This window comes from Vigna angularis, chromosome 9, assembly GCF_016808095.1.
Source record: "Vigna angularis cultivar LongXiaoDou No.4 chromosome 9, ASM1680809v1, whole genome shotgun sequence".
NCBI classification, from domain to species: domain Eukaryota; kingdom Viridiplantae; phylum Streptophyta; class Magnoliopsida; order Fabales; family Fabaceae; genus Vigna; species Vigna angularis.
The window spans coordinates 22,612,078-22,684,166 of NC_068978.1; the positions used below are offsets into that span (position 1 = coordinate 22,612,078).

The 72,089-nt window shown below is 31.4% G+C and overlaps 3 protein-coding genes across 4 annotated transcripts; 2 read left to right on the forward strand and 1 right to left on the reverse strand.

The window, feature by feature from the left end:
• Positions 1–17,606: 17,606 nt before the first annotated feature.
• Positions 17,607–20,691, forward strand: LOC108347105 (probable sugar phosphate/phosphate translocator At3g11320). The gene is made up of 4 exons (XM_017586230.2): positions 17,607–18,376; positions 19,555–19,658; positions 19,797–20,025; positions 20,293–20,691. The coding sequence occupies exons 1-4, from the start codon at positions 17,942–17,944 to the stop codon at positions 20,443–20,445; spliced, it is 921 nt and encodes a 306-aa protein (XP_017441719.1). The 5' UTR covers positions 17,607–17,941; the 3' UTR covers positions 20,446–20,691.
• Positions 20,692–30,964: 10,273 nt separating this feature from the next.
• Positions 30,965–35,182, forward strand: LOC108346301 (mitochondrial uncoupling protein 1). Its single transcript, XM_017585341.2, has 9 exons — positions 30,965–31,338; positions 32,605–32,823; positions 32,926–33,004; positions 33,183–33,316; positions 33,409–33,507; positions 33,600–33,704; positions 34,078–34,152; positions 34,685–34,771; positions 34,923–35,182. Exons 1-9 carry the CDS (start codon positions 31,255–31,257, stop codon positions 34,956–34,958), a joined length of 918 nt encoding a protein of 305 aa, XP_017440830.1. The 5' UTR covers positions 30,965–31,254; the 3' UTR covers positions 34,959–35,182.
• A 25,516-nt stretch (positions 35,183–60,698) lies between these two features.
• Positions 60,699–63,342, reverse strand: LOC108346959 (reticulon-like protein B12). Of its 2 annotated transcripts, none has more exons than XM_017586036.2 (5): positions 62,909–63,342; positions 62,678–62,788; positions 62,240–62,420; positions 61,208–61,419; positions 60,699–61,078 (listed from the first exon to the last, which is right to left on the reverse strand). In XM_017586036.2, the coding sequence occupies exons 2-5, from the start codon at positions 62,742–62,744 to the stop codon at positions 60,909–60,911; spliced, it is 630 nt and encodes a 209-aa protein (XP_017441525.1). In that variant the 5' UTR covers positions 62,745–62,788; positions 62,909–63,342; the 3' UTR covers positions 60,699–60,908. The 2 variants fall into 2 exon arrangements, with proteins under 2 accessions (XP_017441525.1, XP_017441524.1); XM_017586035.2 differs by having other exon boundaries at positions 62,895–63,341.
• Positions 63,343–72,089: the final 8,747 nt, after the last annotated feature.

Below are 72,089 nucleotides of genomic sequence, written 5' to 3' on the forward strand. Positions count from 1 at the left end.
TTAATTACCAGCATATTTGCAATTTAATCCGCTTAAAAAATATTCCTAAATATTTTAAAACCTGTAAATACATACATATATTTACAAAAATTTACAAAAATATATTTTATATATTTTTAAAAATATTTTAAAAATATATAACATAATATAAGTTAAATTAAATATAAACTAAAATTTAATTTTTTAATTAAATTTAACCTAATCCTCAATTTGAAATAACAAAATTATAAACATTGAACCCCATTATTAGAAACCCAAAGAAAATCCCAAAACACTACTGGACCAAGAATCCAAACAATTCTCAAACAGAAAAGAAGATTAAAAACTCCAAACTTGTTATAAGGTCAGGAAAAACCCAATTGCAAGAACTTTAACCCTAAATCGTGAGAAACAACAACCTTAAATTTTCAATTTCAAAAATCTCAACCCCAAATAAGAACTCTCAATATTTCGCTACCACCTACAAAGGAAAAATAAAGAAAAATCAATCCCAAAATTGTAAGCCAAATATGAGAATCAGACCCCTATGCCACGAAGTCGCTGCGAAACGTAGAAACCCTCTCTCTCTCTACAAGAAGGGAGAGGAAACATCTCTCCTTGCGTAGCAAACCAGCATGAAGGGAAGGAGAATAACAAGGCTCATGCACCCTAGCGAGGCACTAGGGAAGATGATAACGTTGTTGGAATCACGCCATAACTGCACCACTGTCTTCGCCACCACGAGACCCTCCTTTACGCGAGCCACAGGTGATTTTCCCCAAACTAAATTATCCCTCGAGACAGAGAAGAAGCTTGAAGCTTCTGATTTGCTCGCGAGAAATGTAAAAGAGAAAAGATTGGAAAAAAAAACTCTAGAATAAAGGTTTTGAGAGAAACCAACTATTGGGAAATTGAGATTTTAAATTAGGATTACTTAATTTTTAATTGAAAAACTTTTACTTTTTTAAGAGTAATAAAAAAATTAATTTTAAAAAATATAAATTAAATTATTATTATTATTTTTTGCGGGTAACAAGTATCCGCGAATCGAATAGTATAATACCCTCACCCGAACCATTTAGAAGTAGGTGTTAAAATATCTGCTACCCATTACCCGCGGGTAATAAATATCTATAGGTAGTAACTATCCGTTGCGAATTTTATCCACATGCGCAAATTTGTTTTGTCATTCGTACTCTTTATGCTGCCATTGTACATTGTAGCTCTAATAGTGGTCCTGGTGGTGGTCCTTGGTGGTTGGTTTTGTGGTGGTAGTCCCTAGTGTTAGTGCCTATACTTGAAGTCATTTCTTTGTTGAAAGCCGACATTCGAGGTAGGTAAAGTTTCAAGATTAGAAAGACCCTAATCGACTTCTATAAACTCTTAACTAGCTTTCAAAAGCCAACAAATTCTTAACCGATTTTTGAAAATCGATTAAAAGATCAACGTATTTCAAATTACGTTTGATACTTAATCAATTTTTGAAAATCGATTAAAGGCTTGTCAACTTTTTAAAAACAGGGTCAAACGTAATTCAAAATACATTTCTCATTTCAATTTTAAAATTATTTAAATTAAATGTATGTAATTATTATTAGTTATATAATTTATAATTTTTTGTTACTTATTGTTTATTATGTAATTTATAAGATGTGTTAATGTGTTTAATTTTTTATTTAATTTATAATATGTTTATGACTTTTTTTTTATTTAATTTGTAATATGTTTTGTTATTTTTTATTTATTAATTTTGATTACATCTAATGTATTAATTTAATTCTTTGCGTACTTTATAATATGTTTATGTGTTTTTTTTATTATTTAATTTTTAATATTTTTTGTTATTTTTTATTTACTAGTTAATTTTTTAATATGTCTTAATATATTTAATTTTTTATTTAATTGATAATATGTTTATGTTTTTTATTTATTATTTCTTTTTTAATATATTTTGTTATTTTTTATTTATTAGTTAATTTTTAATATCTATTATTGTATTTAATTTATACTATGTTTATTTTATTTATTTATTATTTAATTTTTATTATGTTTTGTTATCTTTTATTTTTTAGTTAATTTATTATATGTGTCAATGTATTTAATTTTTTATTTAATTTATAATATGATTATGTTTTCTATTTATTATTTAATTTTTATTATGTTTTGTTATTTTTTATTTATTAATTAATTTTTAATATTTTTAATGTATTTAATTTTTTACTTAATTTTAATATGTTTTAATGTATTTAATTTTGAACTTAATTTTAATTTATAATATGTTTATATTTTTTGTTTATTATTTAGTTTTTAATATGTTTTGTTATTTTTATTCAGTTTTTAATTTATAATTTGTAATTTGTAATATGTGATGTTATTTTTTTATGAATTATTTAATTTTTAATACGTGTTGATGTTTTTTTTATTATTTAATTTTGAATTTGTGTTGTTATTTTTATTAGATATAGGAATATTTGTAACATCCCAATTTAGTAATATGGAATTACTAAAATGAACATTACATAGATAATGATATAACGAGAACTACAATTTTATGAATAATAAAATTCTTCAACTAAAGAACAAACACACCACCTACACTTCAAGCTTCACCCTAATCTCCCACTGAGTCAACTGAAAGATTGTATCCCTAAGCTCACACCATTAAGGTGATCATCGCAATAGAGAAACAACAAACAAGACAGACCACAAAATGCAAGGGTAAGCTAGTTGACAATTGAGGAAAGATATATTTTTATAAACTCTTTTAAAATATGTTATATACAACCAACATATCACTACACAATCATCAAACACTTTATGTAGAATACCTAATATAAATGCACTGTCCGGACTTAGAATGATTGCCGAGTTATGACGGGTTGTGCACTCGTGGTGGCTTCTACTGCTTTGCAAAACCATTGCCAATGGGTTTCACCCAACCACACTCACAAGGTTAGTCCATACCGCGCTTTGGAGCATACTGGAAGCCTCCAAGACTATGACCTCCTCCTACTCCTCACGACATGGATCAATCCTCTCTACTTGAGAATGAAAGACCATTGGAGTTTATGGATAACCCCCAAAACTGAGCTCCTGCATTCATTCTAAACACACTTGAATCTCAACGAGAGAATTCACTTTGGATCACAACATAAGGCACCACCATGTAACCTCCCTGTGAGGTCCATGGAATTACGTCCATAACATAGGGCACCACCATGTAACCTCCCTTTGAGATCCATGAAATTACGTCCATCAACCATACTTTGAAAATCACATACTTTCACTTTGAAACCATACTTCAAGTCTTTGATCATTATAAAATCCATTACATATAATCTTTCACTTTTACATTGCATGCAAACATATATATAATACTAATTATACTTCAAAAGACCATAAACAACTTAATTAGTCATCAAAAATCACATGAAACCATTCCATGTACATTAACAGACAATCACAGTCCAAGAAGACCCACTAAACAATACAAAAACTCCCTAAACTCATACTTAGACAAGGAAAATAACTTTGAAACCATCACCAACAGTTCCGGAAAGGTCCAAAACCCCCCAAAACGACCTAAAGAACGTCCAAAAATGGTACCCGAAACCCCGATAACCTCCCAAAACTGGTGCAGTGGCGTCCAGTACGACAATAATCGATTATCACATCTGATAATCGATTATTGACAAGAGCATTGAAGAAAATATGACCCTCTAACTAGAATAATCGATTATCAAGTGAGATAATCGATTATTCTTATCAGTTTTTTACAGCAACCTGATTTTTCTGGTTTTGGTGCATCTTAGACATATCCAAATTATCAATTTAGAATTTGTAACACTAATATTGATATGAAACATGTTTATAGATGAAAGTATAGTATTACATTGGTCCTTTGGATAGGAATTAGATGTACCAAACTAACTCAACAACTCAAAACCTCCAAAAGAGACTAAAAACCAACCTAAGATACAACTTTCACCTTTATGACAGATTTTCACTGGTTCGAACCTCTATCCAAGTCCTAATTAGTATCATAACCTGTTCAAAACTCTGCAAAACATATTAAACCCCTTACTTCAAAATCTCACTACTCAAAACCCCATTTTTCCACTAAAAACACTCTAAACTTCAACTATACACTACCGTTTCATTACAGATTAGATTTCAATCATCTTATACCTCCAATAAGTCTTAATTTACCTCATGACAACACCTCAAAACAATTTTCTCATATTAGCCCCAAATTCTCAAACTCACATATGAAAACCCCCATTTTTAGGCTTAAAACTCAATAATTTGACCAACTCTCACTCCAATCACTTGAGTTCAGTTTTCAAACATCAAACCAACATTATTAGACAAAATCTTAACAGCATAGAACATCAATTTCATACCATTCCAATCATACACACATCATACTATCAAGATCACAAATTAACATACACATTATACACCTAATCATACATATTTCTCAAAATCATCTATAAATCATAGAAATACTAAATGTATAATACTAACACAACTAAACATGGTCTAGCTTCCCTTACCTAGAACTCTTTTTCTTCACGACAACACTCAAGATCACAGGACGTGGAAGGAAACCCTCTTTGAAACCCTAAACCTCAAATCATCACAAATCAAAAAGAGGAAAGAAACCCCAAATTCAAACCCTAAAATGATTGGGAAAGAACGTCGTGTCAGAGTCACCGAAAACTCACCGTGAAGAAGTCGCAACTCCGCTATCGTCAAGAGAACGCCGCTACCGTCGCACCCCCGAACGGAGACAGTTGCATCGCAAAGAGGAATGAGTTTCCTCCTGCAACTCCTTTTCCCTCAAGCCCACATCCTTCTATGACCCTAGGGTTTTCAGAGAAATGAAAGAAGAAAAAGGGAAAATGATGAAAGAAGAAGAAGACGGGAAGGAGAGTGACAGAGGAAAAGAAGGAAAGAACAGGTCTTTACAATATTTAGTGATAACTATATTTATCGCAGGTTGTGATGAATATTATAAGATGGATAAATATCCATTTCAATTAATCGATTCTCAAATAAATTCGAGCTTCGTGTCCATTAATTTGGTATGTTATTAATTTGGTGTTAGTAGAGATGTTGTGTGCGTGATACTACAAGTGGATGAGGGTTAGTAGAGATGTATGCGTGACATTACCATTGTGTTGTGTTGGTTTGTTAGTAGATATTTTTTTTAGGGTTAAGTGGATGAGGGTTCAATTCCCATGGAGAAGAGTTTAATAGAAATTTAGATTTTTAATTGTATTTTTGGCCTAGAGGCAAAACGATCCTTTTTACCTTTATTAAATGGTGTAGAAATTAAGTTAGAGGGTGTAGAAAGTAAAAGAATGTAAATAAAATCTGGAAAAAGAAATAGTAGTTGTTGATATTTTAAAAAAGTAGTTGAGAGAAAATATGAGAGAAAATCTGTGGTTTTTAGAGAGTAAGTGAAAAATCTCATTTTTAACCAAAAAGATAGAGATAGAGTGAAAGAAGATAAAAAAGGAGAAGAAGAAAAAGGTTTGCATATTGTTACTCAAGATCTTAAACGAAGAGGAGAAAGATAGGGAGAAAGAGATGTTTTTTTGGGAGAGAAAAGGAAGAACTACAAAAAACCTTAGTGCAAGGGAAGATGAGTGGTGTTTTGGAATCTTAGATGATGTGATCATGGATGGGCCAAGTAATGAAGAGAATAAAAGGATGACAAGAAGCATGGCTAAAAGCAATCATTTTACTTCTTGTCTTCTTTATACATTTGTACCAAAAAAAGTAGAATAGGTTTCATAGGTGTGTATTTGCCTCTTTGATTTCTCTCTCTTAGTTCTTGTAAATAAACACTTATAAACTCTTCTTTCTCTTTAAGAACAAGCAATGTGGGACTCTCCATGGCTTGGTTTTAAAAAGAAAAGAAAAGGAAATGGGCGTCCTAGGCGTGTAGCATTAGATAACATAATTAGTTTTCATGTTTTGAACTATAGGAGAACTAGTTGCCTTATAAACCCTTTGGAGTGGAGAGAATTGAGCAATGTGGGACTCAAAAGTCCCTAAAGGAACTACAACAGCTGCTGGACGACCTCCACACTCATAAGTCCCACATCTCCTAGATCTTGCATCGTAGCTCACTCCAAAGGTTATATAAGAAGGCTTAGGGGTCTCCTTTTTGTACCTTACCTTGAATCAATTGAATTTTAAGTTGCTTCGCACTTTTGCAATCTTCTTTGAGATAGTATTCTGTCTCCAAAGTCCCTATTTTGGGCAGACCTTATCTTGCTCAAGCAAGTGGCGGTCCTCCTTTGATGCTTATCTTGGAACTTCCTTCAAGTGGCGCATCTTCAAATCATAAGTTTCCTCTTCCTTAATCTCTTCCATTTTTAATTTCTTTCCCATTCTCTTAAATGTCATTTAGTATATTCTCTCTAGGTATGCACTTCCCCATCATTAGATAAAGCTTAGAATTGGCCAAGGTACGAGAAAACCTACATTTGTTTGTTTTCTTATTGTTGTATGATGAATAGGGTTTATTCTTGATTATCTTGAAAGGTAATGTTGCTTTGATGCATGTGTATGTATGAGAATATGTTCTTTATGATGGTAGGGTTTATATTTGGGTTGAGTTTTCCCTATGAAAGTATGTAGGTTTTTTTGGGTTATCCCCTAATTGGTATTGATGATAAGGAGAACAAAGTTATGATGCTTGAGGGGTTTTACCACACAAATATATGTTATAAAGATGGTATGATTTGGTACATTATGGAAGCACAAGGAACGAGTCAAGGATACAACAAGTGCAAAAGATATTAGGCATCTCAACTATCTCACAAGTGAGAACGCTACCTTAGTAGAAGCTCTACCCAAAAATGTATGGAGAAAATAAGGTATGAGAATTCTTGTCAAAAAGGGCAAACATCATACATGCCAACAAAACATCAAAGATAACAACATTAACACAAATCATGCTCTCAAGTAAAGAGAAATCACATTTGAACATAAGCTCCAACAAAGTGGAAAACCCCAAACCAACATGACTAACAAGAGGATATGAAAGGCTAGATAGGTACCAAAGGTTCAAATTCTCAAACTCTTAGACGTACTAGATGATCGAGTGGAAACACTTGTATGAAGCTTGACAAATGGCTTTTAACAAAATACAATGGGAAGAAACTATTCATCCCTAAACTAGACAAATCAAGAGCTAGAGGTAATCACCAGAATAAGGAGAATAAGGAAGTTAAGGGGCAGAATCAGAGACCTAAAAAGAAAAAAGTACATTTAATATTCTTTTTTATAAAATAACGCTCTATATATATTAAAGTGTATAGACACCCTTTACCTTAAGAAACATTAAACTCAACCAAATGTCTAAACCATAACTTATAGAATCCCTAGAGACAATAATAATGATCTTATCCTCTTGGTATGAGGATTGTTGAATGAACTTGATTCAACACATGCTAGTGTGTTCTTTTAATGTTTAGAGAATCAAATGTCTAGAACTCAAAAATTCCCTTTTTCTAAAAAGAACCTCTAAACAACCATGGTTGCTCAACCTGAAGAAGTCGTCATCATTGATGAAGTTTTCTCAAATGCAAGAAGGGCATCCACTCTACCTTCACCTATGGACAAAGCAATCAAAATTTATGTGGAACATCAAGTTTATCTCAAGGAGCTAAGAATCCATGGTTACGACTGATAACAATGTCGTTGACGTGACCAAATAATACTACTAAACTATGACAACTCGACCTTTGATAAGATAGTAGCCAACAAAATAGAAATGATAAATTCAACCCTAAGTCGTCTCCCAACGAATACGAAATTTAATAGTGGTAAAAAAATTGATAAGAATTAATCAAGAATGTACTTTGGTTAATTAGCTTTTTACTTGATATAAGAGTTAAAAGAATAGACATGATTAGGCATAGTAATATTTAATTGAAAATATACTTTGGTTAAATTTACTATGATTAATCTACAAAATTCTTACTTTTAATTAAGAATGTACTTTGATTTAAGAGTGAGAACGACAACAAATTAATTGAGAATTTATATTGATTAATTTTAAAATCTAAGATAATATTTAATTGAACAATAATCTCTAGATAATCAATGATGAATCTTAGTTTGAAAAAAGTGAAATCAACCTATTTTATTTATCATTGTTTTTTTTATCTTTTTAAATCTCTTTATAAATTTCTTTCTTTCCATCTTTTGTTACTTCATTCTTTAAAGTTTTCTTTATCTTTATCTTCTTCATTATTTCACTAACCATTTTGTATAGTTTTTATAAGATATAATTTGTTAAGAATCAATTTTGTGTTTGTTGGGAGACGACTTAGAGTTGAATTTGCCCTTTCTATTTTGTTGGCTACTATCTTAGCAATACTGAAGTTGTTATAGTTTAGTAATATTAATTTGATCGCGTCAACAACAACGTTATCAAATTTGAAGTCATTTTCGGAGAACACGGTTAGAATTTTTATCATTTCGGTTATTATTTTTTTTTATCGCTAATATTTTATTTTTCTCTATTTTTTATTTTATTTTATTTTCTTTAGTTATTTTATTTTAGTAATTTTTTTTTCATAATTTTTGTTTGAGGAATTTTGTTGCAAAATTTGTAGAACTAGTTGGGAATACTTTGGCTAGGAAAGATAAGGTACTTAAGTTATCCATTGAGACACCTCTCTTTCTTGGAAGTCTACTGAACAAGCTTTTAACTTATTTCTTTTCAGAAAACCTCTTTCAAAAATACAAAATAATTTTTCATATAAAAATAATCAACAATGTGATTTTCAAATGAATTATGATTAATATCCACAACAACCACATGATTCATATGGCTATCAACAACAAATTGTCACATCTACTACTGCACTTGATATAAGTAAGTTAACTACACGTCAAGTAAATGATCCCGAGTTTCAAATTCTTTTGAAGATATGAGTTGAGAATATTGAATTGAAGAAAATGATTAAGGAATTGAATAGAGGTTGGACAGAGTGGAAACTAATTTTGCTAAAAGATCAAAACAACAACCAATTATAGAATCACATCATGTCAATATGTCTACTTATGGACATACAAATTTTACTAACGGTGTTGTTGAATTTGTTAATGATGAAGCAATAGAGTAAAGTACTTCAAGTATAGATTTTTGCTCACAAGATGAGATTATGAGGAATATTGATAATCCTATTTATCATCTTAATGCACTTGATTATGCTAAAATTGAGTTCAAGCCACATTCTCCATGCATCAAGTTTGTGGATGTGAACAATGAAAATTAATATTCAATGGTGATTCATTAACTTAGATGCGGAAGAAAAAGAAAGGTTGCTGAAACAGGAAAACAAGTTAGATTTAAATTCATTTGATATCATTGCTAATGAAAAATTTAAATTTCATGCATGTTTATTTTTTGTTTTTAGCATAAATTAAAAAAATTTATTAAAATTTTAAAAATATTTGTTTTTATTAAAAATGAAAATTTAAAAATTAATAAAATTGTACATAGTGACTTGTACTTCATAAAATTAAAGAAAATAAATTTTGAGATATGGCCAAATTGAGCCAAAAGTTTCAAAAGTTTCCTTTCTCGGCCCCAAAATAAGTCTATAAAAGATAATTTTTGAAATAAGTGAGGGAGAAACGAATATTAATTAGGAATTTTTTGTTTTTTGTTTTTTATTTTTTATTTTATTCCCATAAAAAATTGTGATTTCTTTTTGAGAAAATTGTGAAAGTATTGACTTTCTTTTTGGTGAAACTTTTACACGATATATCTCATAAGAAATTCACCCAAAAATGTTTTATTGTTTTCAATAAAACATATTAACATTGGATTTTAGGATTTGATTTAGTAACTAGAACTATTATAATATTGAAATAGTAGTCATGTTTTATGTTGAATGGATTGTCGAATTGATTAGAAGTTAGCCTAATTGATTCATAACTATACATTATTACTTAAGTTGATTTGAGAATTACTTGGTTGAATCTTTTGTGAAAGAGTTTTATCCTTGTGAGTTTTGAGCCTAATTGTGATGGATGGACCATCGTGTGTCATTTATATTTTTCTTGCGTGACTTGCTCATGTTTGGTTTATACTATAATATTTAGCTTAATTATTTTGTTTTGCAACTTAGGTAGATATGAACTATTAGATATGATTGATACATTTCTTATTTTTAGTTACCTTGTCAAGTAAGACCATCCTGATATTAATCCATTGGTAGCCCCTTTGAGCCTTAAACCTCTTTTTCTTGTTTTAAGCCACTACAAAACCTTCAAAAGAAAAATACCACATTATCCCTTATCTTAGGATGAAAGAAGGAGCTAATATGTGTTAGGAATGAGTGATGAATAAAGTGTGTGGGTGAGTACCTCACCCACAAAATAATAAAAATGGCAAAAGTAAGAAAAGAGTTTCACGGAAAAAAGAGGGTGAAAGGAAGCAAAACAAAGAAAAAGTAAAAGTGGGAAACAAAATGTAGAAAAAGAAGGATAATTGTTTTCTCATAAAGTGAACAAGGAAAGTGATATATTTGTTTTACAAAATCTTTGCTCCTTAATTCTTTCTATCCAAAATTTTTAAGCCTTGGTATCCTAAATTTTTCCTACCTTTCCCTTGGCCACATTACAACCTTTGAAAAGTCCTCATGGTCTTTGAATGCATGTTTTCCTAAGTATGTGAATATTAGAATCTTGCTATGTTATGATAGTGTTTACATACATGAGTATTTTGAGTGCAAACACAAGCCTAAACACTTAAGAAAGCATTGATGAATGAATATACATTTTAACTTGAGTGATCTCTTTCATACTTGATTTCTTGATAAATTCAAAAGATTAACTCATGTTTAAAATAGAGTTTTCCCGTTCGCATGATTCATGGAAACTTGATTTAGAAATTTGATTAGTTTCCAGTGAAGTTCTTTTCATTTGGCTTAATGGTGATATGAATATTGATCCGGAATAAAGTTTTGAAATTACTAAGTTTTGCCCAAGAGTTCAAAAGGATAAGTGTGGGGTTGTGATGAGAGAATTTAGCTTTTAATATTGAATTCTTAATTGGTTTTCGTACTTTAATAGAATATTTTAGTTAAGATTTATCATAATTGGGTTTAATTAGCATGAGATACAAAAACATGTTAAAAATAACTTTTTAGTTGCATAATTAATTTTTGGATATTTTGACGTGTGTTAGTGAAGTTGCAGCTAAGTTGAGCTTATTGAGGTGTGGAATTAAATTGGTTAAAGTTTCATAAGACCTTAAAGATAAATCCAAGATTAACAAATAATCAACACAAAAGGAGTCAATCCAAGTATAGCATGAAAAAGTGAAGAAATTTGGCTAAGCCAAAAGAAGGGAAGATGCAACAAAAATTGGATCTTGCAGTTTTCTCTATTTTTTTCTACTAAAAGGGTGTTGATAATTGATAAATGTTTATGATTAAAATAATTTGAGAAAAATATATCATAAGATATTTTTTCTATTGTTAAATAATTACCTTATTTAACTACATCAATAAATATCAAAAGATAATATCATTGATTGCAATTCTGAAAAAAATTAAAACACTTGTTGAAACTCTAAGGAGTTAAGGAAATCTAGGTAGCATACCAAAGGATACCAAGATTGTCTAGTACTAGAAGTGGTGCGAATACTTAACTAGTCTAGGATAACAGAAGATTATTCGCTGACTAGGGATACCAATAGTGATGCGATACTTAACTGGTCTAAGGTAACATAAGGTTATTCGCTGACCAAGGATACCAAGAGTTGTGAGAATACTCAATTTTGTAATCTTGTTGAAGATTATAGTGAAACCCTTTGTGAATAAAGAAGACTGGACGTAGCTCAGTTGTAGTGAACCAATATAAAAATATCTGTGCGTTTATTATTTACCTTTGCCTAAACTTTTCTCTCATAAAACTTGTAGTTGCACTTTAGTTTTACAAAACAAGAATCTTCTCATACTAAACGGTTGTTCTTTAACTATGGAAGTTCTTACAAACTCTGTAGTATTTATTCTGAATAACATGTGAAAAAAAGTTATCGTTTCCAATCACTTGAAGTCGAGCGTTTAACAACAATTTGATAAATCTCATACTCGATGAACGTGCTATATCAGAATGGTTGCGAAAATATTTTTCCATTAATATTGTTTAACCCCCCTTATAATATTTTTCAAGTACTTCATAATCATCAACAACCATGACCTAGTACAATCTCAACACTAAGAACGAAGCAAGCTAAGAATGAAGGACAACGAACTTACGTCAGTGGCGCGAAGACGAATACAACAACGAATCAAGAAGAATGGAAACCGGCAACCAACACCACCAACACGTGATCAACACCACCAAATCACAACCAAGTTCACAAAGAAGAATGAGGGAGGAACGAAACTAAGGAGGTTGTGGAAGAGAAACAAGAGAATGGAGGCAATGAAGGAGCAGGAGGAGAGAAGAAAGAGTGGAAGTGGGGTGTTAGGGTTTCACAATTTTAAATTAAAAGACAGAAGAACAATCTTTTAACTAGTCAAAAATTCATATTATTTCTGAAGAGCAAAAGAAGAATTAAAGAAAAAGTTAGTAGTGCAAGACGAGACTCTAGAGGTAAAGAGAGAAGAATTCAACTATTTAACTTGTAAACATTGTTTACAACTCGAAAAATTTTTACACAATCAAAATATTAAATTTACATAACCAAGCAGAATAATAAATATAATAAAAATAAATTGTTTTAAGTATATGAAAAATTTAGATAAGTGATTTTTATTATTTTTATTGAAAATACCTTTAATCTTTAATAATAAGTATAGTTTTATTATTAATGATTATTATAGTCACTTTTTCTTAATAATAAATGTTAATCACCACATAAAGCAAGAACAATCGACAAACAAGAAATATAAAGTTAAATATAGTCATCATGATAACCATAATAAAAAATTTATATCAACCCAACGTCTAAACCAAAATTATATACATTCATACAAACGAAAGCAACTAAGTATTTGTTGGTCCTTCCTCTAGGGTATGCTCCACAAACATCTCTTCGCCCTCTACTCACACCCACCAGATAATCATAGCCAAAAAGTAGTACAAGAACATATAACAAAGCACAAACAAGAAGGGTAAGCTAGATAAACAAGACAATTCATATATATTATATTAATAAATTCAAACATTAAATTAAAAACTAATCTATAACAAACCAATCATCCTAAGCATGCCATAACCTAGACAATACTCATCCGGATTAAGTATGAATGTCAAACTATTGGTGGTCTGTTCACTTGTAATGGTAAATTGTTGGCTGAAACCAAACTACCATACAAGGTTAGTCAATTTCAGTTGCCTAGGGCCATGATCAAAGCCTATAGACAAGAACCTCCCTCTACTCTCACTACGTGACTCACCTCTCTCTAATTGAGAATGAATGAATTAGAGTGCCGAAATAGACCAACAGTCCGAAGCTCCATACATTCATACAACAATAACACAGACACAACCATGTAACCTCTCCACGAGTCATGAAAATTACGTCCATTAACCATTCACTTCATTCATAAATTTTTCATTACAATATTCATATGCATAATTTTCATTCACATGTAAATCATATACAAATCCATTCATTTTACATTGACTAACATCAAATAAGTTCACTAATTATAATTCAAAAAATCATAATCAACCAAACAAGTCATCAAAAGTGACATTTAAGACATCTTAATACACACATTTAGATAAGGAAAACAACTTAAAAACGCTCATTAATAGTTTCGAAAGGATAAAAAAATTTCAAAACAACCTAAAAAGGTAGAAAACAAATATCGAGAACCTGAAATGAAAAATATTTAAATCATAGCGAAATTATTAAATATGATAACAACAGTAAATAATAATAATATTGATCACAAGAGTGATTTTTTAATTAGCATAAGTGATAATATAAAAATCATTAAAAAATAAGTGATGATTTTATTACTCAAAATGTTTTCAATTAAAACAACAAAATTCATTCATCAATTTATATTATTTATCTAGAATATTATTTTATATTGATTATAAAACCTCAACTTTTTAACATGTGAAAAAAAAGTAAAATAACATAATTAAATAATAATTAGATTATTCAATTAAAAAATATTAATCGACATATATTTAATTAAAAAATATAAATATTTTTTATTTACTTAAAAATATTTAAATTTAGGAGGGAAAACATAATTGGCTTAAAAAATATATTAATCAACAATCATATACTGGAAGTGCCTTAAAGGTGCATGCATACATATACATAGATTGAACCAAATGTTCTTGTGATTAACTTCAAGCCGGCAATTTAAGTACCTCCTCCACTTTCTTGTCAGAATCTTATTGGAATTGTGGTATTAGCTAAAATGTTTCTTTGTTCTCCACGCATACATTTCTAATGATGTGACTCCTTCACAATTCAGATATACTCTATAAACAATAAAATCCCTACGTTTATTTTCTTGAAAAGTAATCAAAACATGCTAAAATTTAAAGTTCAGTTACAAAATAACCAGGACTCAAACAGTTAAATAACATTTCAATTTCCAAAATAAATCTCTCTTATCATGGCCGGTTATTGAACTTATTTTGATTAAATTATTTTAAACAAGTTGTATTGTATGGATACCCCTCATGCTAATGGAATGGCCGGATAAACAATTAACAATTCAGTAAGAGATTGATAAAGACTGTAATTAAGGTACAGGATAATCAATAATAATAGTAGTAATTGATTGACCGTTAAGAAGAATAATAATTGTAATATGTTAAGCATAAGGATAAGCTCATTTTAATATTTATAAATATATGTTTGACATGTACTTTTCATACGACTTGGTGTCAGAACCATTAAAAACACATTAAAAATCCTAATTTGAGTGGAAGACAAATGTCGAGCAAGGGAAACTGGAAATCAGAAAGTGGAAGACAGGTGTGAGTAGTCGAGTGGCCGTTCGGTTTTGGAGGGTAGAAGTGAAACTAAGTTTTTCAAAATTCACGCCACTCTCTACATGCAACCATCTTCTTCAATCTTCTGAAACTCCATTTTTCTCCTCCTTCTCTCTAAAAAGCTCTTACTTCTCTCTACAAAATCTCACTCTTTTCTTCTTCCAATTATCAAACAGACCACACCTGAGCATTTTTGGCGTCGAGGACGTTCGTTTGAACCGATCAGTTCTGAGTTCTAAGTTGGTAAGTTCTCTCTTCATTCAGCCGGTTGGTTTCCTGGTACATGCAAACCTAGTTTATGGGTTGCATGAGTCAATCATCTTGTTCTCAGAGTTTATGGATTTCTGTTTGGTTTAGTTTCTTAAGGCGTGGCTGTAGAACACTAAGGTCTCTGGTAAAGGTGACCCTGTATTCTAAACTGTGAACGTTCGGTCACGCTTAGAGGTAAGAGAAACTTATATAATTTGATTAAGATTCTTGTTTTGAATGGATGTACGTTCGTTGATTTCTGAATGAATATGAAGTATGATTGTTGATATGTTTTGACTGTATGAAGTCTGAATATTTACTATGATATGGATGTATGAATGTATGAAGATAGATGTTGAGAAATGTATTGATAAGATTATGAATTCTAAGTCTAGAGTTTTATGTGAAAATTTATGTTCGTCACTGAAGATCTTTGACCGTTGGGTTTTCCTGTGGACTCGGTTTGAACTGGATTCTTTCATTTGGAAAGAATTCCAGTTGAGGACCGAGCGTCTTCGTTCTGTAATATTTGTATATAAGCGTTCAACCAAGGATATTCGTTCCTTGGTGTTTGATGGTAAACTTAAGTATATCTATATGTATTTGTATATTTCGTTCGTTCGTGAACACTATTTAAATGGTATTTTATTATATTTATCAAGTCTTTCTTCTATAAGTTTAGTATTGTTCGGTCTTACACCAAGCGCTCATACTAAGTAGTGCTCGGTCTTACACAAGGCGCTCGTTCTCATTTTCGTAATCTATCTTTATAATAAGAGCGTTCGTCTAAACTCCATAGAGTTCGCTCTCTACAGTGCTCAGTCTTCAATTGACATTTGGTTTCCTTGAGGTTTAGCTCATTAAGAACCTAAGTATTTATTGGCGATCGGTTTCTTCATATGATTCCGTCAAGTACTATTATTTGGTATCCTACAGTACCTGTCTCAATTGGTTTCGGCCTAGAGTCCTAGTACTCGGCCTAGGCTTTACGGTGTTCGGTTTGAACTCTCAAGAGTCAGTTCATTAAATTGGCTCACTTGGTAAACAACATTCGATTATATTAGTCTCTGAGAAGTATTATTATATTCGGTCCTTTTCACAACTAGTGAGTAACTCTCGCAATTTGATTATGTTTGAGTTGGAGACATCTCGATCTCACTCCAAGTGTTCGGTCTTGTTTTGGATTAAAAACTAACGTGCGGTATTTGGTATCCTAAGGGATCATTATTCAAATTGGTTCAGTTGAGGTTTTAATAATGAAAGATGATAGAATACGATATGGATGAAATGACTTTGGTTATGGAAGAGTGTTTCGGGGAGGAATATCTCATGATTTGATATTGGAATGGTAAAGTATGAATGTGGACATGCTAAGCTGGCGGTTCATCTTGATATTCCGTGATTACTCGTTTCTCACGTAGAGAAGGGTAAGTCATGTGTGGGAATGGCAGGAGGTCCTCGTCCTTATGGTTAATTTGGACGGAACGGACTAACATCAGGTAGCAGCTGTTGAGGGTATCCCAATTACTACATCACCCGGGTGCACGAACGTCGTAGCTACACAGAATTCATACAGTCCGGACAGTTAGAGTCTAGTATTAGGTTTTGCATGAAAGAGTTAATGAGTTATCTTGTTTAAATTGATTGAGTGAGATATATGTTGATAATTGAATTAAATTACATAAGCTTATCCTATTTCCTGTCTTGTCCATTTTGTACGTTCGGTGGTTGTCCTTCTGTTGCAATGATCATCCGTGTGGATGTGAACAAAAGGAGAAGCTTTGTTGGAAGAGGCGCTGGAAGAAGAAAGTTTGATCGAGGTAGAAGTTAAGACCGAACAGTAGAGTTGTTCGGTCAGTAGTTAGTTTCTTTGTGTGATAACCGTTCGGTCATCTGTTGTTTTCTTCTTTTGTATGACCGTTTGATACGTCTTCTGTAAGGTCGTTCGGCCATAAGCGTACGTCTCATCTTTTGTAAGACTGATCTAAAATATTATTAACATGTTATTATTCCCTTATATATTTTTTATACTGTATTTTTGGGATGTTATACTTAGAGAAGGAAAAGAGAGAATGAATAACTTACTTTGGATAATGAAATATCATCCCATTTGCAGGACAACTTTAAATACACGAAACACAAGTTTTTTTCATCTACTTTATTTTTTTATAAAAGAGTAATTTAATTCCAAAAAATAGTTCATTATACAATGTATAAGAGCCGGCAAAGTACATTTTGCTGCCGTTGTTTTCCTATTACCAAAATGGACAATTAAGTTGTAGTAAATATTTTTACTATAATATTCATAATTTTAAAAGAATGTTTGCATCCTTTTATGCCTTTTCCCTAATGCGCTTCATCCAATAAGTTTGATGGCACAAATCTTCATAATAAGACCTCTGAGAACTTCACACCAAATGGCAAGTTCAGTGTCAATTCGGGAGCTCTGAAAACGAATGTGAACCCACCAAAATGACGAAACCACCCTCAGCATTATGAATAATCCCATTTTCTGCATGCACTTGGCATGAACGCTGCACCTTCCAACAATCACCTTTCTCCTTCTTCTTAATTACCAACACGTTACACTACCGCCAGTGTTCTCCAATCGCAAAACCCCGTTTCTCCAAAAATTTTCGTAGAACAAAAAATCAAAAACCGTTTTGCAGTTTATAGCCCACCGGGAATTGACTGAAGGATGAACCAAATTCCGTGGGCAACCATTGGAGTGGTGACCGCCTGGTACAGTTCCAACATCGGTGTGCTCCTTCTCAACAAGTACTTGCTCACCAACTACGGCTTCCGGTTCCCGGTTTTCCTCACCACGTGTCACATGCTCCTGTGTTCGCTTCTCAGCTACGTTATTTCCGTAACGGACATGGTTCCGTTGCAGAGCCTGCGCTCGCAGGCGCAATTCTGGAAGATCGTCGCGCTCAGCGTCGTTTTCTCCTTCTCCGTCGTCTGCGGCAACGTTTCGCTCAGGTTCATTCCGGTGTCGTTTAACCAGGCCATCGGCGCCACCACCCCCTTCTTCACCGCCGTTTTCGCCTACGCCGTCACCAGCAAGAGAGAGGCCTGGGTGACGTATGCCACACTCTTGCCTGTTGTCACAGGAGTCATCATTGCCAGCGGGGTAATCAATTTTCCTCTTGGATTATTCTTTTGTTTTGGATTTTGAATTTGATTCAAAACTTTTACAATACACAGAAACAGTTAATTCAAAGTTTTTGTTAATTTACTCCGTTAAATTCAGGGATATTGTGTCATAATAACAAAAGATAATAGAAATAAAAATTGAGTTTCAGAAAGGGGATAAAAGTATACATTTTGGTGTAAGAGAAATTTGGAGACGGTTTACATTTGAAAGTAAAATAGAGTGAATTTCTATTTGTTTTGTGAAGTGTGCATATATGTATAAGTTTGATTTGAGAAATTTAAGAGCTTAAATACTGTAATGGAGAAATTTTCGCGTTCTTCATTAGTTACTGTATACCAGGATAACAACTTTTTCAATTTATTGAGTTGAAAAGTTATTGACTAAAAGACTCTTCGATTTGTCTTGCTGTGTACCGAATAAATTAGAAGAATTTGAGCGTTTTTTAAAGTGAAAATATAATAGAAAAATTCTCGAAAACTCTTGATATTTGAGAAATAAAAGAAAGTTAAATATATTCTATCAAAGAGAAATAAAAAGAAATAAGGAGAAAGCCATTCCTTGTTAAAGTGTAACATTTGCTTTATTAATTTACGTTATGATGCGAAATTCATTCCTGACATTTTTTGTTTTGACAAGTTTAGATATTTGAGAATTATATTTAGAACGGCCACCTTGTCAGAATTGAGCTTATTTCAAATATTTTGTCTATGAATTTGCTTGCATAATTAACCAGAGTGATCAATTGGTTTTGTTGTTAAGATTATTTTAAGGACGCATTTCCTTCACATTCAATGGTTTAAAATCACTTCTATGAAACTGCAAAAATAAAGGGTACCTAACCCTGAAGTCAGTACAATGAGGGTGAAATTCTTAGTTGCCGTTTCCGGGGGATTCGAGCGAATGCAGGCTTAGCAAACACCTTGAGCTCAGTATTACAATAAGAACGAATGTTTCATGAGTGACAGTCCATATTTACCCCTTTTTCCTACATCAATTTCTTCAAGCCACTATTTTCTTCTTATTTCTTAATCTTAACTATTCTAATGTTCTTCCAAACCATCGCATCAAAACATTTGCTAACATGACTTGTTTTCTAATTTCTCCAGGAATCAATTTGTTTTCCCCCAATCTCACATTTAACACTTATCTTGCAGGGTGAACCAAGTTTTCATCTGTTTGGATTTGTAATCTGTGTTTCATCGACTGCTGCCAGAGCATTCAAATCAGTGCTTCAGGATATTTTGTTATCCTCAGAGGGGTAATGATTTTATCTATTTTTGTCTTATTTTCGCAAGATGATTGATACAAGGAACTTCTAGATTCTGAATTGCTCCGACTGCTACTGTTCTATACTTCTGTTGTAAACCAACATAAAGATAACTTTGATGATTTGCAGAGAAAAGTTGAATTCTATGAACCTGCTGCTTTACATGGCTCCTATAGCAGTGATGGTCTTACTTCCTGCAACATTGTTTATGGAGGGAAATGTGGTTGGAATCACAATAGATCTTGCCAGAAAGGATATCAGAATTTTTTGGTATCTGCTTCTCAGTTCTTCTCTTGCATATTTTGTGAACCTGACTAACTTTTTGGTGACGAAACATACTAGTGCACTAACCCTTCAGGTATGTCCTAATGCCACAATCCTAAATTTTTCTAAATGAAATAACTTGACAAATTAAGAACTCCTTTCAACATATTACCTGCATTTCACATACTAAATTCTAAAATGAAGCCAACGACATTTGTTGATCATCCTTCTGAAAACGTTTCATTGCTCTGTATTTGAATGGACCACAAGAATTTAACTTCTAGTTTTCTTGGTATTTGGAAATGAACCACTCTATCAGTGTCATATAGTGAATCTAAATGACACTATTGAATCTTTCCAGGTATTGGGAAATGCAAAGGGAGCAGTTGCTGTGGTGATCTCAATTTTGATATTCAAAAACCCCATTTCAATGATGGGGATGTTTGGGTATGCACTCACTGTCATTGGAGTTATATTGTACAGTGAAACCAAGAAGAGGTATGGCAAAAGTTAGAAAATTTAACTACATTACTAAAAGCAGAGTGTGATTTACCACAAGCTAGAGGACCAAGAAGTTATGTATATAATGATGAGCTTGCAGCAACCATTTTAATACACATGAACACAATTTTTATCTTTTTTTCACTCCATATTTCATTCATTGCAAGCTTTGAGGGAGTGAGTAGTCACACTCCCTATAAACATTTTTATGTGGAATTGAGATTCATGCTAGTTAGACATTTTTACTTTGTTTTGTTTTTATTCCTTCAAACACTGCAATTTCCCTTTCACAACATTTTAGAAAGGAACTCCAATAATGTAGCCAGGGAGTATCCAATCACATACATGATATGCAAGTTTTATACTTATATTCTACTTTCTAAATTTTAGGCAAATGTTAACAATACTTTCTTCTGTAGTTTTGTAACAAAAAAACGGTAGTTTAAAATGCTTCTCACAAATAAAAATAATAATGAATACCAGTAAAAAGATAGGCCTTGTCCCATTCGTGTGGACACATTTTTTTATGATAATAAAATACAATGAATGTAGTCATATTTTTTATATGACTATTACTATAATAAAAAATAATTACTAAAATGTAGAAATGTAAATTCATAATAAATTTCTGTATAAAAATAATTATTTATTTTTATTTATCTATAAAAAATAGTTATTAGACTACTGAAAAATTATTTATTAAAGAACTAAATTATTATTTATTATTTATTTCAATAAGTGGAAACTGCTATCATAATTTAAGTGTATCTCTATCTATTTGTATTGATGTCATATGCTTAAATAATTTTATTAAAATAACTTCAGTTTAAATAAATAATTAGAAATGCAAGATAGTGTTTCGTTAAAAAGTGAGAATTATTAGTTAATTTAAAGAAAATTACTGTAATTGTTTTTGGAATAAGAGAAGTGTATTAAGAGTATTGGCTAACGAATAACAAAGATAAGAATAAATGCTTTAAAATATTCTAAAAATCAGTGTTATGATGCATAATATATCCTCAGAATAAAATATTAATATCTTTTAGTTTAAAAAGAACATTTCCAATGTAAAAAACAATCATTTTTTAGAAGAAACAAAATCTAGTTAGAATTCAAATTAACATATATAATAATTGTTTATAAAAAAAAAATGATTCTGATCACAAAAATGTTTATTAAACTTATTTTTTAAGGGAAACTAACAATTACAATTTAATTTAAAAATATTTATAATATTAATGTCTCATTAAAATTATTTATAAGTCAAAATTATAAAGAAAGGGAAATTTATTTAAAAGTGACCTTTTCTATAAAACACACGTTATTGTGATTAAAATGAGAGGATGTGTGTTTTATAAAGTGGAATATCTCCTTATTGGATTTCTAAGAAATAGGTTTTTGAAAGATGATATATGAGCATCTAATCTAATGAAAGTTCACTAAAAAATCTCTTAAATGTTAATGTTAGTCAGGAATTAAAACAACAATATGTAAAAAACAATGAGTATAATGAGTATGAGTTGATACACTACTAAAAAATTTTATAATGGAATTTTTCTTGCGAATTTGTTATAAAATTTTATAAGAAAAGATTTTTTTTTCCTAACTGTTTTAATTAACAAATATTTCTTTCATAGATAATTATTTCCTACAAAATTATAAAGTTCGTAAGTATTTTTGTGAAAAATGTTTAAAAAAAATCGACAAAAAATGTGTGTTTTTTTAATAGTGATATTGCCTAAATCGACACATGTTGTTAACATTGTTACAAGTATTCATGTGTTAAAAGGTCATTATAAGTTTTTATATGAAACAAGCTAAGTTGTTTCAAGTCTAAATAGAAATTTTGTCATTTTTGGACATCTTGAGAAGACCCATCAAACATCTAAGTCTAAGATTAAATTACATGTAAATACAAATATAAAAAAGTCTTATTAATTATCATCAAACTGGTTGACGACTTTAATAATATATTGGACGCTCAAGTATAATATTTACCAGTTTAAAAGAGCATATTCACCAATTTCAAAGAAGATATTAACACATAACACACATATACTCTTTGAGCTATGTATGTTCATGATAGAGAAAAATCCAACACTTTGTGATTTTGATTAAATGCTAAAAATAGCTAAGTATGGAAACATGATTATGTTTTGTTTGAAGATGGTGACTCAATGCACAAGAAATCATGAAAGATACAAATGTTTTGTTTAACAAATGATACAACACTATGATATTTTATTCTATATTTGACAACACATAAATTTACAAACATAGAAGTGAGCTAACATCATACCAAAAAGAGAATACATAAAAGGTTATTCTAAGTCACATTAGAAGGTCTCTTGGACAAATAGCTAAAGATATTATTATTCACCAAATCCTTAAACAAAAACAATATCAACTCTCAAGAACTATCTACTACATATGACACTATAGTTTAAGATGAATAAAGGAAATGAACATTGCCTAAGAAGAAGATAAGTACATCCAATTATTTGGATGTTGTGTAAAGAAAAAAAAAATTATTACTTCATAGAGTGCATTAAATGCATCTATCACCATCAAGCTCTTAAAATGAAGGAAAATACATTTAAAAGAGCTGATGTTGCTCAATAGCCAGAAACAATTTCAAAATAACTACTTTCTTCAAATATCAATATAATTTCATTCAACATGACGAAGAAAGAGAACTACATTATATAATGAAAAATAGTTGCCTAAATCTCTAGTCAATTAAAAGATTCAAAGGAGAACATTGATCGTGTTCAACCAATAAGGTAGAGGAGAGCATCAACTTTACATACATATTCAAATCATCAACCTCCCTAGTGAAACACTTACTGATCATTGATCACTTTACATAAATTCTCTACATCTTAGCCAACAATGGCTATGTGGTAAAGAATAATCGGTTATTATTCAAGAGTGATTGCTCTTCAAATAACATTTGTTTAAACCAAAATTGACTTGTGAAACAATACTTGTTTAAGCAAGAAGTGGCTTGTGAAAATAATACTTGAACGAGTCAATAAGAAGTGCTTAAAAATCGAAAGAATACTCATAGCAAACCAGGAAGGAACTGCTTGTGGAAAGAATACTTAAAGAAATTCAACCAAGAATGATTAAGAGTCTTATAATACTCATATCAAGCTTGGAATGACTTAGGAAAGAACATTTGGTTGAGCCAAGAGTGACTTAAGAAAGAATACTAGTTGAACCAATAATGGTTTAGTAAAGAGTACTTCATTAAGTTAAGAGTGACTTGTACAAAGAGTTAGTCATAAGTAGTTATGAGTCCAATCAATACTCAAAGGGGTTAACCAAAAGTGGTTACGAGCCTAAAGAATACTCATATTACACTTCACAATAGTAGTCTACTTAGTGAAACTCGATCAAGATGTAGTTTGTCTGATCAAACTAAACAAAATTTGTTTAATTTGCTTATTATTATATGCACTAATTAAGTAGAGACATTGGGAGAAAAAGTTTAACGAAAACATTTCATAAAATAAGAAAATAAGTTAAAGCTTAAATTTTGATCCTATACATTTTATCATATGTAGTTATCATTAATTGGTTTATATATTTAAAATCATTGTCTAAATATTTTTCGTTAAACAATATTTACAAAAAAGTGTTAAAAAGTTTTAAAAGCACAATTCAATCCTTCTTTCTTGTGTTTTTACTTGTTTTCATAGTTCATTTTAGTACAATTAATACGATTAGCATAATTGTTTAAATATAATATACCCTTTCAATAACAAAAAAAAGCACACTAATGAAGGATCAACAAAAAGTGTTATATATCATGAAAAACATTGACACCAAGGAGAATGCATAAATATGGGGTAAAAAAAATTCCTTTTATGACATCTATAAATAGAAGTCTCTCATGCATATGAAGACTTGACAAATCATTCATGAAAAAACTTGTTTTGATGAAATCTATTCAACCACAAAGCCCATGGCTAAGATTTAGATGTAGATGACGCCTTAAAGAAAGGAGTCTCTCCTAATTTGAATAGTATAGTACTAGAATTTGACTTTTTTTTTCTTATTAGTCTTGTATTAATTGTATTAATAAAAAATTTTCTTGTTTTTTTTTAATTTTATAGTCATAAGTCAGCTAGTTTTAGGCCTTAATTAAACCTTGCATGTGGTAGTTACAATAGAAGAAAAGCACACAAGAGAGCTTGGTCATGGAAGGAAGTCTCACGTTAAGGAGAAGAAGTATTTTTTGTAGGAGGTGATTCGTCTCATTTAGCGAGAAAAAGACATGTACACGCTCTCAAGACGATCCATTTGGTTGAAAGAAAAAGTCCAAAACATGCCTGTAATCACATTCATAGATGAAGACTTCCAACCTCTTGATCCCGATCAAGATGACTCCATGGTCATTTCGATCGAGTTGGACAAGCATGGAGTTAGCAAGGTATTGGTCAACCAAAGGCAGTTTGATCAACATCCTCTATTGGAAGACATTTCGGATAAGAAACATCTTTAAAGATTTAATTGTCCCCTATAACGAGCAGATTGTAGGATTCTTTGGAGAAGGGGTTAAGATCTGAGGTTACTTGAACCTAAGGAACCAGATATAGGTTATCAAATGAAGTTCCTCAAATCGGTCAGTAAAGGATGAGTTCACTCGTTGAACCCCTATCACACCTAGTAGCTCATCGATTAAGGAAAAGTTCTACCTGAACCCTTGCCAATAGAGCACACACGAAAAATTAAGGAAGAGTTCTACCTGAACCGATACTGTATAATAAACAATTAGTTAAGGAAGAGTTCTACCTAAATTCCTACCAAATGTTCACCATTAAAGATTGTTTAGTTCATTTAATGAACATCTAAGAAAGCGCACATGAATAATTAAGGAAGAATTCTAATCGAATCCCTACCACACGATCGTCTCTAAGTTGTTTAAAGATCACTTAAGTGAATTTACAATTGATTTTATGCAAATCGATCGATTAGGGACAAGTTCTGAAGGAACCCTCACTAAACACTTATTAATGAAACATGTTAAGTTATGAATAATTTACGCTAAGGTTATAATGAAATGATCGTGAAAAGGAAAAAATTAGAAAAATAAACACAAGTATGGAAATTAAAACTATTAGAATTGCTTGAATAGAAGTTGTATATTATCAAAAGGTTATTCTAGTAGCGATTGATTTACAAAAAAACCTAGTTCTACCGATTGCATCGGATCAAATCGCAAAAAGTATAACAAAAATAACAAAAGAAATTGAAGCTTTCTTGTAAGAGGATCAGAAGTATCGTCATTGGCCTCATTTTAATCGGTAGGGTTGAGAACAACTTCATATTCAACGACATCCTCTCCAACATCTTCAACGTCGCCTTCATTGTCTGAAATGTCTCGAATATGCATCAATTGACCATTATATAAGGTCATTTGAATGTCAAATTTTCCCTTGTTGAGAGGAATCTTGTAGAAGTAGGTCATCTAGTCCACTTTAAGAATGTAAGTTTTTATTAGGTTAAATTTAATTAAAATTAAAACTTAATTTATATTTTAATTACTTGACTCAACCTATTGTCATCCCTAATCCACATTCTTCATTTATCATTTGATTTTTTTACCAAGAGTAATTAGTAAGTCACATGGCTTAGGTGATCTATGTAATGAGATTAACCTTTAAGAGTTCATAAACCTTTTGATTGACTACATGTCAATATTCTTTTTTAAACTCTCTTTTTTCCCATTCCTTTATCCTTAACTGGGGGTTTGTTTTGATATACCTAAAAGTTCTATATTAGTGAGGAGTTGAGGCTAAAGATTTATAAACACCCTTATCTTTTAATTCACTTAGACACTTTTTTAAAGTATTAGGAAGATTCTAAAAGGAAAGTTAAATAGAGCCTCAAGCCATTTTGTCATATCTAGCTAGATAATCTAACATATATTATCTAGCACAACAAAACAACACATCATATTTATACTAATATATCCACAACTTTTGGATTATAACCAATTCTCCCTTAAGTCAAAATATTATAAGTTTCATTAATCAAAGGTGGATTACAAATGAGCACGGAAGGCACTCCTAGCTACCATAAGTACATATATCACTCATCTTTATTCCTTTTTAATTTTCCTCTAAGGTCAAGACCTTAATTATTTTAATTGTCACTTTTGGATACACCACAAAGAATATTTTATTAAAGAAAGATAACTTTTAAGTGAAAGGATAAGTATGTGCCTTCCTCACAAGTGGATAACCTTACAAAGTAAATGAAACACATGTTTCTCACACTCCCACAACAAATTGAGTACACATAAAGATTATCGATCAAAGTATTATCGTATACATTAAAGATTCATGATATTTGATCTTCTAGTTCTTTTGTTTATATTGATCTTGATGGAGATGATTATTTGTTATGTAATCTTTAAGAGAAATAATTTTTATGTCCTTAATAGTGTAATTTTTTAAAATTTTTACATGTAGTCTTGATTTGATTTGGTCGAGATATAACATCTTGCTACAAAAGACAAATTTTCCTTTTAAGTATCCTTTATATAAAATAGAGCTTATATGATTGATATTTTTTTTTTAATTTTACATGAATTGTATTTTTCACCTTTAACTAATTTTATTTTTTATTTAGGGTTAAATATGTTTTTGATCCCTTAACTTTCAGCGAAAATTGGAATTAGTCCCTCTTCAAAATTTTGGACTAATTTAGTCCCCAAACTTTGAAGCAAAAATGTGTCAAACAGTGTAAACAACTCAAATGCTATCATGAAACGCACTTGAAACATCAAATAAACCTAACAGAATTCAGTTAAAAGGATTAAATTCACACATTTCTAAAGTTTGGGGACTAAATTAGGCCAAAGTTTTGAAGAGGGACTAATTCTAATTTTCGCTGAAAGTTAAGGGACCAAAAACATATTTAACCCTTTTATTTATAATGATTTCAAGTAAATAAATCCTTTTACCAAATACATTTCTTTCAATGATATGGTTCCTTGAATTATGAATTATCTTTAATTCGTGAAAGACGCACCGCACATATTTTGTGCATGCATTTATAATGAAAATACTTTTCATCTTCAATTTGTAAATAATTTTCTTTTAGTTATAATAAATTGAACTTAATATACATAATTCCTTAATTTTGTATTTGAAATTAATATGATAATTCTCTACTCTTTTGATCATAATTCTTTTTATAAAGACATTATTTTTTATTATTCTAATTGTATTGGATTTTTTTTTCATGAATTCAAAATGAACAAACATAATGCTGAATTTAGAGTTTTTTTTTTCTATTTTCTATTATATTTGGAAGTTAAGACAGATTTTTTGTATTTTATTTTATAGAAATCTATGGTTTATTTTTCCTTGTTTTAGTATGAACTTTTGTAATTGAGTTTATGATCTAATTAGGACAAACAATTAAGCTCATACATATAACTCATAAGGGAACTTATATATAGACTAAATAGGTTCTAATTAAATATAGGGAATTCATTTCTTTAATTTTTAGTTTTAGAAATTATTATTTCCTTTCCTTTTCTTTCAAATTTCATAATTCCGTTTTCATTTCCTTCTCTCTTCTTATATTATTTCTTCCTCATCTATGAAAAACTAATTATTGAGATTCATTTCACGAATTCAAAATCATACAATCCAAGTTTGATTTTGCATCAATTATTTAATGCTATGCCTTCTAGCTTTAGAAATCAAATCAGGAATATATTGAATTTGATTTAATTAATTATTCAAACTTTAATGTATGAATCTTTAAAGAACTATATGTATAGTTTGAAAAGTGATCTAGGTTTTGCTTCATATTACAATGTTTTTAAATTTTATAAGCTTTGATTTCAATTTGAAAATTATATATTGTCTAGTGTATAATAACTGTAAAATAGACTATTTTTATACATGATAGCAACGTAGCTAAACAAAACATAAGTTAAAATTGTTCATAATAATATATAATATACTTAATTCAATTACTTAGCTATATTTATAACCTTAAAAACTTTTTACTAAGAAATGATATGGTGCTTTTAAATAAGTATTAGAATGTTCAAATAGTTAATATATACTTTTAAACCTTAAGAATAAAATTGTAATAGATTTACTGAACTTCAAAATATAATATCTTAAATACTTAATTGACCACAATGATATCACTTTAACAAACTTTATATGAGAACACCATCACTGTTTGTGGAATAAAATGGAGAATTTTAAACAATTTTTACCTTTTAATCCTAAATTGAAAGACATGTTTGAAAATGGTTAAAAGGGGCACATAATTTAAAAGTAGAAACTTAAACTAAACTATAAACACAATTTTCTTTTAATTAAAGTATCTTTTAAAAATAAAATAATAATATTAATTTATAAATTCTCTCGTATATTGCACGAATAAAATTACTAATAACTTTTAAAAGAAAGCATACAAATATATGATTTTAGTCGTACTATTTTTATGTCTAAAAATTTATTTTAGATTAGTAATAAATGAATCATCTACAGTATGTCGGTTAATTATATATTAATTATCATGGTCTAATACAACCTTTTATTTAGTGAAAATTTTGATTTTGCAGAATTCTTCTTTTGATTTTGAAATTTTCTCATAGATAAACTCAATTTAAATCCTTAAAGAATGTTAGGTAGAAAAGACTAGTGGTAGATGACAGCATAAGTGACACGTGTCACATGAACCATATGTCTAGTATTCATTGACTCATTACCATTTGATTCCTGAAAAAAAAATTAGCATTCCAAGGCATTTTTTCTGTTTCCTTTGTCTATAGTTGAAAGTTTAGTTTAAGGTACTCAAGATCTGAAATTTTGTATAATTTTAATTTAATTTCACGGAAACTAGTAACTATAAAAAAAATGTTATAGTAAATTTTTAAAAATATTAGAGTAAGTTATGTCTTTAAAAACATTAATTTTTAAATATAGTGAATAGACAATCAATAATAATTAATAAGACTAATATAAAATCTTTCTTATAATCATAAACATTATCCTTGTAAACGTTTTTGAGTCACTGTCTAGGAATAAATAAGGCCTATTGTCACAGCTTGAGAACAAATATCATATATATGATGATTATGATTTTCAAAAGTTTAATTAAACAAATTCATATATGCTAATAAATTTTCATCAAATTACATGGTGTTATATTAAAATGTAAGAATGTATAAATACTGTAAAATTATCAACATTTAATAATGTGTCAAATAAAGAATAATAATGAAATTCTACATTCTTTAATCATGAACAATGTTGTCAAATAAAAAATATATCTGAGATTAAGGATGAAAATTGTTTCATGTTGGAGTTTTTTTTAGAATGAGGGGTCAAGATCCCTATATATATTTTTTTCACATATATAGATAAAATTAATTTTTTAAATTTTAATATATTTTATGTATGTAACACCATCAAATTTTTATACATCTATTTTAATATTTCAAAAATATTTGATGAAAATACATTACTATGATCCATTAGTGATGATAAAATCACAACCATTCTCTTGTCATGTAGAAATACTATATCACCTTCACTTTATAAATGAATAAAGGATAGAGAACAATTTTGTACTCTTTAATCACCAAAAATACTACTAAAAAAACATCTAAAAAGTAAGACTCAAAGCATCACATCCCTTCATCTCCATCTTTATAAAGAATTTTGTAAGATTTCACAACTTCATCGTCCCAATAAATTATACTATTATACAAATAATCATCACATTATATAAAAAGTTAGTAAAATAATAAAAATTAGAAACAATGTAAAATAAAATTAAAAAATAAAATTATTTTCTTACATAGTTTTTTAAGATGTTTATAAAATTAAATTTCATTCAAGAATATATATATTTTTTCAGAAAATATTTTTTTTTCACATTAAAAATTATGTACGCATATGCACACTATATATATATATATATATATATATATATATATATATATATATATATATATATATATATATTCCAATATAAAAAATGTTTCTTAGATCAAATCTCAATCTGAATGTAGATTATAATGCAACTGCAAAAGTTACAAATATTTAAATTATAAATAACTGATGTTATTAAAAAGATTAATAACTATAACTAACGGTAAAAATAATCAATAATACTTCATAATTTTACAGTTATTTTAAGAAAAATAATTAATTTTCTACATAATTAAAGAAGGATTTAATAAAGAATTATAAAAGAAAAGAGGTAATTTGTTGAAAAGGTTCTATAGATAAAAATAAATAAAGTAATTTACATTTACACGAATGAATAACTATTTGTTTGAACAAGTTAATTCATTTACAGAGGAATACCTATTTTTTTATAAACTGAAATTAAAATATGTCTAAACTAATGTTCATTTTTTAAATTTTATATTTTAGACTTATATTTAAATTAAGGTGGACCTCATTTAGTCTCAAAATTTACTCTAAGTATACATTTTAATTGTATTTAAAAACCTTAACTAACACAATTGAACTCAAAATGGATACTGCATTCTTATCAAAATTCGACCACACCCTGTTCTGACTCAGCCTACAGTCATTGGGGATGCAAATTGCGAGCATTAAAGAAGAGAGAAAGGAATTACGTGCATTGCATTCTCCCACTTAGAAATTTTGCAGCTTAAAAATCTTTTGCAACACAATAAACAGGAGAACATTTTTTCATACAGAGGAACCGAGCTTGATCTCAGTCTTTTCAAAAGGGATCAAAGGGAAGGTCCCAAATTTGCATACGCAACCTTTGGTTCCTCTCCTAAGGCAAATACAACATCATGGTAGCAGATTCTAAGTCCAAATCCGACCTCTCTTTCGGCAAAACCTTTGTCAGCAGTGCTTTCTCTGCATGTTTCGCTGAGGTCATAAGCAACACTCTATCTGGGTTTTTCTCTTTTATCGTTTTTTGTTTCTGGGGATTTTTTGTTTGATGATCTTATGAAAGCAATACCTTTATGTTAATGGCATGCAGTAGTAGTAGCCATGGATCTGATTTGCATCCTCACTTTGGTGGATTTCTTATTACTGAGTGTTTTTTTTTTCTTTTGTTGTGTAACAACTATTGTTGGTTATACACTATCATGCATGGATACTTCAATTTGTTTCAAGTGTCTGTGTTGAATATTTATGATACTTACAGATATTTATCAATCAAGGTAGCATCTAATTTATAAAGTAAATGCTTTTGTGAACTTGGAGTTCCAATCTTCAGTTTTCAATTTTGTGTCTGCCAGTATTAGTGTATATTGGGTGATGGTTTGACAAATACTTTTTGGATAATAGTGATTATGTGAAATTGGTTTTTGGTTAAATGTGAATTTGAAGGTATTATGTTTTTGAATTTTTCATCTAAAATATTAAGCTTGAATTGTTAGTCAATGGTGATCCCTGTGGATTTTGGGGGCCGTGAAATGATAAAATGCATGCCTTCCAAAATTATTAATGCATGTCTTCCAAGGTGTTTGTTTTTCAAGAATCAAAGCCAATGTGAGCTGTTCCCTCTTTGATGTCTTGAATGTCTGACAAAATGTTTGAATTGGAAACCGTGGTAAAGTTTTGATGTTTTGTTATTAATGTAATCTAATGGAACAAGTTGGAATGGACAGTAAAGGAAAAGAGTATAATTGTACTTTTTTTTTCTCATGGTTTCAAAGACTAATAATGGAATGATGTTCCATTACCCTTGAGTTTGTTCCATTTCAGTATTCCACCTCTTAGAATTGTTTATTTTCCAATTCATTTTTAAACACCTAAAGGAGGAACTTGCTTTTGTTCCAATTGTGGCATCCAAAGACAGTATTCAGATCTAGCTGTTATTTTGGTAATATAAAACATATTTTTAAAGTTGAATAATTTTCTGAATTATCTCATGTGTGAAAAATCTTTTTGCATTTGTTGAAGTTCACATGATAACAGTCTTGTTAAACAGTCTTGTTAACATATGTTCATTGTGGTCCTGAGTTGCTATCAGTAGAGATTGATTTGGGTTGTTGTATATACTCGTGACACATGTTTTAGTATGATTTTTGCATTCTGTTCATTTCCTCCTCTCTCACTGCTTTGTAAAGTACTCAATTAATTGCAGTTATTTGCTTAGATTTGTCAATAAACTCTGGTAATTGAAATAGGTGTGTACTATCCCCTTGGACACTGCCAAAGTTAGGCTTCAGCTTCAAAAACAAGCTGCAGCGGGTGATGTAATTTCCTTACCTAAATATAAGGGTATGCTGGGAACAGTTGGTACCATTGCAAGGGAAGAAGGTCTTTCAGCACTCTGGAAGGGGATTGTGCCAGGGTTACATCGTCAGTGTGTGTATGGAGGTTTAAGAATTGGATTATATGAGCCTGTGAGTTTTTGAATCTGATACTGAAATTTGTTTGCTTGTTTTAGTTTATATCTATGCTTTCTTGTGTTATCATGTGTTGTAAATAGCATGGGTTGTTTACAGGTTAAGTCTTTGTATGTGGGGAAGGACCATGTTGGAGATGTTCCATTGTCAAAGAAAATTCTTGCTGGATTCACAACTGGTAAATCTCAATGCTGCAAATTGTGGGAATAATTTGTAAAAGTGCTATTTTATATATGATTTACCATTTTAGCATGAACCTGTGTTATTCCTATGTAAATACTCATGATTATAACCCAATTATAAATGGTCATCACTATAATCCAATTATGAACTTCCACAAATTTTCCTGGAAACAGGTGCAGTGGCAATTGCAGTGGCAAATCCAACTGATCTTGTGAAAGTCAGACTTCAAGCAGAAGGAAAACTACCTCCTGGTGTTCCCAGGCGTTACTCTGGATCTTTAAATGCTTATTCAACAATTGTGAGACAGGTTTGTGCTTCCCGATATAAGTTATCAAAGAGAAAATGCATTTGGTTCATTTTACTGTGATTATTTCTGATCTAAATCAATATAACACACAGGAAGGAGTTGGGGCTCTTTGGACTGGTCTTGGTCCCAATATAGCAAGAAATGGTATCATCAATGCTGCGGAATTAGCCAGCTATGATCAAGTGAAACAGGTAATTTCTATGTGACTGGAGTCTAGCACTATGGAGCAAAATTTTCTTCTTCATTTAGTTTGGAAATAACTATGTTTTTCTCTCTTATGCAGACTATTTTGAAAATTCCAGGATTCACTGATAATGTTGTAACTCATCTCCTTGCTGGTCTTGGGGCAGGGTTTTTTGCTGTCTGTATTGGCTCCCCAGTAGATGTGGTAATGTTTTAGAATCTAGAAATGAATATCTGTAATTGATTTTTTTTTATTTGTTATTGCATCAACATTTTATACTGTGTAGTAGTTATTTCAATTTTATATGAATTTTGCATTTGATATTATATTATATGTTCTACCGTGATGAACTGTGAATCCCTGGATGATTAGAACATGGTAGAAGTAGTAAACTTTTAAGGCTTATTTGGAATATGTTCACAGCTGATCGTTTTAAGGCCATTTGTGGTGTATGTGAATAAAATTTATTTTTCAATTTTGTTGAGGTGACCAAGTGAGCTTCTTTCATGCATGTGTATGTTTATTGTTTGTTTTAATTTTGTTGTCCTGTCTTCATTCTATTCTGGTATTTGTGCAGGTTAAGTCCAGAATGATGGGAGATTCTAGTTACAAAAACACCCTTGATTGTTTTATCAAAACATTAAAGAATGATGTAAGTTGCTTTCCACAGTTTACTTTTCCACTTCTACTTATCTGACATATATTAAGTCATTCTCATTTCTTATCCTAGCTTATATGCTCTCAAACCTCATTGATTTTGCTTTATTATAATGTAACAATATTTTCACCTTTCTATCTCTCTCCTTCTCTCTAGTACTTGGGGGCATGATGCATGGATACACGTTATATATATGATTGTAATTGTTTGAATTCAAACTGAAATCATATGTATTAAACATTCTCAAAAAGAAAATATTATAAATCATTGTCATGGAAAAAATATTAATTCTTTATAAATAGATGGCGCATTGATAAGTATCAGCAAAAGATCCTGAAATATCGGATATGGGTTTGTGTTGGATACATGTACATGACACAAATTGAAATCTCGTTAGATCATAATCATAGTTGGGGAGTATCTGGTGTTTTAGCCTTAAATATGGTCAAACAAGGAGTTGTATTATTCATGTGTATCCTTCATAAAATCTGATATGGCTATGTAATCTGATGTTTTTTTTTTCCAGGGACCACTGGCCTTTTATAAAGGTTTCCTTCCAAATTTTGGACGGCTAGGATCTTGGAATGTGATCATGTTTCTAACCTTAGAACAGGTATAACTTTCTTCCAAATTTTCTTTTCTAGAAGTGTTACTAACTGAGTTGAGCATGTTCTTACATGCACTCCCAAGATTCAGTTTATCTTCTAAGTTCCAACTGCTGAATTTGTGTATACTTTTGCTCACATATCTTTTTTCTGTGACAGACTAAAAATTTCGTCAAAAGCTTAGAGTCATCTTGAGCTGAGTTACCTACAATTTTCTGAGAGGGCTTGTCACAACTGCAAATGCAGTGAAAATTTTAGAAATAAAGCTTTCTCTTCATTCTGCAAACTGAAGGGATGTGGTAAAGCATTTTTTCAGGGAGAAATTTTTCTTTTTATTTTTGATAATAAGTGAGGATATGTTATTCATATATACTGATAACTTTTAGCTCTTTATGATATATTCTTAAGGATTTCATGCAGTTTCTTTTCAATCCTCTTTTAATCTATTATGAACATGATTGAACATGACATAACTTTTTGTTTCAAATTCGGTGGGGTTCAAGCCTCAGTTACAATATTTCATCCATTGATAAACTTAAATATAATATAGCCCTTGATTGATCACTGTCATTTGTCTTAAATGGTGGCTTTTAATTGTTATAGTTAGTATCAAATTTTAACCAACTGATGCAGGATAATTGCTTTTTTGTTTGCAAAGGAAAAATATTACAGCACCACTAATAGCTGTATAAAAACTTTGAATTACTGCTGATTAGTGAAGTTTTTATTATTTACTATTAAGATTAAATATGGTTGGATTTCCTCTTCAAATTATTTTCAAAAATTACGTTTTTGTGTCTAAATTAAAATATACCTTGTATTTTATGAAAATAATGTAAAATATCTTCTTTAATATAACACGTGAATTTATATTATAGTATGTGAATATTTATATTATAATGTAATGTGAAATTCTATTTGTTTCCTTTTGTAACATAATATTGTGAAAATAGTGTTTAAATGAGAAAATGTTTTTCCTAATTTTCATAAATTACATGGATCAAATAAGTATATGTAATTTAGAGACGAAAGACATTTTTAAAATTTTTTGAAAATAATTTGAATTATATAAATTTAGCCCAGAGTGATTTTGGTCATTGATTTTGGATCTATACATATGATATACCAAGCAAGACATTCGAATTGAAAATAAAAATAAAAGCTAAAACAACTTTTGGACAATTTTAACCGATCGAAAATAAAAACTATTTTCTGAAAATAATAGCAATGAATAAAAGTGGAAAACATTTCTGTAAATCAACGCCTACGCAACATTGACACATCGCGTATCAGAAAGAGGAATCATTTTCTCTTTCTGTATCAAAATCAAAAGCGCGTTCTAAAATTGAATGGTCCATTCTTCACTTCTGTGTAAACTATTCTTATTCTTATTCCTTTTAATTTATATAAAAAAGTAATTGATTTTATTTTACAGAATAACTTTGAAATAATATCCCTTGTACATAATTATAGTTATGTCACATTATTTAAGTCCTTAGTAAATATTTTAACACATATTTGGTTGATTAAGCTGTGAAAAATATTGTATGGATCACAAAATCTGATGAAGTATATAATTCATAATAATTGTATTCCGTGATAAACGGGTCTGAGTTTAAATCACTTAAATTACAAAAAGTCCCAGTACCAATAAAGGCCGGCACAGCAGTCGAATTATTCCATCTTGTTCGGTCACGAATTTACTTGTGAAAAATGAGTAGGGTCTGATATTGTGAATAACATTTGCGGGTCCAAAAAAATTCAACTATTATAATTTTTAATAATAGATTCATTAGATCTTGTTTTTTCAAATTCAGTAGATTAAGATATTTTTTGTTTGCTTTTTAAAATGGAAAATAAAAGTAAAAAAATTAAAATTATAGAAAAGTAATAACACAGTTAATTAAAAATATTGAGTTTGAATTTTAATTATTTTAAGTTAAATCATGTTTTTTTTGTTTTCTTAATAGAAAAATATCAAATCAGGTTGTCTTCTTTTTATACATAGTAATTTGATTTTTATTTTGAAAAATTTGATACAATTAGTTTTTTTCTATGTTAATACTGTACTAACAACGTTAAAAGATTGCTATGTGTCATTTTGTAATTTTTAAAAATTTTAATTTTTTTAAAAAATAAAATTATAATGTGACATGAGAGTGACAATGCCATATGTTATTGTTGCGTCATGTGACATTGTCTTAGTTCAATTTGATTCATTTATTTTTATTTTGTTTCAATTTAGTCACATTTTTTTTAATCATTTCTTTTCAAATGAAACCAAATTTAACTTATGTAAATGTTATACAAATATTTTTATTAAATATTTTTAACAAAATTAAATTTATTTATATTTATATATTATTTTGAACTTTATTTAAAATTGTTTTCAAATTTCAAATTTATTTTCTTAAATTGCTATAAATTTTTTTAAACTTATTTTAAAATTTTACATTTAAATTTATAAAATTATTACTTTTAAACTAACTCAAAGATTTGTATAGAAATTATTTAAGAGAATTGAAAAAGTTGATAAATTTATTTTATCAACTTTGAGAATCAGTGACTCCATCTGCAGCTACTGCCTTTATGCCTTCAATGCATGTAGCTTCCTCAATAACTGCATCAATTGTATCATCTGCAACATGAAAATCAAAGTCAGCATGCATGGGCGAATCGTCAAATAATGCAGCTTTATCAAGATTGAAATCAGAATCACCTAGCATATTATCAATTAAATCATCAAGCAAATCACTAGTGAGAAATGCACTAAAGTTAGAACACCCATCAGTACGTGTATTTACATGATGCACACAAAAAGTTTCATCCAACAATTTAGAGTTATGAGAAACATCAGGCACATAAGATAAAGCATGCAAATATTTTACAACAGTGCACATTTCAACTAATGGTAAGATTAAAGTCAGATTCAACTTGGATTGGTTCCTAAAAACAACCTCACCAATCTCAACAGATTGATCAACTACATAATTCAAGCTATCATAGAAAATGTACCGTATGGACCGGTCGGCGTACCGTATGGAACGACCGGCCAGGCAGCAATCCCGAGACTCAACCAGCGTTTCTCCCATCTTACCCTTAACCGCATGGGAGGGCGGCCGTTCGCGTAGAAATTTACTTCACACGCTATCATCTGACCGACCGTTCAATATCAGACGACCTATAAGCCAAGTGGTTAAGGTAAATTAGGATTAGAGCTATTGGGCTAGAGTTGGGCCGTGATTAACTTTCACTAATCCCAAGCTTATAGCAAAAAACTATAAATACAGGTCAGATGTGAGTGGTAGCTAGGTTGCATTCACTGCACATTTATTATTGTTTCATCGAAATCGCCAACAGTTTCCGTACTGACTTTGGCATCGGAGAATCTTTGACAGGTTCCCTCCGGACGACACGAGTGGACTGAGGAGTTGGACGCGAGACCGGACGATAGTTGAGCGAAGAGGCACATTGTGGAAGCGAGACCGGACGACAAGTGGACAAGAAGACAATTTGTGGAGGCCTTTGGTAACTTAGTCCCCAAACAACCGAAACAGAAAATATTGTCAAGATCAGGGTATAAATTGTGAACAACAATAGGGATGTCAAAGTAATCTATAGAAAATGTTGAATCAAGATAATAAGAATGAACATGTATATCAATAGCAGTGTCCATGATGGGTTCAATGGATTCAATTTTCAATAGATGAAAAACATTAAAACCTATTTGAACCTTAGAGAATTCTATAGGAATACTATGTTCAGAATGAACATGTGTTCTCTGTTCATAAACTACTTCATTAGGGTCATTTCCAATTAGCTTGCACGTCAACTTTCTTGCCTCAATTGGGGTCTTGTCCAGCAGAGAGCCTTCAACTGCTACGTCAACCAATACTTTGTCTTTGTAAAGTAGGCCCTCATAAAAGTAGACTAGAAGCCTGGGCTCTAAAATCTTGTGGGTTGGGCAGGTTGTGCATATGTTGCTGAATCTTTCCTAGTATTCATCCAGACTCTCCTCTTGAAAGTGCACAATGGAAGTAATTTCCCTTCTGATGATGGTTGCTTTGGCAGATGGAAAGAATCTATTCAGAAATTTTTGTTGCGTCTCTGGCCAACTATCAAAAGGTTGCTGCTAGTAGACAAACCAATCTCTCGTTGTGCCTTGCAGAGACATTGAAAATGCCTTCATTTTCACTGTTTCCTCTATAATTTTGGCCGGCTTCATGGAGGAGCACACCCAGCTAAACTCCTTGATGTGCTTGTGTGGGTCTTCATGTGCTAGCCCATGAAACTTAGGCATTCTCTTTATTAGTTTGTATAGCCAATCTCGAAAATTAGCCATCTCCTCAAGTCTGGTGGAAAACCTGTTTTGAACCTGGACTATACTTCAAGCAGAGATTATACCAAACACACAGAAGCATAACAAGGAGAAGAACCACTATTTACAGATTTAAAAATATTCAGAAACTAATGTTAAACACAAAAAAAAAAAATAGAAACCTACAAGACTAACTCTACAATTCTAAAACTTAAGTCGCCAAAGTCCCTGATAACGACGCCATTTGTTGAAAGAACTTTTTAGTCGCATTAAAAGCCAACAAAACCCAAGTTTCCCCACTAATGTAGCAAAAGGGAAAACCTCGGGTCTAATCGTGGACTTGGTACTTGTTAAGGCTAGAATTGTAGAATTAAGACCTAATTATTATCTACTAAGCTAGGTGGGGAAAAGAAAAATTAATGAAATGTAATATATAAAACTAACTGTATAGTAGGGCCGAACGGTTTGAAAGATAATGCATATCAAGAAGATCGGACAGTGTTGGAGAATCAGGAACAACTAAATAACGGATAAATGTTTCTAGATAAGACCGAATGACCCTATCAAGGTCGGACGATCTTAGTTGAAAATAAGCTTTCTCTACAAATATTAAGGTAAATGGTAATTAAGGGTAATGGGATGAGATTGGGCCGAGACTAAGGTTTCACTAATCTCAAGTCCATATAAAAAACTATAAGCACAGGTCAAAGGTAAGAGGTAGGTGATCGCATTTACTGTGCATTTAATACCATTGTTCCGAACACTATACGGACTGTTTATTTACTTAAGCATTGGAGAACCTTTGGCAGGTACCCCTCCGGACGGTTGAAGTGGCAAAACACTAATTAATAATGCATGTATCTACTAAAGCTAATGATTGAATGAATGAAAAGAATTGAAATATGCAATGTGCAATTCCTATCCTAAATGGTATATTAGTGCTAATAACAGAAACTAGGCTAATGGAAAATAATGTTTTCTCAAACCACTAATAGAATCTCAAACAAGCATCCTAATTAATCAATGCAATTAACATAAAGGAACAAACTATAAAATGATATTCAAAACAAGAGACAGAGAGTTGCTATAGCAAATGGTAAAAATAGTAACACTAAAAAATATATAGAAAGTCTAAACCTAATCACTAGAACAAATTAAAGAATAGATTAAGATCAAATACAGTTTTTACATTAGGTTTAATTTGAACCCTTAAAGCATATTATGTCTCGAGAAGACATCTTGAAAAGTTAGGCCCACTTTGGGGTCCTAAGGCATCTGATTCAAATACCTATGATGTGCCCAAATTCCTTTAAGTTTCCAAATCAATTCCAAAACCTTAAAACTGCACTTTCCCTTACTTTATAGCATCTAAAAAGATTACCTAAACTACAGTATCCAAAAAAGTAAAGGAAAGATAATAGGCACACGATGAGAATGAAAAGAGACAATTCATGTAAAACCAAAGTAAAATAATAACCAGATTCTGAATTCATGTTAACATTAATCCTAGACTGAAATCATAAATGGAAATGTAAGAAGAATAAGCTAAAATATCATAACACTAAAACTATGCCTAATTGAATCCTTAAAATGTTGTTCCAGTTCAACTAACATCAATATCAACTGCTGAAAACATAAAATCATATGCAGGAATTAAAAGAACAAACAAAAATGTAAATTGAATCCACAATTGAAATTGAAACAAAGAAACTTCTATTGAAAACTGAAAGCAAAAATATAGAATACCTGATGATTTAATATTTATACCCACATTTTAGATTTAATTTCAAATTTTAGTGGAATAATTTTACTTAAATGATTGATTTGAATAAGATTTGTGATGATTGGCTTTATCGAATTTGGGAATTAAAGAGGCTTAAAATGTGATTTTAGTTGCATAAATTATTTTGGATAGTCTAATGTTTTGTTGATGTAGTTGGAATTAAAGTTTGAATTGTAATTCTAAAAAGAAAGAAAAGGCTAAAGTGCAATTAGAGGAAATTTCTGGACTTCTGTGTAATTTTGAATATAATAAAAAAGGTTGAAATGTAATTTTGGGAAACTTTAAATTTGTTACATATTTTAAAAGATAATTTGGAGAAAATATATCTTATGAGATTTTATTTGATATTGTTAAATAATTACCTTATTTAACTATATCAATAAATATCAAAAGATAGTATTTGCCAAATCTTTTTGAATCTAGAAAATATATTATCAAATATTTGGAAGATATCAAATAAAAGATAAAATATCTTATTAATAGAAGATTCAGAATCCAAGCTCGTTCAAGCCTATATAAAGAGACCTAGGGGAGGTAGAAATCATAACTCATTCATTCTCTCAGACTCCTCCACTAGGAAGCCATCATCCATCACTCCTGTCATTTTATTTCATCATGTATTATATTATGGATTATGAGATTAAGTTGAATTAATGTATTTGTTCTTTTTTATTATTGATTTGGGTTATCCTTCTTCTATGTCTTTCATCTCTCAATCATATTAAAAGTAATGATTTTTGCATCATAAGGTGTTTGAATATACATGCATATTTATCATATGACTTCAAGGGTTTCTAGGTTTGATTGAGAATTTACTTTGATTGAATTTAGAAACCTTCATGTCATTAAACGATTTTTTACTACTAATCGAGAATGTACTTTGGTTGGTGGTAATAATTTCAACTACAATTAATTGAGAATTTACTTTCATTAATTAGCTTTTAATTTGGTTAGGAGATGTAAGAATAGACATGATTAAACACAATAGGATTTGATTGAGAATGTATTTTGATTGAATTCATTGTGAATAATCAAGAAAGATTTTGCATTTGATTGATAATCTACTTTGATTGATTATGAGATCACCGTTAAATTAATTAAGAATGTACTTTAATTAATTTGAAACTCAAACAATAATCAATTGAACAATAATCTGTGGATAACCGGTGAGGAATATATCTTGGAAAAACAATGGAATTAGCTCATTTCATCATAATTGTTTCTAAGTTTCCTATTTGATACTCAATCTTCTTCAAACATTAACTTCATTAGCATAGTTTCTCATTTTTATTCTTGAGCATTGCATAACATTCATAAGAGTCAAATATTGAAAAGCAATTATGTATTCATTGGGAGATGACTCATGGTTACTTTAACCCTATCTACTTTCTTGAATACTACTTGGCAATACTGAAGTTGTCTTGAAAATTAGTATTAATTTGATAGCTTCAACGATAGCGTATCAAGACCAAAAATCCAAGAGAAGCCCAAAGTTTGTCACCCAACGTGATTCTCCAAGAATTCCAGTGTAGAGAACGATTCTTCTACTCTACGAAAAGCTGAGAAAGCTAAAGCTAAGGCAAGAACTTGAAAACTAAATCCTAAATGAGGTGTCTGTCACCCACCACCATCTATTGTGCTTTTCACTATACTATGTTACAAAACCCCCTTTATATAGGAAAATAAAAAATGGGAAAAAAATGGGAAGAGGGGAAAGAGGGAGTGAACTAAAACAACAAATTTTGGAAGCTTCACGAATCGTTTTGTCTTTGAAATGCATCTCTGTCCCTGATCACGAACCACTCGTGTTTTCCTCAGTCGTTGGATCATTTCCTTCCTCTTTTCCGAATCAACCTCCCTGCATGTGCAGAAGATCAATGTTGATAGGGGGAGCCATATCTACCCTATATACCTATGTTTTTTATGATGAACAAGAAAATGGTTTTATAGTTTCTTGCACAACAAATGGCATAACAAATGCTTTATCCTTATTATGTTTATGGTTGAGATGCTTGGTATAGGCATTCATTGGTTGTTAATGAATCATGCTTTAAAAAAAATTGTGTATTTCATTTCTGGAAGAAATAATCGATTCAACAATGTATCTAATATGTTATACTTCTTCAGAACAATGATATGCTTAATAGGGGCAAACAACTGTGTAGTAATCGATTACATTAGTTGTATAATCGATTAAAACACGTTGCTATGCCAATATGTGTTTGATAATTGCATTGATCTATTTGGAATAGAAATTTATTTGAAAATTTGCTTAAGTGTTAAACATAACCTATTACATAAGTTTCATAATCGGTTAAATATGTTTCTCTTGTCAAAATCAATTTCATTAAAGCCTTAACTGTTTATAACTGTTATATGAATTTATTTTTGGCTTGTATGAATTGTGTAATTGACTGCATGTGTTGTATAATCTGTTAAATCTAAACAGAAGCAAATCTGTTAAAGTAGTAGGACAAGCTTAACAGATTACATTAATTACATAATTGATTAAAATGCGTTAGGATTCAAAAATCCTATAAATAACTATCTTGCACACTGTTTCAAATTAATCTTTTGAACATTCAATTTCATAACTAACATTTTGATTGAGTTTTGATTACAAGAGCGTCCAAGAACAATCTTGAAGAATCATGGATCAAATTTTGGTTTATACATCAAGATTCTATCAAGAAAGTGAGCTTAACGCGTTTTGATCATATCTGCACTACTCGAGTGTTGTTGTGAAGATCATTATCATCATTTTCAATTTGTGGATTGTGTTTCTATGCTGCTGTGCCAGAGGGAGAGAAATGTGATTGTTCTCATTGAGACTTGTGATTACTCTCAAGGTGTAAAGAGAATTGTGAGTGTTCTTTGGTTGGTAAGATTGTGAGGGTGTTCACATCTTGTATTGCTATAACTGATATTGAGTGGGTATGAGAGTGAATTGAGAGGGGATATCTCTTTATTCTTTATACTCTATCATTACAGTGAAATCCTTTCAACTACGGTTGTTGAAGGAAGATTGAATGTAGGCTTGGCCGAACCAATATATTGTTGTGTTGATCTTTCTCTCCCTTTTCTCTTTTATTGTTGATTCATCATTCTTGCTTCATTGATTCAAGAAAACCAAATATTGTGCAAAGCTTTTGAAAATATTAATTTTTAAAGAAAAATCCAATTCACCCCCTTCTTGGCTTGAGATATAAGGCATCACTTTTCTAACAACCACCGTCAACTTCTTCTGGGTGAGTAGCATAAGCATAGTCATGGCTTTCTTTCTCTCTCGATCTCTCACGAAAACCCTAGCATGTGGGTTCTTTTGCTTCTCTGAAATGAGACACACTCGAGCTATACCCCCTAAGGCAACAACTACTTAGGCCAAAATGACAATGTTCTAATAATCGCAGCCCAAGTTAACGCATCCCAATTCAAATTTCTTCAGCGCCAACTCAATGTAGATGACCCAAAATGTTTAAAACAATAACAAATGAGTAGAAACTATTCTAATCATTCTTGCACAATACAATTGGTAAACAAATGTTTAAAATAATAACAAATTTGTGTTAGATGTGTAGATCATGAGTTGTTGAATGAAATAGGCTTAAACAATTTAAGATTATCTAGTTATGGTAGTATTAATCGATTACAAAAGTAATCTAATTTATTAAAAGAAGCTAGAACTCATAGAAAGCAAAAACAGGACAAAATTGTCTGCTATAATCGATTACATAAGTAGCATAATCGATTAAAACAAAAACTTAGGCATAATCCATTATGTTGATAGCCTAATCTGTTAGATAATGTTAAAAGAAGAAAAACAACGCATAATGTCATTTTAATCGATTACATTAGTTACATAATCGATTAAAACACAAACATTGGTCTAATCCATTATGCTAACAACCTAATCTGTTAGGTTAGTTAATAAAAGCATTATAAGGTATAACTCTCATTTTAATCGATTATATAAGTGACATAATCGATTAAAACAAAAAAATGCATCGATTAAGATATTAATCTAATTGATTAAATGCAACATAATTTGATTTTCTATATAAATCAGATTTGAAACCTTACCCAATAACTAATTCATTTGTTATTACTGACATTTTCATTGAGTTTGAGTACAGGCACATCCAAGAAGAGGTCTTGGAGATTTCAAGCTACATTGGTGAAGAAGAAAACAAGAAATTCATCAAGACTCAAAGGAGCTTACTTGTTCTAATCTATCTGCACTGTTTGAGTGTAAATCTTTCATGTTGTTATACATTGTATTTGATTTGATACCTGTGTTGGGTAGGCCAGGTTAGAGAGAGTGAGTGCAATGCTCTCTTGTATTATTTGTATTGGATTTGAGTGTTATGATGATATCAATTGAGTGTATCATTGTATTCTTGAACTCAAATCTTGATTAGTGAATTACCTCCCAACTAAGGTTGCTGAGGGAAGACGATGTAGACTTCTTGTAAGAGCTGAACCAATATAAATCTTTGTGTGTTTTAGTCTTTCTTTTACATTTCTTTACTTTGATTAATTCAAACACCTTTGACTAGTGATTTAAAGATTAAAGATTCTTTAAAAATTTAAAAAGCTTTTAAAATTCAATTCACCTCTCTTAACTTAAGATACATGAATTACTTTAATAACAATAAGTAATGATTATCCTTAGTAATCCATAAATATTTTATAAAAAAATTACAATAAACCCATAAACAATTTATGTATATCTATAATTTGACTTTCTTTATTTTATGAGTAATTGTCCTAAATTCAACTTTACTTTAAAATTAATTAAAGCATAAATTTGATCACTTTTGTTATTACAAATTTACCATACAATTAACTTCCTAAGTTAAAATAATGTTTCAATACCATATATATATATATATATATATATATATATATATATATATATATATATTGTTTATGTATATAATTGAGGAGGGTTGAGAGACACACCTTTCTGTTGTCGCCTTCCTTATTCTCTGGCCTCTAAACCACATACCTCAAATTCTTCTAGTCCAAGTCGAGTGGGAGGGTACCTGCAAAAGGCACTCTAATGCTCAAGTCAGTGACTTGGCGTGATAATAGTGATAATATTTAATAGAGAGTGAGTACTTAGAATTAGTTCAACATGCTTACCTTGGTGGCTTAGCCTTTTATTTATAAGTTATTTCATGGACCCTAAACTGGCATAGGTCCAATAAAACGAACTTACCTTTAAATTCGGTTTATTACTCATAAACAATTTCTTTATCCTACAATCAGTTATCAATATCTTTAATCAATATGTTATTAACTTATTAATCTATTTATTTGCCCAAACCATTGGCCCAATAGCAATATCTTGAACACTGGCCCAATTATGGCACAACATCAATAACTTAAGCGATGATCCAACATTTAATCTGCTTGATTTTTGACCTAAGTAATAGACCGAAAGGCTACAAATGCTAACGGTTCGCTCTATCCTATATACAATACATATGCCCCCAAGTCCGAGTTAACCATCCGGTCTAAGCCAAGGTTAACTATAGGACAAATAATAGGCATAAATATTAAGGCTCGGTACCGTAACCGCTTTTGCTCCCTAGTGGTATTTAGAGCTTTGCCTTCTTCTTAGGCCATAAGATAGACTTTAACTTGGCCAAAGGCGAGAAAAATGTAGTTGAGCATATATCTGATCAACAACTAGCTGACTCGGTTCTTGAGTTATCTTGCAGAATGGCCCTAGCGAATTGGAATCTAGCATATGCGTTGTACAGGAGTAAATTAAGGGCTCAATTAAATGGGTCTCAAAATGAAAATGCAGCCTTAAAGCTGAAATTGGAAGAAGCAATTGTTGCTTATTCCCAATGTCACAAGACAAACATAGTCTGCCCAATTACTGGCTGATGCCGATCGCATAGTGGGAGATCCCCCACCTTCTAAATGTGTCCATTGTCGAAGCTGGTTTTGATGGGATGAAGGACATACCCAATGAAGAATTTGAAGCTGAAGTTCCAGCTGAAGAATTCATGGAAGATGTCGCTACTGAGGGACAAGTTCCAGAAGAAGAAGCGCCTATAGACAATGAAGAAGAGGTGGCTAACGAGACTGAAGGCCAAGATGAAGCCGCGAACCCTTCCATCAAAGAGAATATTAATCTCTGCTTGGAGGATTTGTGATTGTAAATCTGACATATATGCGTGCTTAATATTTCAGTACTTTCCTATGTTATTTTTACTATATGTCTGAGTTAGGTGTTTATTGAACAACCTTCACTGCTTGAATTACTTGTTATAAATATGCAACATTTTATTGCTAAGAATGTTGCTCGCAAGAAGTTTCTTGCAGATTACTTAAATGTACTAACCAAGCTAGCTATGAATATCAGAGTGTAGTTGAAATGTTTATTATTTACTTGTCGCTTGGTTTAAGCTAGGAGTTCATTAAAAATGTCCCCTAGACTTATTTGACGAGAGTGAGAGTTCGCTGAGAACGCAGTTTTGGCCTAGGAGTTCAAGAAGAACGTTCCTTAGCGGTCGAGAGTGATAGTTCATTGAGAACGTCCCTCACTTCTCGATTTTGGCCTAAGAGTTCATGGAGAACATATCCTAGTGGATGAGAATGACAGTTCATTGAGAACGCTCCTCACTTCTCGGTTTTGGCCTAAGAGTTCACGGAGAACGTATCCTAGCGGACGAGAGTGACTGTTCATTGAGAATGTTCCTCACTTCTCGATTTTGGCCAAGGAGTTCACGGAGAATGTACCCTAACGGACGAGAGTGACAATTCATTGAGAACGTTCCTCACTTCTCAGTTTTGGCCTAGGAGTTCACGGAGAACGTACCCTAGCGGACGAGAGTGACAATTCATTGAGAACGTTCCTCACTTCTTGGTTTTTGCATAGGAGTTCACTTGTGATTTGTCAGAAAGAGTATAGCCAATTAAACCAACACATTTATGAGGTTAGACAATTAATATCAAAATGACTTAGGCCACAATGTCGGACGGCCAAACAAGCAAGACTGTTTGGTCGAAGAGACTTAAGTGAGAGTTCACGGAGAACGTTCATCACCGAGCGGTAAGCTCTCGATTGATCAAGTAGTTTGTACGGAGGGCCCTATCAGTTGTACTAAAGAGAAAATAGCAATTCGAATTCGAATGGTCAGAAAAATGTAGCCAATCAAATTAATACTAAAATAGTTTAGGTTGTCAAGCCGGATGGTCGGGCAGGCGAGACTGTTCGGTCTTCGGTTGAACGTTTGAAGGCCAAAAATGAGGAATCCATATTAGGATGTGTCATGGATGAGCTGTAGATGTTTTACTGCCTTGTGACCTGTAAAATAGATGAGGACATTGACTGTGATAATATAAATAGGCACCGCTCAGAATACGCTGAACGAGGGTCGAGGTGCCGAGTTGATGTTTGCACGAGAGCCAAGCCATTGAAACCTGACAAGGCTGAACATAGGTGTTCCAACTGACCGAGCGGGAAGGGACTGAACCTTCCTATGCAAGATATTTTCACTCACAAAAATAAGGTAAATACTTATAGTCAATGTTCTAACAAGGTTGAACGTAGGTGGTCCAATTGACCGAGTAGGAAGGTATCACAATCGGGATCACGACGGGACGGCGAACCGAAAAACAAACGGGTTTAAGGAAAGATTTTGGGAGTCACCACCATAATTTATTATGGAAAAACTATGGAAAACCATAAAATAAGACATGGTCTATGAAAACTAGATTTTAGGTTCGGGAATCGGTTACGCGTAAGGAAGGTGTTAGCACCCTATCTGCCTGCTCAAAGGCAGTACCTTTAATTAAATGTATAAAGTTGACATGGTTTTTCAAAATGTTTAATTTTCCCTAAAAAAAATAATACAAAGAAACAAAAAAAAAAATTTTTGTTTTATGCACACGACAAGGATTGACCTTGCTCCTACGTATATCCATTTATGATGGACAATCAGGGATCACGTAGTTCTTTATTTAGAAAAAGGTTTGTGAGTTTGTTTGAAAATTATTATGGATTATTTTGGATTTTTGAAAAGTGAACTCGATTAGGATTGACATCGTTTTTTTTTTATTTTGAAGAAATTCTTTTATTTTGAAAATGGTGGGAAAAAAGGAATGAAACCGGCCATAGGCCGACGAGTACTTATAGAATTTATTTTATCACTTATTATTATTTTTTATAGGAAATTACGTGATAAGAAATATTTTTTTATTTATTTTGAAGTTTTTTATTTATTATTTATTTTTAAATAAAATAAATAAATATCATGTGATGCGGGAGATATAACCAATACCAAAAGAAACCAGAGAAAATATTTTTTTTATGAAAAACATTATTGGTGTGTAGTAAAAAAAATAATACCTTTAGAAAGACCTTCAACGAAAAGAGAAAAAGAAGGGTACATAGATGACATACATTTTCAGCTTTCAATACTCCCCTAGTTCTTCCTTGATAGTTTCTGCAGAGTCCCTTTAACGTGAGAACTTACTTTTCTCTATACTCTCCCGTACTTTTTCTATCTCTATTATTTCAGAGTGTCTCTCTCCATCTTTTTTTTCTTTTTCGTCCCCTTTTTCTATGACAAAGTGTGTATTTACATACACACATTGTAATATTATGGTAATCTTGCCTTAATTGTAAATTAATTGACAATTGACAAAATAAGGAAAGAAAATGTCTTGGTTCCAAGAAAAAGAAATCAAATAATGTTCAAGACATTGATTATAACTATTGTCAGAAAATTTGTCCATTTTTAAATCATATTTTCCTCTTTAAAACCAACTGACGCAGCAAATTATATTAATATACTATTTTAATTACTACTTATAATTATTGGCATAATGTTGATTCAAATTATTATTATATCAAACTAATATTTCAAATATATTTTCTAGTGATGTGTCCTGCATTAAGGAAATTTATTTTATTATTTTCTTTTTTCCTTTTTTTTCTTACCCACCATTAATTATTATTCTCTTATACTCTATTCTTATTTATTTACTTACCCAGACAAAATTGGGTGTTATTGGGTGTTGACAAAAGGGACTGAACCTTCCTGACATGGTTGAACATAGGTGGTCCAATTGACAGAAGGAGAAGGGACTGAACCTTCTTGTGCAAGATATTTTTACTTATAAAAATATGTGCTAAACAAAATAAAGTAAACGCTTCAATATTTTATAATCTTCTTTTTTGTGGAGGCATTTAAGTTTTTGTCTTGTAAACCTCTGATGGTTACCTAAAAGTTTTCAAAACAAAAGACATGCCTTTAAAAAGTATTATGGAATTTTTGTCTTTTGATGCAAAACCTGGTATTGATCCGAAGTCGTGATTTTGAGATCGAGCGTGCGTCTGGTTCCTTGTGGTTTCATAGAGATGTCGTCCGGCTCCACGGTGGGCGCCAAAATGTTTCTGTATACAATTGAGGAAGGCCGAGAGACACACCTTTCTGTTGTCACCTTTCTTATTCTCTGACCTTTAAACCTCATACCTCAAATTCTTCTAGTCCGAGCCGAGTAGGAAGGTACCTACAAAAGAAACTCAGACGCTTAAATCAATAACTTTGCGTGATAATAGTGATAATATTCAATAGAGAGTGAGTACTCAAAATTAGTTCAACATGCTTATCTTGACGACTTAGCCTTCTATTTATAAGTTATTTCATGAACTTAAACTAGTACAGGTCAAACAGCTTCCTTATTTTGTAATAAATATCTTTAATTAATATGTTATTTATTAACTTATTAATCTATTTATTTGTCCAAACTATTGACCCAGTAATCTACTTGAACGAATAAACTGAACGAATACGAATGCTAAACTCTATCTATATACCATATATATATATATATATATATATATATATATATATATAACTTAAGAGGGAACATGTGTTCTCAATTCAAAGCTTTTATATATTGAATTCACCTTTCAATTCAATTTCAATTAGAATTGCAACACACGCGAAATTCAACTTAATTGAATAGCAATTACATAATTCATAAAGTAAACACCATATTAGTCAGGGAATGTGATGCTTTGTCAAATTCAAAGCATTCCAAACTTAACTTTTCAATCTAATGTAAACATAACAGCGGCTTTCCTGTTCTCGTGGAATTCGATTTTGATTAACGGCCATTAATGTTACAGTGAATAGGCTTTCAATTCAATGCTTCCTATTAAACTTCAATGCCCAGCAGCGGGTATTCAACGCATCCTTACATGCTATATTAAAACGTTACAGATTTCAATTCACATTGTGCAGCGAAATCAATTAAATTCCATAAATAAAATCTCTAAATTCTATAATTTTAAATTAAGGTTTAAAAAAACATTATTCGTGGAGAATAATAAATTCTGCAAAACTAATAGTTTCAAACCTTCTGCTCAATTCAATAAAACTACTCAATTTCATATAAAAATTCAGGATATATTATTCTCATAAAATATATTATTAGAATGGTTCAAGAACTTATTTAGGTTCATTATTATTTTGAGTTATAAAGAAATACGTTTTTTTTCCGTTTCTTCTTTGACTTTTTTTATGGCTTCTTTTTATGATGATAACGTAGTTTATCTTTATCTCTTGTTTTTTAAAATTCTTTTCAGAAACAATAGATATAGAGAGATAATGATGTCTATTATTTATTCCTCATAACTTTTATTAACCTCTAGTTTTATTTAAATAAATAATTATTTATTTATGAAAAGATCAATAAGAATTTTTATGAAGTGAAATGAGAGGGAATTAATAAATAACTCTCATAATTTTAATAACTTTTCCAGTCTAACCATCATCACATTGAACACTTTATATTAAATTAATTTTTTAAATTACATAGGCTAAATATTAAACTAATATAATTTAGGTTAAAATCCTTGAATAATCTTGTATTTGTATTAGAATCTTAATTCAATTCTTAAATTTTAAGTAGTCTTAATTGAACGGAGTGAAGAGAAAGGAGTTCCACGAGTGAACGACCGCTTGCACTACCATTACGGCAGTCAGTCTCGAAAATCACTTTTGACACTAAATCCATTCCCAGAAGCCACTGTTGTTCATGGTTACTGAAAACCACACCCTTTGCTTTTTTTCTTTCTTGTAATTTGGAGGTCTAGCAATTTTGTTTCCTCATACAAGGGTGTGAGCTATGATGTTCCTCATGTACAACAAAACAACACAAATGGATAAGAAAAGCGAGTACTCTTCTAAGCTTTTGCCAAAACCTTATAATTCTGTAAGGAATTCTCCCAACATTTCTTCTATTTCTGGGACAAGTGAACCATTGACAAATTTAGAATTTATAAATAAAAGAAAGAAAGAGATTATCTTCACGAAGTCAATTATGAACTTGACGTAGACAAGTTATTGGATGGTCTTGGCCCTAGATACACATATTGGTTTGGATATGATCCATTGCCTCTTGATGCATATATGCTACCTACTGCAACTGTTCTTAGTTGACAACCTCCTTTAGAAATTCCCTAAATTACATACACTACAAAATATGTAATTTTAGTAGGGATTATTTTTAATGTTACTGGGTTAAAACTTCCAGAAAATACGTTTTCAGGTGTTACAAGAACCATTGAGAAAAGCAGCGTCACAAAGTTACCGCCGGTTTTCTGTCAATTTTCAGGGGTTTTGAGAATCATCGGAACTAACCGGGGTTCTGTAAAGTCGCCCCTATTACCAAGGGTTTCTTGGAAACCGCTGGCACTCACTGAGTTCTACGAACTGTCTTTTTTTCAGGGGTTTCTAGAGAACTGCCTGAACTAACCGGGGTTCTACGAACCGTCGGAAGTAGCTGGGTTCGAAAAATTTCCAAGGTTTTATCTAAAACTGCCGGAAATGCATATAGATCTTTTTTTTTGTTGAAATTGGAGAATTTCTTAATTCTGATGCATTAGAGACCTATCTAGCAGTGTAGTAGTTTGTGCCAATAAAATCAAATGAATTAATAAGAAATCTGGAATGCTTATTAGCAGTGTAGTAGTTTATGCCAATAAAATCAAATGAATTAATAAGCAATCTGGAATGCTTCTTTGTATATTTTGGATAATTTCCTTTTGTTAATGAATCCATAAACCTTCAATGGAACAAGTTTGTTTTCAGATAGTGGCACACTCCAAACAAAATTCAATGTTATGCCATTTTGAATTCTCTGCACAGTTTTGCTATAAAAAATTAAAGACAAAGATGTTCAATACTAAAAATTAAATACAAAGATGTTTAAGGTTCTTCTTCTTCATTACATCCATTGTTTGGCACACTTCCTTGATCAGATACCTACAATATAACATAACAGTTAGTCGGTTATATATTTAAAAAAAGATCATACAAATAAATTTAGCAATTATTACCGATGATGGTTGAAATGTAGCAAGTTCTGAAGGAAATTGACCCGAATAATTTTGCAACAATAATGATATTACTGTCTTCATTTCATTGACTTGTGTTGTCAATGAAGATACCTTTAAAAGATGAAATTATTTAAAAAGTAAGATAAATGATATCTAAGAAGTTGATCATAAAAAGAACAAACCAAGTAATTGATAAAATATTCATTAACTTGAGTTTGTAATTCAACATTAGAAGTTGAAGATGATCCACCATGAGAACGAGCATAGACTCCAAAGACTTTAGATGGGCAAGGACCCAAACCTAAACCACGAACGCGTCCACAATGCTCTTTGATTCCTAAAGCATGAGCCGATGAATCTGAACTGGATATTTCTTTTGATTGAGTCGATGATATTGTAGATTCATATGCTTCAATTTTTTCCTACATACAACATTTAATAAAATAGTGAAATCATCTAAATCAGATAAATCAATTCACCCAATTTCATTATTAGTAAATATACAATTATCAATGCACAAACAATTTGATTCTAGTCCAAATAGAAACAACACCAGATTAAAGAGTTGTGATTCTAATTTCCAGAACAAGATTTCAAAGGGCTATTTTTACTACACTATCAGAAGACTTTTACTTCAGTTTTCTTTGGTTCAAGTATTTAGTTTATGAACTGATATGATAGCAATGGCTTAATAATGAATGAGTATCGAAATTGTTTATTCCACAGCTATAACATTGTTTTAATCCATCACTTAAATCTGCACAAATTAGAAGAAGAGTTGAAGAGAGCAAAAGTGAACAAAGACAAACATAAAATCATAATTCAAAGAAAAGAAAACTAGAAAGCTCAAACAAGCTAGGAACATTGACATCAGTCAATAGAATTTTCAAACACAACACAAACAGAAATCATGAAGATGGATTAGAAGTTCAAAAATTGAGAATACATTCAAAAGGGGATGCTGAGCTTTGAAAGGGAAGGTCATATTTGTTTAAATAGTCAAAGTATAAGCAGATTATCAAGACAGTAGAAAGTATGTTTAAAAACAACACTATGATCTCGACGAAAAAACACTCTAGCATCCCACAAGTTTACAAGTAATTCCAGTAATGGTCCTTTCCTCACAGTTTATGTTGAATGGGTTTTGGACATGGCCAAAGACACCTAGGATCATATGATCCTGACTATTACCATAAGGCTACAAAACACACGGTACCAAAAGAATTTTCATAAATATAGGCAGGTTGCAATAAAATTAGGACAAGACAACCACTGCTTATCCTAATCTAATTTCACACAAAACCCACCTTAAGACATTAGGTAAACAAAAAAATGAGAGAGAAAATGAAACGAAAAAAGAAATATAACTATGAAATGTAAGAAGTTTCAAAAAAGAAATATAACTATGAAGTGTAAAGTAAAACAGCCAAAACTACTCATCACAAGTGGCAGATAACTTATTTGATACAAACATACTAAATAGAGAATTTGAAATTCGAATCAAGTTATAAATCTCAATATACAAAATATTTTAGAAATTTATTTAAAAAAACATGAGATCACAAGTCGAAAACTCGTGATGTGGTTACAGAAATGAGTCTTGGTTGGCGAAAGTGAAAGGAACTACGAAATGTAAGAAACTCGTATGAATCGGTTGTTCCTCACACGAGATGGTGAGTTGACGCTGCATATGAACTAATATCTTTGAGAAATTGCTTTTGATATAATACGAATTCCAAAAATAAAAGAGCATAAACATAGAAATCACGAACCTGAAGGAGATGATCATTAGAAACGATGAAGATTAGGTTAGAGTGAAAATGAAGATATAGATAGAGAGATAGATAAAGATTAGGTTAAGTAAAAGATGAAGGAGAGGAACTAGGAAGTATTAGGAATGAAGGCTCATGCAAGAGGAAAAGAACGTACAGAGAATAATGTGATTGAAGAGATACGATAAAAATTGAAGAGATAAGATGAACCTACCAGGAAGACGGAAGTGATAAAAATCGCCTGAGCACAATCCTCGCCACCTCGACCTCGCCTCCTTGACCTCGCCGCCTCGACCACGACGCCCAGCCCAAGTAGAGGAAGACACAAAGCAGACAAACACGAACACGCAACGGGAAAGATTGTGATGAAGGCAGCGGAAGAAATGAAAGTGCTTAGGAGGAAGGGAATTAGGGCTTAGGGAATTAGAAATGAAGGTGCGGGAAAAACTTTTCTAATATTAAGGATCGCCGAAAAATTATTCTAAAATAAAAATATATTTTAGGGACGATTTTTGTTAGTAATCGCCAGAAATATTTTTTAAAAAGAAAAACTTACTTGTGGTTTTAAACATAAACTGTCGCAACATATTCAAGGTTTCCAAAACCGCCAGAAAAAATCCATCCTAAAATTAACTATTTTTGTAGTGATATAACCAAAAAGGTAATAAATCCTAAACTAAAATACTACCATTTCAAATGCAAAATTCTCTAAATTATATATAAATGACGATCACCTACGAAATTAAACTCACTCAATTGTTAACAATTTTCAATCATCAACGAACATTGAGTTTCTATTGAAAATCTTCTTCCTTTCTCCTTTCAAAATGTTACCAAATCCTTAGCTTTATTAGTCTTTAAATTCCTAATTCTTTTGTTTGACCAAGTTTTGCATATAATGAATATTATATTAATAAAATAATTCATATCATCATATCAAACAAGCATCACCGTTAATCATTTAGACAATGTTAACAATTGGGTCATATTTGTTATACATTTAAAAAAAACGACCCAATTGACATTATTTAAAATTTAAGAATCGAATTGAGATTTCAGTACAAATATATTTTGATAATTATATTTTGATAATTATATTTTGACAATAATATTTTGACAATAGCATTTGACAACATTTTGACACAGGCCACGTGTCAAAATTTTAGTGGTGCACATGGAAAATAATTTTTAAAAATGAGAATGACGTGGAAAGAGAATTGAGGGCAGGTTTTCAAGGTTTGGGGGTTCAATTTTACTATTCAGATTTTGAATTTGATGAAGCTTTGAGAGAGAACCCAAGGTTAGAGAGAGAGCGCAAACCCTAGAGAGAGTCCCTCTTCCTCTCACCTAACCACCCATTGGCGCGTTTTGAGCTACCACCGTTTACGTCTACCCACCCACCGAGTCTGTCTTCCTTGGAGCGAGGCAGTGCTTTGTCCGCTAGAGTGTCGTCGTCGACGTGTACCCACCCACGTTGGCACATTTTGAGCTACTGTCGTTTACGTGTACCAACCCACCCAGTCTGTGTTCCGTGGAGCGTCGTAGTCCTTTGTCCGCCTTTTGTGTCGTCGTCGAAGTTTACCCACCCACACATCTTGCTTTGTGCCACCCACTGAGAGGTGTTGGTGTTCATTAAAGCATGGTCGTATTGTATTTGTTCATTAAAGGTTGGTTTAGTTTGTTTAAATTTGTTAGGGCATTTTTGTGTTGTTGTGTTTTTTGGGTGTTTTTCAAGGTATGGTTTAGTGTGGGTTGAAGTTGTATAGAAGATTTAGTGGTTGATGTCGGTTTTGGGTGGAACGTATGAATTTTTTTTGTTTTGTGGTTTTTGTTGGGCTATTGATACCATGGTTTTTGTACTATTTTTGTTTTTTTGAGTTGTTTTTGGGTTAATTTTACATTGTTTTTATATTTTGGTTAGATTGACATTGATGGATTGCACAAAAGAAGAAGGTTATAACAATTTAAGTAGATTTAATGTTTTGAAAATTGATTTGTTTGTTTGAAAAGAGTTTTTTTATGATATTTATTTTTGAAAATGAATTGTTGCGATTGCAGGCATGGTCCGACAGAAAACCAATAGTCAACATTAATGGTATACTACGACAAATTGATAGGACATGTATCGGGGAGACTCCATTCAAGTGGTGTCTTTATATGAACAACCCAGTTGAAGGAAATGTTTTTTTTTTAAGCAAAGAATGGTACCATTTATAGTTGGCGATGTTTGCATGGGTCTAGGATTGGTGTTGCTGGTTTAGATGTCAATTTTGATGATAACTTTGGTGTTGTTTGTTTGTCAACAATTTTCTTCAAAGTCATTCACTCTAAAAGATGTCATAAGTAGGATAAAATTGTTAATAGAAAATAGTGACATGGATGTTGATTGTGTGTGTCGTTTGTATATTTTACTTTGTTTTATTGTTTTTTACTTTCCTAGAATATCAAAGGCAGTTAGTAACATGCCTTTTACAGTATCAAATAACATTGATAATTTGTATCAACATAATTGGGCAAAAAGTGTGCACACTTTTGTGGTAAATAGTTTAGAAAAGGCATCAATGATGACAACGAAGCATGACATAAAGGACTCCCTAGGGCTTAGTGGCAATGTTGCAGTGTTGTAGGTAACAGATTTTAATTTTGTTTACTTTTAATGTGGATGGAATTTGTTTATTATATGATTATCGTTTTGGTTAATTTATATTTTCTAGCTTTGGGCCGTTGAACATTTGGGTTTAGCGGACGGTCCACATCCCATTACGTTCCCGAGAATAATAAATTGGTCTTCGCTTAAGTTCAGGTCAAAGAAAATAGAAAACTTGTTTCAGAAGAAGGATGTAAGTAAGTTGTTATTTTTGTGTACATTTATTTGATATGTATTACATGAATTGTGTTTTGTGTTTTAGAATGATTAGTTATATTTGGATGTTTATAGATATGTTGGGAGTGGTTTTTGCGTGGGAACCCAATCATTCGAGCAACCCTTCATTTGGATGAAGGGCCAATACCAGAAAATGGTGTACATGAGTTTGGGATGGGTTCGGAAGAAGTAGTCATGAAGAGAATTGAAGACAACCAAAGAAAAATGGTTGAAATGAATAAAGAGTTAAGAACTTTGGCTGCCATGGTAGGTGATGGCAAGGAAGAAAGAGAGCATCCTTCTTTTTTTGAAGAGGGTGGTACATGTGTTGTTGATGCTGATGGTGAAGCTGATGATGGTGAAGGAGATGATGGTAAAGCAGATGATGGTCATGTTGACGATGGAGTAGATGAGGAAGCCCAATGTTTAGAAACAGTCAGCTATACTGATGCGGGTGGTTGTTTGGAGGAAAAGAATGAGGATGTTGAGGACATTTTGATGTTGTACCTCTTGTAGGCATCCTTGCACGGCAACACCCGAATGAGGATGTTCATTTTTTGAATGTGAATCCAAAAAAATTGTACAACTTAGTTATTCTGTTTAACCCTCCTTGGAGGTAATGAATTTTATAATTGTTATTTTTTGAAAAATTTTTTTGAATAGGGTGATGATGAGACATGATGACATGTGATTTTTTTGTTCGAAGGGTTGTTTCTGAAATTTACGGTCAAACATTTTGCACCCAGGAGTGTTATTCTTTTGGACCTAGGAAGCAACTTGACAACATAGTAATAATGAAATTTTGTGTGGATATTGTTATTATAGTTTATATGTTGGTTGAATTATGTTTTATTAAGAACTTGTTGGTTTTGTAGGGGATTTTGTTTGTCACAACCGTGTTCATGTTATTTGAAAGAAGGAGTACTGGAGTACTGAAAAGGATATGTTTTAGTCCGTTATATGCGGTTGGTTAAAGTAGTAGTCATTTTATATTGTAAATATTGTATTGACATGAGAAATGAAAGCTAACTATGTGATTTTCTTGCAGACTCATGTTTTAATTGACTGAAGAAAGAAAAATATTAATTGCAAAGTTTGGACATTGAATGAGTACTCTAACTACTTCCAGTCCGATATCATTCGATTTGATGACATTTTTAAAGCCAAATTTGTTAGTGTAATCAGATTTCATACAATGTACTTTAAGACTATGTTGATGGTTTTTTTGTACATTTCTTGACACATTTTGTTTTTTGTAATTGTTTGTCCCAACTATCTGTGACGGCCATTAGTGGTGATATGTTGTGAAGATTCCATCACTGCAAATGTTTGCACAGGACTCTTTTGGGCATAAAAGAAAAGAACAAAAAAAGACTGACAATGTTATTGTATGTGTAGTAATTGATGTCTACTTTGTAATTATAAATTTGTTTAGTAGTTTGGATAGTGAAAGGGACTATGTTGTTTTGCAGGCACAAAATCTTGCATTGTTTTTTGGACATTTGTTGAATGGTTCCGAAGAAAACAAACTGTCGTTGGAGGCACAACACTTGCAGACTCCAAGCCAACCAAACTTGTAAGTTTGTAATGTTTATTTTTGTAAATATAATATTTTATTGTTTCATTGATATGTTAAATCATTATTTTGTTTGTTGTAGATTTGATTGTAGAGTAATTGTTTTGAAAATTATGGAGTTGTTGGACTTTGTTTGTTTTTTATAGTGTATTTATTGATAGAAGAGGATGATATTTATGTCGTTGAGAGTAGCAAGAGGTCGTTAGTCTAATAGTCATTTATTAATCATAGATGTTTGACGAATTAACCTCATAATGTGATAGTTTGTGTGAATGAGTTGTTGTTGTTGGTGCACCACCTCCAAGTGTAAAGCTCCTAGAGTTCAATATCAATACATGTATCCAAATGGTCAAATCTAGAGAAAATGATTGTATGTCTTAAGATGTATTGATTTATTTGTGTTATACGTCTACTTCTATAAACTTGATATATGATTGTTTTTTATACTTTATCCTACCATTTTCTTCTTTGTGTTTGTTTGCATATTTGTTTCTTTTTTTCTACAGTGATCACTTTAATGACAGGAGCAAAAGATGATGTCTCTAGTAAGCAATTTCTACAAGAAGATGGAATTGAAGTATAGAGTAGAAAATTTTGTTGCATTTTCCTTGATTTTACACTACTCTTGATTCAATGTAATCTTTCTTAGTAATCAGGATATTATATATATATATATATATATATATATATATATATATATATATATATATATATATATATATTGCTATTATAAGTTATAATTGTAACAACATCTTATATACTTTGTTTGAGTTAAGTGTTTTGTATTATTAAAGATGTAATGAATTCTAATAGTAATGAAATACTATGAAAATTAGAATGTTATACTAACTCATTAATTGGCAAAAGAATAATGATACTTTGAAAGATATTATATTTATTTGAAAACATTATAAGGATAAAATATCATAAAAAATAAACTTTTGTATTTGTAAAAAAAAAAGCTAAGCATATCAAATGAGTATAAAAAAATTATGAATATCATTAGATATGTATTCCATACTATAGTTCCATGCGAAACTTTTAAAGAATTGGAAAAATCTTACTTGGTGTGCTAAATTGTTGAGCGAATGTCGCAAAAATCTGCAAATAAGTGCAATGATAGTTGTAGCTATATTACATGTGCAAATACTTGCTAAAAACACATTTTATCTTAGGAATAATTGATAGCAGCACCTATATGTTATCTCTGTTATCCTAAGAAGAAATCTTAAATACTCAGTGGACTACATGAACAAGTCCAACTTAAGAGGTTCTTCATTATGTACCAAAAAAAGATCCATCATTGAAGATGGAAAATGCAAAAGGAAGAAGACTCTCATTTTGGGGAGAGATGATCACTATTGTCCCTCAAACTCACAATTACAATCTCACCAGTGTCCCTGTAAGAAATGTTGTAGAAGAGTGACAAAAGAAATGAACAAAAAACCTGTGAGAAAACAAACTCAGCTCAGCTTTTTCTTCTCCAGAATCCAGTTGTGGACTCTTCTGACGTATTTCTCATTTATTTTCACATGTAAAAAGCACAGTTTTCTGTAACCCTTCAAAATATACATGTCTATGTATACTTCATATCTTTCATAGATTGCTGGTACTGTAAGAACAATAAAAAGACCTGCCACAACCAAACCACAACAACAACAAAGTCACTTTCCATTCACTTACTAGTTAATTTTCAAAAACTGGAGATCAATCAATAGTGAGTTGAATCTATCTTTTGATCACATGATGCTCAGAAACTTACTGGTATATGCCAGGGTAAGGAAATCGGTGAAGCCACCAATAATGGAAATTAGCCAGAGGTATGCAGCTACTTTCAAGAACAGCTTTGAGTCTTTACCAAGGGCAATATCTTGAGAAACTGATAACAAATCATTAACTCTTGTGCGGATAAAAGCTGTCACTTCGTTTGCTATTTCCTCTGACAGATGCAACTGTGGTAGAGGTGGTGCAGGTCTGTCAAAAGAAAAATTACAGATTAACCTGCTTATATACCTTCTGTCTAACACCATGTGCAATTAATCACTTCTGAAAAACGCAAATTAAATGGAATTTGGATTCTCTGCTGAGTTTGTAGTCTTGTCTCTTTGCCATGCACTTTAAAACATACCGATGTACACTTATTTTAATGTTTTGAAATACTAACATCAGTGTATTTTGGAAACTCAGTACAAGAACAACACAAAAAAACTAGCAGAGAATCTGGACTAGACTCGTGAAAAATGACATGTTTGATTTAGTTTTTGAAGTATCAGATCCACGTTTTGAATATGAAAAATGTTTCAATTTGAATGAGTCATGAATTTCCTTTTGACTTGATCTCACGCCAAAAACACAATGATGATTAATGAAAATTAAAAATGGTTTTCAATAGGCACAATCATAATCAAAACTGCAGATAAAATGTGACCCTTTGAACACTACGAGTACAAAAGTGTTCTGCACAGACAAACATACATCACCATATTACAGACAGCATTTAGTTTTCAAACAATTTTTTATATTTCTTAATTACAGCAGCTCAGTTACAGCATACATGTTATACCATTTCAACAAGTAAACCATACCAGCATTTGTCTTTCAAATGCCTTGAATCATATACATTATAAACAATACTTTGAAGAAACAATTCCAGATTAGAACAAATAATCATAATTTGAGCAATCAATGATCTACAACATGCTTTTACATTCTATCACATTTCAGAGTTTAGAAAAGCACACACAAGAAGATCCAAGTGAAGAACATTCAGAAGGATAATTTGCAGAACTGTTACCTGTTGAGAATCGCAGCTGACTTGGCCCAAAGGAAAAGAATGACAATGAGGAGGAGGAAAACATTGGAAACAAGAGACAGAAGAGTATAACCAGATCTTTCAAACACAACCCAAACAGCTAGTGTCACCAACAATATCCCCATCGTTTGGTTCTTCCGTCTCCACAGTATTAAATCTGCAACTGCATTGAACAATGGCATTGATTCAGCAAAGATTCAAAGATCATGATCAATTATGAACTCATTCTGTTCTTCTGGTCCTGACCCTTTTCACATTGGTACCAAAAGCAAACAAAAAATGAAAACAAAGCACAGCCCATAAATCTATGCCACTGTTGAATCAAATAATACCAAAATGAACATAAACAAAAACACTGATCAACGCAAATCACCAATAAAGACATTGAATAAAAACTAATCAGAAACAAAAATTTCATACCTTGACCCCCACCAAGGATCTCATGGAGAGTTCTTTGCCGATTGAACAATCGATCTGAGGAACCCATTTTGGGGAGAAGCCAAAGTGAGAAACTTGAACCCAGCAAGGGATCTGTGACCAAAAAAGAAAAGAGCTTTGAGATGATCCACTGAAAAGAAAAAGCAGTGAACATCAACTATGTCTAACTTTTATAATTTTATTCAATTTTTCACCTTACCTATACGTACTCACTTTTTTGAATTGTATTGTTAGAGTGGACCCAAAATTATCTGTTTTGTAAGGATGATGGAAATTAGAAGCTGGGGCTGGATGTCTCAGATTACAGCCTAAAAGTGAAGTGCCATTCTTTGCTTTTCACTCTCACAGAACAGTGCTCCACTACTTCCAACTCCACCCCCAATCCCCAACACAATACAACAGAAAAAAAAAACAATAAAGAAATCAAAGGATGATGGATGTTGTGTTGATCTCATTCACTTTCCACTCTAAGCTATCAAATTTACCATCTTCCTTCTTGATCCATCCATTTCATACAAACCATTCTGTTGTCCTGTTCAGTGTAATTTTTCCCTCTCTCTCTCTCTCTCATCTCATAGATAGAAACTGATTCTTAGATTACCCACTTGGAGTAGGTGAATTATGAATCCATCAATTTCATCTAACACAAACTTAATCAAGCACTTAGTTTGAAAGATTAACCATATTTTTAATCATTTAATCCTGCTTCCTTTAAAAGCAATTAGGCTCTTTTCCCATTGGCTAAGACTTTAAATAAAACAAATAATTATGTAATTAATTCTATTTAATTTAAAATAATTTCAAATCAAACTTGCTGCAGATAAAAATAACTTTCTAATTTTTTACCAATAAAATATACTTCGTGTCATTATAATTTTAATAATAACACTGATTACATAAAAGTAATAAATGATTTATTGGATATTATGATGATGTAAGTGTTAATGTCAGAGTACTTCAATTCGATTAATAGAAATCAACTTATTATAGGTTGAACTAAAATTAAGTTAATTTAATTTAACTTAATTTTAGGTAAGTAATATTTTTACAATTCTATTTTATCTATCTTACTTAACAAGTTAAATAAGTGGATTAATTTAGACATTTATTATTATTTCAATTTATTTTATGTTATTTGATTGAATATAATAATATAATTAATGTACTCGCTCATTTTATTAAACATTGTTATAAAATAATTATAAAGATAATAAATTAAAATTAAAATATTAATTTATATTATTTGATAAATAAATAAATTAAATTTCCAAATATAAAAATTATTAAACAATATTTTAATATTTTAAAATTTAAATTATCAACTTTCATAACTTCAACTCATGAGTTAAATTATTTATGTTCAATTTAATTCATATATAAAAATCTAAATCCTTTCCAATTCATGAGTTGACTGATATATTTAAACTCTCATTTTTTTTATATCTTGTGTGTAGATAATTTTAATATGAGTCATTTATATTTTTTATTTTAAATATTATTAATAATTAAAGAGTAATGTAGGTGTAGGGTTAAAAGTAGTTTTCAGTATTGACATTTAATAATTATCATCCCACCCAAAATGCTTACCAAGTGTTTACGTTATTAACTATGTATGATAATATGGTTAACTTTGGAAAAAATTAATTTGATTGTGTAATTCTCAAGGAGTTGAATTTTTAACTAGTTTTGAATAATACTTTAACTACTATTGAATATTGCAATTACTTTCTGATATTACGTGTGTCTGACAAATCTAACTTTGCCTAACTTTGCCATAATTAAATAATTATATTATTCATTCATTTATTAATCACTTGTAAGATTTTTTAATTATTTTTATATGTATGATTAGAGATATATGTGCCAATCAACCGAACGGAAATCACCGTTTTTTACACATTTCTTTATTCGTCATTTTAATAAAGAATTAAATATATTTATATTCTTTATTTTAATAAATAATATATGTAATTTTGAAAGTATCATTACAACATTTACATAATTACTTAGTATCCTTGCCTAATATTAAACATAAAATATAGACATAAGTAATCAATTAGTGTAATATAATATTATAAATTAAAAATAATGTTTTCTAATTATAAAAGTGTCAGACCCCGTAAATATGCACCCAAAATCCTTATGTCAGACCTCGGAAAACGCAAACTGAAACCCCTTGTCAGTCATTTAAAACTCACCCAAACCCCTCTGCGCTGACGCCAAGTATCAAGAAACGAGGATCTGAAATCAGATAGTGGAATGCAGGTGTCAGCAGGAGAGCGGACGCTCGTTTTACGTGGGAAGAAAAATGATTTTTTCTGAAACCTTCTTCCCACTCTCTCTGCATGCACCCTTAGTCTTCCAAAAATCTGATCTTTCTTTTTTCTCCTCCTTCTCACTAGAAATCCTATCTTCTCTCTAAGAAAACTAACCTTTACTCTTCTCCGATCATCATTCAGAACCGTAGAAGTGTTCCCGGCGACCCAAGCTTCATCTTGAACCGAACAAGTTTCAAGTTTGAGCTGGTAAGTTTTCTCCCCTTAGTCGTTCATTCTTTTGTTACATGCAAACCAAGTTCTTTTTGCATGCAGGGATATAGTCTAAGTTATTTTTGGTTCTTTATGTTGTTCGGTTTAGTTTGGAGAATTTTTGATTGTTAAGAGTAGAAGTTGTAGTTGGACGAACCAAAAACCCACTGTTAGACCGTTCAATCACGTATCCAGGTAAGGGAAGCTTATTTAATTTAATTTGAATTGTATGTTGTTGAACTGTTTGACGTTCGTTTAGTTGATTGGATGATTTTGATGCATGATGATTGATATGGTTTGATGAATTGAATGTTCGTTTACTTGATGAGATGAAATGAAATATGGCTGAGTTAGGTTATGATGTATGAAATATATGAAACCTGCATGATATGTGATGTATGAGATATGAAGGTTGATCTTGATAGAAAGTTTATAAAGTTCTAAAGTTATGAAAGTATAAGTTGAGAAAACTAATTTGAAATAAATGATTATGTATATGAGATTATACTATGATAAAATACGTTCGTTACTGGACGGTCATCGACCGTTTGGTTCTCCTGTTGAACACAGTTGAAATGGAATTATTTCATTTGGAAAGAATTCTAGTTGAGGACGAGCGCCTCCTTATCGTAATGCTGCGTTTGAACGATCGGTCAAGCGTAGTTGCATCTGAGTATCCAGCAGTAAACCTAAATTCGGTATCTATATATATGTAATTGTATAGGTAGTTGTTTCTACATACCATTCCTATGATATCTTATTTATAAATCTTTTATTCTAAAATTTTAAGTAGTGCTCGGTCTTACACCAAGTTCTTGTATTGTTACAGTAGATTTACCCTGATAAAATAGCGTTCGTCCAATTTCAGAAGAACTTTCCTTTCCTTGTTCGGTCATTTACTGACATGAGATTCTGTATGTGAATTATTCTAAGTTTGGTCCTTTGACGTCCTAACATGTCCACCTTATTGTCTCGGATCAAGAGTTCCCAGTTCTATGTATTCTATGAGTTTCGATTGGAGTTCACGAGAGTCAGTTCATTTAACTGATTCAGGTTGTAGAAGACGTTCGTCACATATTGCCTATGTGTACCTGATTCCTTTCTAAAGATTTCAGTAACCCCTTTCGGTAGTATTCTGTTCTAGGATGAGGGAGTTCCTTGCCTCGTTCCTGTCATTCGTCCTCGTTATAAAGAGGACTGAACGTTCGGTATTTTTATGTTCTCAGAAATGATTATGAAAATGACACTAAAGTGAAAGATTATAAAAGATGAATTTGAGAAAAGTGATAATGAAAGATGGAATTGAGAATGATTATGTATGAAATAAGAAGAGAATGTGATATGAATGAAATGATGTGAAGTTGAACGAGCGTTCCAAGGAGGAACGACTCTTGGATGAATATTGATATCGTAACGTATGAATGTGGACAAAGCTTGGCTGACAATTCATCCTGATGTTCCGTGAGTACTCGTCCTCACGTAGAGGGGGTACGTCATGTGTGGGAACGGCAGGAGGTCCTAGTCCTTAGGAGTACTTTGGACGGAACGGACTAACCTCGGGTGGCAGCTGATGAGAATTCCAGTTACTACATCACCCGGGTGCACGAACATCGTAGCTACACGGAATTCATACAGTCCGGACAGTCGGTCTAGTATCAGTGTTTTGATTAAACTGTTTATTTGAAATGTATTTGATTGTGCTTACATATGAAAATGTATGTTATTACTTGAATTAAATTACATAAGCTTACCCTGTGTTTTTTCTTGTGTTGTCTCGTTTGTACGTCCGTCCTTGTCTGTGCAATGATCATCCATGTGGATGTGAGCAGAAGGAGACGCATTGCTGGAAGAGGCGTTGGAAGAGCAATATTTGGAGGAAGAAAACTTAGTCGAAATCGAGGTGAAAACCGAACAATAGGACGTTCGGCTTGTAGTTGGTTATTTTGGTTAGGTGGTCGTTCGTTCACTTTTGTCTTTAAGTTTTGTATGACCGTTCGGTGTTGGTTTTGTAAACTGTTCGGTCTTGATTTTCTCTTGTGTTGTACAATTTTAGTTGGGAAGTTATGTAAGGTCGTTCGGCTATAACCGTACTCTCTTTTAATGTTAAAACTGACATGTGTTATTATTAATTGTAATTATTCTATTATATGGTTTTATTACTGTATTTTTGGGATGTTACAAAAAGGATAAAAAATAAGGAGTTCTTTTGTTTTTAGAATCGGATCGCGATATTCTAACAACGCAATTTTGACAAAAAATTGACAACGTTACGTGTTAAAAGGCTATTGGTTCATTTAAAATATTTTTTTTTTCGTTAAAGTTGACAATGAATTTGGCTTCCAAAAATGTCCCTCTCAGTTTTGTTTTCATTCTCCTCTACTGTTGCATTTTGGTTTTTATTTTGTGTGTGTTTTCTCTCCTTTCTCTCTTTCTCTCTCACGAAGCAAGCTTCATCTTCTCCGACGAGACTCCAGTGAAGCAATGGAAAGCTCCAGTAACAAGGTATTTTCTTTTCCCTTTCCATTTTCCGTTTCCTATTTTTCATTTCTCATTTTCCCTTTCCCCTTTTTTTCTTTTCCCTTACTCCATTTTCATCCTCTCTCTAACCTCTTTCATCGTTCCCTCTCCTTTCTCTCTTCAAGCTTTCTCCTTTCTCTCTTAAAGCTCACTCCTTTCTCTCTTCAAGCCTTCTCCTTTCTCTCTTCAAGCTTTCTCCTTTTTCCCTTCAAGCTTTCTTTTTTCTCTCTCGTTTCTCTTTATTTTAGCTTCATCTTCTTCGGCGAAGCAACCCAGCAAGAAACATGTTCTCCTTTATATTGATTTTGTTGTGGGAAATGGAAAACTCCGGTGACTTCGGTGATGAGAGCAAGATATCTCCACTATTCCTTTTCCCCTTTCGCGTTTTCCCTTTCCCATTTTCCACTTCCTCTTTCCCATTTTCCATTTAGCCTTTCCCATTTCCTCTTTGCCAATTTGTGTTTCTTGTTTTGTTAATTATTTTTTGGATTGTTCTAACATGAATTTTTTTTATGCAGTTGTGTGTGCAACATTCTTCCAAAACCAAGTTTGTTGATGTTTTGAATGGAAGATTGACTCATGAGGAGAGGAATGTCTACTTGATAAAATTATGGAATGTCCACTTTCCAATCATGTTGACGTTAATATTTTAAAAAATTATTGTAATGAATTGTATCGAACATTTCCAATTCACAACATGTTTTTTCAATGTTAATATGGATTGAACCAAAATATGTTCTCATCATGGAATGTTAATGGATTTGATACACATGACCATTAAACTCACTCAACCATCTCAAAAATTGGAAAAAGTCACTAAAAACACAGACAAAACCATCATAGGGAGTCCAGTTGAACTACCTTGGTCTAAACACCTATAAAAGCCCCTGACAATCAATTACAGAGACAAAAATAGAAAAAAATCACCCATAGGAACAAAAAAATGACCCTGGGGAGTGTTGTTCATCCAGCTGGGGAGTACAGTTGAAGTTTATGTACAAATGACAATTTTTTCTCTAGTAATCGATTACAGGGGTCTTGTAATCGATTACCAGAGAAAAAATTGTCATTTGTACAAAAACTTCAACTGTATTCCCCACCTGGATGAACAATACTCCCCATGCTCTATTTTTGTTAAATTTTTCATTTTTTGAGATGGGTGAGTGAGTTAAATGTTATTGAGTGTGCTCCGTGCACCAATAATGAGATTAGGTCATTGATTTCTTCAAAATAAAAATGTCCATTTAAGTGGTTTTCTCCAATTGAGGTGAGGTGCATAACTCATGCTGTCAACTTTGACCTTTGCTTACTATTTTAATCATCATTTTTTCCACAGACCTCCAAATGATGTGATTCTTTTTTTATTAGAAAGTAGACTCAAATATCTTTCCAATGACTACTAATTTATAATTTTTGGACACCTGAGTAGGTTCATTTAATTCCTTAAAGTTAACGTTTTATATATTTCTACCACCTCTGACCTTTGCTGGTTGTTTTGCTCATAACTTTCTCCACCGAACTCGAAATGTGTTGATTCTTGTTTTGTTGGAAAGCTCTTTGAGTCTAGATTCCAACAAAATAAGAATCAAGTCATTTGGAATTCGGTGGAGAAAGTTAAGAACAAAACAAGTAGCAAAGTTCAGAAAAACAAAGTTGGGGAGCAGTGTTCATCTAGATGGGGAGTACCATTGATGTTTTTGTAGAAATTACCCTTTTTCCTTTGGTAATCGATTACAATACCCCTGTAATCGATTACTAGAGGAAAAAGGGTAATTTGTACAAAAACTTCAACTGTACTCCCCAGCTAGATGAACACGGCTCTCCATTCTCTATTTTTGTTGAATTTTTCATTTTTTGAGATGGGTGAGTGAGTTCAACGTTATTGGGTGAGCTCTCTGCACCAATAATGAGGTTAGGTCATTGATTTCTTCAAAATAAAAATGTACATTTAGGTGGTTTTCTCCAATTGAGGTGAGGTGCATAACCCATGCTGTCAACTTTGACCTTTGCTGACTATTTTAATCATAACTTTTTCCACAGACCTCCAAATGATGTGATTCTTTTTTTATTAGAACATAGACTCAAATATCTTTCCAATTACTACTAATGTATAATTTTTGGACACCTGAGTAGGTGCAGTTAATTCCTTAAAGTTAACATTTTATATATTTCTACCACCTCTGACCTTTGCTGGTTGTTTTGCTCATAACTTTCTCCACCGAACTCCAAATGCGTTGCTTCTTGTGTTGTTGGAAAGCTCTTTGAGTCTAGATTCCAACAAAACAAGAATCAAGTCATTTGGAGTTCGGTGGAGAAAGTTAAGAACAAAACAAGTAGCAAAGTTCAGAAAAACAGAGTTGGGGAGCAGTGTTAATCTAGATGGGGAGTACCGTTGATGTTTTTGTACAAATTACCCTTTTTCCTCTGGTAATCGATTACAAGACCCCGGTAATCGATTAAAGAGGAAAAAGGGTAATTTGTACAGAAACTTCAACTGTACTCCCCAGCTAGATGAACACTGCTCCCCATTCTCTATTTTTGTTGAATTTTTCATTTTTTGAGATGGGTGAGTGAGTTAAACGTTATTGGGTGTGCTCCCTGCACCAATAATGAGGTTAAGTCATTGATTTCTTCAAAAAAAATGTCCATTTAGGTGGTTTTCTCCAACTGAGGTGAGGTGCATGATCATTGTTTGTTCGTCATCATTGACACAGGACTGATGTTGTTGTAATCGATTACAGGAAGCTGGTAATCGATTACCAGTGGAAAAATCCCCTTTTGTACCAAAACTTGAGGAGTGCTACCCAGACATGGCCGAAGCACTCCCCAACAGTCCTGACGACTGTGTTTTCAAGGTTTTTTGGATTGATCCCCCCTGTTGGTGATGGTTTAAGGCGTTCACAACAAGCAATTTCAACTTTGGCGAGTCCTATGTAGATGGAAGACCCACGAAGGGTGTTTATAAGTTGAGAGGTAAGGTTCTGGAGAAATGGCGAAGGAACAACGGTGCCAGCGGAAAAACGAGAGCTTTGGAGAAATGGCGCACAGAAAGCACTTCAATGGCGTAGAGAGAGAGAGACGACTTCCTCCAAAGACATTGGTGGACCCAAGCGACGGACGAACAACGGTGGACAGAGACACCACTTCAATGACGGAGAGAGTTTCAAAGGAAGGAACTTCAATGACGGAGATAGAGTTTTGAAGGATTTTTCGGTGAAGGGGGAGAGAAAGTTTCGAAAAGGGGGAGAGAGAGTTTCGAAAAGGGGGAAAGAGAGTAGGGTTTCTGAAAAGCGCCAAAAAGTTTTTGAAAATTATTCCAAAAATGCCCTCCAAAACAAAATGAATCTTTAAACAAAATTTAATAAAAACAACCAATGACAGTGAGACACGTGTTGTTGTCAAATTGTTGTAAAAAATCTGTTGAAGAAACGTTTTCCTTTAGAATCAAAGAAGGAAAAGGTAAATATTTAAATAATTTTGTAACAACATATTCACTATATATGCTAATTTATTTTTATGTTATATCTATAAAATCCAATTAATTATATTTACAAATTTGTTATTAAAATTTGTAAATATAATTATTATTAAAATAAACTTATTTTTTTGCTTCTTTTTTTCTTCCTCGCGATATTTAGTCAAAAAGGGAAATTAGAATCGAAAATGAAAACAAAAACCTTACATAAGGTGCATATGTCTAATCAGTCTTTTGGACTTTTCACCAAATCCAACCGAAAGTTGATGCCGTGAAAAACAATCGATACCAATTTAGTAGATGACTTCGTGTTTTTCTTGCACCTATGCTTTCTTTGTAATATTAAGATATTCGGTCTTATTTGGCTCATTCGATTACGGATTACTTATGTAATGAGTTATTTTAATTCGATTATTAGTTCAAAAAAAATTATATTTGATTATTCAGTTTATCACAATGAATTAAACAGGTTAACTCATGAATTAATTACAAGTTTTATTTTTTTAATTAAAAAAATAACATTTTTTTTAATTCAAGCTAAATAAAGAAAAAAGATCTTAAATTAAATTTATGATCAATTAAACAAAAGATTTTATTTATATAAACATATCAAAAAATCTCTTCCACAAAATTTTTAATGGTTTCATAACTATTCAAATTTGTTTTTACATAAATATTGAGTTATTAAGTATAGATACGTGGATTTCTTTATCTTGTCTAAGTATTCCATACAAAAATAATTTCATGTGAGTCTTCATTTTAATATTTTGTAAAATCGTTAACCTAACAAAAAATATTTATTAGAAAAGTTAAGTGACTTCGTGAGTCAATCTAGCATGAATTCCGCCTGAGTGAGACATGTTTAAAATTGACT

What these genes read in the sequence shown, in the direction of transcription:
- LOC108347105 (XM_017586230.2), top strand. Translation starts at nt 17,942, where the DNA reads ATGAACCAAATTCCGTGGGCAACCATTGGAGTGGTGACCGCCTGGTAC. An exon ending in GAGTCATCATTGCCAGCGGG is followed by an intron (nt 18,377 to 19,554) that starts GTAATCAATTTT and finishes CTTATCTTGCAG; the next exon opens with GGTGAACCAAGTTTTCATCT. An exon ending in CTAGTGCACTAACCCTTCAG is followed by an intron (nt 20,026 to 20,292) that starts GTATGTCCTAAT and finishes GAATCTTTCCAG; the next exon opens with GTATTGGGAAATGCAAAGGG.
- LOC108346301 (XM_017585341.2), top strand. Translation starts at nt 31,255, where the DNA reads ATGGTAGCAGATTCTAAGTCCAAATCCGACCTCTCTTTCGGCAAAACC. An exon ending in TTGGCTCCCCAGTAGATGTG is followed by an intron (nt 33,705 to 34,077) that starts GTAATGTTTTAG and finishes GTATTTGTGCAG; the next exon opens with GTTAAGTCCAGAATGATGGG. An exon ending in TGTTTCTAACCTTAGAACAG is followed by an intron (nt 34,772 to 34,922) that starts GTATAACTTTCT and finishes TTTCTGTGACAG; the next exon opens with ACTAAAAATTTCGTCAAAAG.
- LOC108346959 (XM_017586036.2), bottom strand. Translation starts at nt 62,744, where the DNA reads ATGGGTTCCTCAGATCGATTGTTCAATCGGCAAAGAACTCTCCATGAG. An exon ending in TCAGCTGCGATTCTCAACAG is followed by an intron (nt 61,420 to 62,239) that starts GTAACAGTTCTG and finishes TTCTTTTGACAG; the next exon opens with ACCTGCACCACCTCTACCAC. An exon ending in CCTTACCCTGGCATATACCA is followed by an intron (nt 61,079 to 61,207) that starts GTAAGTTTCTGA and finishes TGGTTGTGGCAG; the next exon opens with GTCTTTTTATTGTTCTTACA.